This window comes from Curcuma longa, chromosome 14 (assembly GCF_044706935.1).
Source record: "Curcuma longa cultivar G26 ecotype Majalengka, Jawa Barat chromosome 14, ITB_CL_G26_1.1, whole genome shotgun sequence".
NCBI lineage: Eukaryota > Viridiplantae > Streptophyta > Magnoliopsida > Zingiberales > Zingiberaceae > Curcuma > Curcuma longa.
Genome location: NC_133874.1, coordinates 1,075,889 through 1,147,977, shown reverse-complemented (window position 1 = coordinate 1,147,977; position 72,089 = coordinate 1,075,889). Strand labels below are relative to the sequence as shown.

The 72,089-nt window shown below is 36.2% G+C and overlaps 4 protein-coding genes and 1 non-coding gene across 5 annotated transcripts; 1 reads left to right on the top strand and 4 right to left on the bottom strand.

The window, feature by feature from the left end:
- Nucleotides 1-3,983: 3,983 nt before the first annotated feature.
- Nucleotides 3,984-4,056, bottom strand: TRNAR-CCU (transfer RNA arginine (anticodon CCU)). Its single transcript has one exon. It is a non-coding gene; the product is annotated as a tRNA-Arg (tRNA).
- A 22,481-nt stretch (nt 4,057-26,537) lies between these two features.
- LOC141845368 (uncharacterized) lies at nt 26,538-42,632 on the top strand. The gene is made up of 14 exons (XM_074733433.1): nt 26,538-27,032; nt 27,600-27,992; nt 28,068-28,163; nt 28,319-28,398; nt 28,516-28,591; nt 28,657-28,821; nt 32,397-32,501; nt 32,601-32,696; nt 32,778-32,870; nt 40,041-40,082; nt 40,195-40,236; nt 41,408-41,538; nt 41,621-41,747; nt 42,474-42,632. Exons 1-14 carry the CDS (start codon nt 26,538-26,540, stop codon nt 42,618-42,620), a joined length of 2,088 nt encoding a protein of 695 aa, XP_074589534.1. The 3' UTR covers nt 42,621-42,632.
- A 1,251-nt stretch (nt 42,633-43,883) lies between these two features.
- Nucleotides 43,884-51,712, bottom strand: LOC141845241 (cytochrome b-c1 complex subunit 7-like). Its single transcript, XM_074733304.1, has 4 exons — nt 51,536-51,712; nt 51,273-51,430; nt 49,980-50,027; nt 43,884-44,198 (listed from the first exon to the last, which is right to left on the bottom strand). The coding sequence occupies exons 1-4, from the start codon at nt 51,630-51,632 to the stop codon at nt 44,130-44,132; spliced, it is 372 nt and encodes a 123-aa protein (XP_074589405.1). The 5' UTR covers nt 51,633-51,712; the 3' UTR covers nt 43,884-44,129.
- A 3,241-nt stretch (nt 51,713-54,953) lies between these two features.
- Nucleotides 54,954-56,130, bottom strand: LOC141844689 (uncharacterized). The gene is made up of 3 exons (XM_074732688.1): nt 55,969-56,130; nt 55,328-55,884; nt 54,954-55,264 (listed from the first exon to the last, which is right to left on the bottom strand). Exons 1-3 carry the CDS (start codon nt 56,034-56,036, stop codon nt 55,140-55,142), a joined length of 750 nt encoding a protein of 249 aa, XP_074588789.1. The 5' UTR covers nt 56,037-56,130; the 3' UTR covers nt 54,954-55,139.
- Nucleotides 56,131-60,122: 3,992 nt separating this feature from the next.
- On the bottom strand, nt 60,123-60,988 carry LOC141845667 (uncharacterized). Its single transcript, XM_074733719.1, has 2 exons — nt 60,831-60,988; nt 60,123-60,754 (listed from the first exon to the last, which is right to left on the bottom strand). Exons 1-2 carry the CDS (start codon nt 60,985-60,987, stop codon nt 60,123-60,125), a joined length of 789 nt encoding a protein of 262 aa, XP_074589820.1. The 5' UTR covers nt 60,988.
- Nucleotides 60,989-72,089: the final 11,101 nt, after the last annotated feature.

Below are 72,089 nucleotides of genomic sequence, written 5' to 3'. Positions count from 1 at the left end.
CTCAACGCATGACAGCTTCCTCCGCCCCGATTGAAAATGTTTCAATCAACTATGGGGAAAAGCTAGAGAAGTTCACTCGGTTGAACTTCAAGCGATGGCAGCAGAAGATGCTCTTCTACCTAACCACGCTAAATCTGGCTCAATTTTTGACCGAGGAACCTCCTAAGCCGATTGAGGATGTGGCTAATCTCAGACCATCAGTGCAATGAAGGCATGGACTCATTCTGAGTTCTTATACCGAAATTACATCCTCAATTGCCTTGTTGACTCGTTGTATGCTATGTATAGCATGATGAGAATGATTAAGGAGCTATGGGAGTCCTTAGATAAGTACATGACAGAGGATGCGGGGGCCAAGAAATTCATCGTCTACAGGTAAGCCTCATAGATTAAACGGACTACAGGTAGACTTAGGCTGTTTGTTTGTATGCTAATCTTGCAGTTGAATCAAGCTCAAAAGTCAACTCAGGTCAAATCTGGTTGACTGGTTCTGGGTGCCCCTATTGAATTCTACAGCTTGAAACAGTCTAGGCAGCCCAGTGAGGTCTACGCGCCTGGACTAGGACAGATGTAGGTGCTTGGATGGTCTAGTTGTGGAGTCCAAGACTATGGTTGCCTTATGGTGCCCGGATCTAGATAAGGTGTTGCAGAGTCAAAGTTGCTCCGACAACTTTCACGTCAGCATACAAGCACCCGGAAGGGATACAAGCGCCCGGAAGAGATACAAGCATCCAAAAGATGCCAAGTTAGCGTTAAAAATGGATTAATGGGATAACGTGGAGATGACCGGAAGGACTTCCAAGCGCCCGAATCAATCCATATAAGCAGTTGCGAGGGGAAACCCTAGTATCAATTCAAGAAGCCTCTATGACGACCTCCTACGCGCAAATCTTCAATCCGAAATGCCGTCGTCATGCCGAGGAATTACACTGACTACTTCAAACTCGTTACTACTCAGTCAGTAAATTACATTTCACTTTTGGTACTTGAAGGTTTTAGGACGGTATAAGTTTTACCGTTTCTAACTTATTTGTAAAAGCGACAAGTCCCCTCTCATAAGAAAGAAGTTATTTCAGTGAATTGCCCGTCGAAAATGATCACTGATCGTGGGCCTTGGAGTAGCAACCTGTGGCTGTGAATCAAGTAAAACCAACTGTGTTCATTCTTATTCTTTTCTATTGTACGTTCTGATATTACGTAAATTTTTCGTAAAAGGGTGAAAAAGAGAAACAACATTATTCACCCCCTCTAACACTCCTATTCAATCCTATAGATGACACGAGAAAGGAGCTGATAGGCTCAGTGTATTTGAGGGACAAGAAACTACGAAATAGCACTCCCACATCCGAGGCATGCAAATTCAAGAGGAAGAATGAATAGAAGGTTCAGACCAATGGATTGGTCTACCAAACCAAATCTGTAGATCGAACTAGATCGATCTATCACACGTCACCATGTCAGCAAATGGTTAGGCAAGGACCGTTAAATGGATGACATCATTAATCTGCCATGTCAGCAAATGATCATCGTCACATCAGCAAACAACCATTGCAATGGATAAAGCTTATCCACCACATCAACTACCATGTCACCCGGATTAGTAGACTGATCCGCTCGATCTGTCTATCAAACGTGCCACGTTGGCACTTCGAATAGCGGTTATAAAAGGAAATGAGGAGTTCAATTGAAAGACACACACTAAAACTACATTCTCTATTTTGTTCTTTTAACAATATTCATGTATGTAATTAGTGTAAAATGCTTCTCCGCCTCCAGAACATTTACGAAGAGGAGATTGTTAGTGCGCTTTTCATAGTCTTGGACTAGCAATCCATTTGTTGCAAACCAAGTAAGGCAACAAGACTCTTTTTGTTTATATTTATTTTATTCAATTAATGTACGTGTGTTCTTGCTTAGTTATTAGCATGAGAAATCAAAATTTTTACTTGCAAATTGCTATTCACCCCTCTCCTCTAGCGATATAAACTGCTTCCGCTACATCAACAATTTATATCAAAGTCAAACCGCTCAAAATGACTAACCACCAACTAAGCAACTAGATCGGGAGGAATGGTAGGTTCAAGCATCCATCCACCAAGGTTCGTGGGTGAATTCACCATGTGGAAGAAAAATATGGAGGTATTTTCAAAATAGATTTTGAAATAATGTTGTGTATAAAATACGATTTTAAAGTATCTAGGAATGAAGACGAAGATGAACTCGAAGAACACAGATGGACTAAGAAGCAACGAGACAAATTCATGGCCAATAGTAAGGCAACATTCCACCTACTAAGTGTGTTACCAGTGCAAGAACTTAATCGGATTGATACCTACAACTCAGCCAAAGGCCTCTAAGAAAAATTCCTACAGCTCCATGAAGGTACTTTGGAAGTAAAATTGGCTAGGCATGATCTCCTAATAAGTCAACTCAGTAACCTTTGATTAGAGAAAGATTGAAAAGCAACACAACTACATGCCAAGATAAAGGAGATCCTCATTGGCCTCAACAATCTTAGAGAGATAATTTCAAACCAAGACATCCTTAGATATGCTTTCAATGTTTTTCCCATGAATGCATGGATGAAATCAATAGTAGATTCCTATTACATTTCAAAAAATCTTGAGGTAAGTAGTTTAGAAGAATTTTTTTTCAACTATGGAATGACATGAATCTAGATGTGAAAGGTTGAAAGAAACATGGATATCGAACCACAATATCACTTTGCAAACAAAGAAGAGAGACTCAGACTCAGACACATCCCTGAAAGAAGATGAAGAAGAAGCTACAAAATTGCTAAGGAGAAAAGAAAGGTAAGATGCTTTGACTATGATAAGGAAAGTCACATAAGGGACAATTGCTCTAAGCTCAAGAAAAACAACAAAGACAAGGGCAAAGATAAAGGACCTACAAAATCCAAACATAAGAACCTAAAGGCAACATGGGAGCAACACATCCTCTTTAGAAGATTTAGAGATCGAGCATATAGCTAGTATTGCATTCATGGCGAACCATGAAGAAGAAGAGTATGCCTGATCAGACAAAAGCAATAGTGCAGGGGGAGCCTCAACCGACGAATCAGGAACAGTGAGGTATGTAATCTACCCTCAATCCAACTTTACAATGCAATAAAAATTTTCGCGTTCCTTATGTAAAGTTAGAAATAAATGCACCTAATTTGAATAAATTAATTAATAAATTTAAATTAAATAATAATTTAACTAATTCAAATTTAATAAATTCAATCATTAATAATGCATCAGAATTGGAGTGTCCGAAAAAATTTTGCACCTAGAACAATAAATATATATATATTTTTATTTTTTAGCTTACGGTTAAGCTATTTAAGATTTTCTCTTTAAGATTTAGGGATTGGGTTACAGTATTAAATATAAAAAAATTAAAATAAAAATTATTATTTATTTATTTTTTTGACTCACGATTAAGTCATTTAAGATTTTTCTTTAAAATTTAGGAGTTGAGTTATAGTATCAAACAAAAAAAAAAAATTAAAGTAAAAATAAAAAAAATATATTTACTGTTCCAAGCGCCTCAGATTTTTTTCGAGCACTTTGATTTTGATGTTGCATACAATCACATATTTTAAGATATATAGGATATCACTCCTCTCTCTCTCTATATATATATATAATAAAAAATACATCAGTGAGCTAGCTAGACTTATTAAGGTTCATGAATAAGTTTTATAAATAAATATATTTATTTAAATATCTAAAATCTAAGTAATTAATAAAATTTTACAATCTTGAATTATTTATTTTTATATAAATATTTTATTAAAGTTATAAGGACAATAATATTATTATTTGAGCTTTATAAACAATTCAAACTTTTTAATAATCAAGTTGGTTGATTTAGTGAAATAAATTTAAGTAAATCCAACCATTTGTTTGTTACTATATTAGTTTGATGTAAATAGTTAAAATATTTTTCTTTTGTTATAAAATAAGGGCAAAAATACACGCGCCAGGTAGGGGTCGAACCTACGACTTTCTGCTTAGGAAACAGACGCTCTATCCACTGAGCTACAGGCGCTAGTTGGATCAATTTGTTCCCATATAAAATAAATGAATAAATTAACCGTTGCTTTTCTTCTAAACATTCAAGTTAATATAAAAATATAAAATCTACAATAATTTTTTTTTCAGAAACAGTATGGCTTTTATCAGAATCATTTCAGAAACCTCAGTTTCTACTCGTTGACATATAAACTAGGCAGTGGAAGTCCTGATATGAAAGATTGGGCAAGGAAGTCTTGGTGAGTGAAGGTAGATAGGGAAAGTCTTAGTTATAGGCTAGGCAAAGGAAAGTCCTAGTTGTAGCCTAGGCAAAGACAAATCCTGATTTGGAGGATCAGGTAGAAGTCTTAGCAAGGTCAAGTGCACCAGGTACAAGTCCATGTAGTATCGGAGGACCGAGAAGCATGGCCAAAGTCTAAGCGAGTAGGCTCAGGATGATCGGAGGCTTGGTGGAAGTCTAGGCGGTCAGGAGGATCGAGAAGCATGGCCAAAGTGCAAGCGAGTAGGGTCAGGATGATCGGAGGCTTGGTGGAATTCTAGGTAGTTAGGAGGATCGAGGCCTAGTGATGGAACTCCACAAGTATACAAAATGTCGTCAAGTAATAAAAGATATCAAATCACAGGGACCGAGGAATCAATCACTAAACAGTCACAAGAAGAGTGGAGAGATCACTTGATTTGGTTGAGATTGGGGAAAGTGAGAGTGAAGTTGAGCACCTAAAACCTCAATCAAAGTAAATCAACTAGTGATAGGAATTGGAAAAATGATCCTAGGATTTCGGATTCCTCGAAATTATATTTGATTGACTATGGACTCCTTACCATCCCTCAATATTCATACATTTGCAGAGATTCTAACCAAAATATCCAATTAGACTTCGTCAAGTTTCCTCGGAATAAATCAATAATCCTCTAACGTTATGATTGTTAGTTTGAGATGACCCTAGACAGCCTGGTTATAGCTCTCCTGCTGTCATCGGGCACTCCAGCATATTACTAGGGCCCTACCCCCTGTCATCGGGTACCCAATTAAGGACCTCTCCTTAACAATTAATAACCATTAGCTATCTCTCATAAAAATTCATTGCAGTCTAAGAATTTCCTTGGAAAGTCCGGTTAAAGGTTCACCTTCTATCACAAGGCACCCCGGTCATACGATCCTAAGATTTTCTTAAACCACAATTTATCCTTATCCTCATAGATTTGCACCATTCACAATCATAGTCTAAGTGTATAAATAGGAATCTTGTATGATGATCAAAATATATAACAAGAAGTCAACATTCCTCTTCATAAATCTCTCTTTTGTTCTTTCTTCATTCTCTCTTACAAAGGCTCTTACATTCTTGTTTCCTCATCCAAGATCTATCAAATTCCAACAAATTTGGTATCAGAGTCATATACATCAATGGCTTCGACAGTTTCCCTCTAAGTGCCAAAGTTAACCAAAGACAACCATAGAATATGGAGTATACAAATGGAGGCTCTATTAGGATGCCTTGATATATGGGACCTTGTTGAGACTGACTATAATATAGTCGAAACAAGCGATGGGAATGAACAAGCTCTTAAGGCGATGAAGAAAAGAGAGAAGAAGACTTTATTCACTATCTATCAAGGAGTAAATGAAGCCGCTTTTGACTTGATTGCTTTAGCAACAACATCACAAGAGGTTTGGGAGATATTAAAGACCAGACCGTTGCAGTTACACGAGTCCATATATCTCCACATGGTGATTCGTAAGTATTTTAAAATTTTTATATTGTCAATTATAGTTTGATAATTATTTAACATTATTTATTTGATTCTGTATAATAGTTTTACTGATCCTATACGGATTGTTCACGATATTAATCAAATCGTGAATAATCATTGGCAAAGAGATTATATGAGTTTTAGAAGCACTCCTAATGCCACCAAGGAGTTGTGGTGGAGCGAATTTAAGGTAAACTATTCATTTAATTATATATATATATATGATATTATTGTTGTTAAAATTAGCCCTTAGTGTCAATTCGGATTGAGCTGGACTCGAGTTGGACTCAAGTCAGCCAGATTGTGTGATACTCGAGTTGGACTCAAGTCACACAAGCCAAATTCGAATTTGATTAAATGGTTATCATGCATGAGATGCATGATCATTAAAAGCTGCATGATCTTCCTTAAAAGAAGAGAAGATTAGCATGCATGAGATGCATGATCTTTATTAAAAGAGGAGAAAGATCTTTTGCATGAGATGCATTGGAATTAATAAAATATTAATTTCGGAATTAATATTATATTAATTTTCCCCTTCATCCATTATATCCCATGGTGGGATATAAAAGAGGGTGAGAGGCTCTTGATGAAGGGGTTGTTGGATGCTCTTGCTCTCCCTCTTCTTCTCTTCTTCTTCTCTTGGCCGAATCCCTCTTTGTGGCTAGCACCACAGTTGGGTTCTTCTCCATATCAGTGTTCGTGTGGATACCGTGGAGGCACGAACGCACTGATCGTGCTGAGATCCGTCGACCTTGAAGGCAAGTGTTGCTGTCGGGATTACGAAGGGCACGCATCGAAGGTAACCTCGATTCTAGTAGGTAGAATCGTCAAACGAGTATGTTTTTCGTATGGATCTTCTGGAGGGATCCTGTTTTCCGCTGCGTTATATGCGGTTTAATCGGTTTTTCGCGCATATAGATCCCTACAATTGTATAATAGTTAATAAATTCATTATTTTTACTTTCAGCGGGCGTTTACTTGGGATCCGACTGATGAAGTCGAGATTTGTCGCATTTTTAAAAAAAATATGGTGATCACATCCGACATACCCTAAATCATGCTAAAATAAGAAATAAAAAATCTGCTTGCATAACCGATGAAAATTGGGTTAAGATTTCTCAGGTTTGAAAAACAGAAGAAAGTAAAAAGATAAGTGACCAGAATAAGCTTAATCAAGCTTATAATATTGGTGCCTCATCTGCGACGTATGCGGGCGACTCAATTAATATTGATGAGCATGCGCGTAGATTGGTAATTCTTTCAACTATTCCTATTTAAATTTATTTCATATTAATGTTTATAATCTCCAACAATATTTTTTTAGGCTAAGGAATTGGGTCGAGATCCTATTTTTATCGATACCTTCACTCGCACGTTCCAAAAAAAAGACAAAAGTTGGAGCGGAGGTCGAGCAAAAGCTATGAAGTTTTAATATATATTCTTCTATATTTATGTGTTTAATTTCTCAAATATTATAACATATTAATATTTCTTTTGATAATACAGGATAAATATTGTGAGCTTGAGTTAGCACAGCGATCTTCAGCAGGTAGCTCTAAGGGATCTGAGCCCTCAGTTGACAATGAATTGAGTCTGTGGTTGGAGGCGAGTGGGGGATGCAAAGGTGGTAGAAGGATTTTGGGTATGGGTTCTTTGAGCAGAACCCATAGAATTGTTGGTAGCTCTTCTATCACCTCCCCTGCTGTCACATCACAGATACATAGTTTGACAGAGGAGGTAACCCACTTGAAAGGGTTATTAGAACAAAGAGATCAGGAAATGATACGAAGAGATAAGGAAATGAAACAAAGAGATAATGAAATTAAAAAATTACAAAGACAACAAACTCAGATCTTGCAACATTTTCAGTTGCAATCTCTTCTTGGTGACGACGACGACCACGATGACGACAGCGACGATGGTGGTGATCCTTCATGAGTTTTTTGTGTATAAATTTTTTATAAACATTATTTTAGTTATTTGGTATTTGATTAGAGCTGTAAGTTAATAATTTATATATTGTTAGTAATACTATTTATTTTTTTTTAAACAGGTAGTTTTTATAAACAAATCCAAAAAAAGGTAAGTATTTACATATTTAATTTATAGGTTTTAGTTTTAATTTTAAGAATGATGATACTTTCTCTTTTTTTTTATTTTTGTATGCAGGCGAAGACAAGATATTAACGAAGAATCAAGCAGAGTCTCTGGCGGACCACGATGATCTTTTCTATCTTTTCTTCATATATCCTCAGAATTGTTTGTATCAGTACTTTGTATGGATTTTTCATATTGTGATGCATGTAACGGTTGGTTGGTTGGTTGGATAGACTTATAGACATGTGTACATATCTATTGTAGATATTTGTTTGATTGTGATGTGACTGTTGGATGTTATGTAATTGTATATTATGCATGCTATGGATGTTATGGATATTTGAATGTTATGAATATCGATATTTGTATGTGATGGATATGTATATGATGGATATTTGAAATAAATGAATATATGTTTTTGATTCATTTGTATTGGTGTATGTGATTGTTTGATAATAGAGTATATGTATTTATGAATCGATCCGATTAGATCGATATTATTTGTATATACAAGAATATTCAAAAAATAAATTGTTGAGGGAATTTTTTTTTATTTTGCAATGAAATTGGCAATGAAAAATGATTTCGTCGCCAATTAGTGACGAATTTTGCGACGAAACAATGTTCGTCGCAATTATATCGTAACTTACTATTTATCAATTATTTACGACGAAATCAAAATTCATCGCAGAATTCGTCGCCAATTGGCGATGAATACAATTGTTCGTCGCCAATTGGCAACGAAATATGTTTTCGTCGCCAATTGGTGATGAACACAGATTTCGTGGTCAATTGGTGACGAACAATTGTATTCGTCGCCAAACGAACTCAAATTCGTCGCCAATTGGCGACGAAAAACTGTTCGTCGCCATATTTCGTCGCCAATTGGCGACGAATTTTTTGTTTCATCGCAAATATTTGTGACAAACAGAAATTTTTCATCACAAAAATTTGGCGATGATTATATAGCAACGAAAATGTTTCATCGCAAAATTCATTGGAAAACTTTTTGTGACGAATTTTTTTCGGAAATTCATCGCAGAATGCAGTTTTTTTGTAGTGCAATAAGTATCCACCTAATGGTCTATATCATCCTTACTGCCATGGCCATATTGATTTGTAAAAAATGGGATTTGCGAATGTGCATTCACAAACACTACACACTGCTTTTAGAATATCAATTTGACTGGACTAGTATATATCATTTTTATTGCCATAAAGGTTGTATGGATTTTAAAACATGGGTTTAGTTTCAACTTATAGGTCCTGATTTTTATTTGCTATGTTTTTTTCCACCTTTCTTTACTGGGTCAGTGATGTGGATCAAGTTGTAGAAGAAGAAGAATGTGGTCATTCCTACTTGCTCCAAGATGACTTAGTCTTATTTGTCATATTTATGGTGTAATACAGAAAAGCATAGATACTATATTTGATTACCAATGGACAAAGGTACTAACATGCAACTAAAACCTTTACAGTTATATCTTAGCTTAGTTCTTATCTACTCATCTTGTATAGGAATAGATAAAATTTTTATTTTTTGAAATGTTAGCTAAGATGTTAGATAATCATAAGTTGTTTTATTATATATATGAGCTTGCTTATTATCTTGGTGATGCACCTGTTGTTATTTAGCTTATTGTCTTTGTCAAATTTGTTAATTGAGTTTAATGTATTGATCATGCAGATAAATATAGAGAGAAATCGACCGTGGGGCTGTATTTTTTGGGACACGAAGGGTTTTTTTCTTTTGTAGACTTAACTTGGATGTAAAGTTTATGGATTATTGCTACAACTTGAATGTATACATGATACATTTCTGTTTTAATTGTAAGAATTGTTGTACTTTCTGTTTTAATTGTACTTTTATGGAAAATATAATAGATAATGGTTTTGTATATGAAAAATATAATGGTTTTTATTTATTGCTAAAAATATTTATTTCATTTCAAAAGACAATGCTTTTTAACTGTGAGATAAAAAAATAAGACAACGCTTTTAGACGTTACAAAATACAAGCAGTTTAGAACAAAATTACAACGCTTTTTATTCATTATAAAAGTGTTGTCAATGATTGGAACTTTGGTTGCTTCTTCATCTGACACAATTGCTTTAGGGGAATCAATATCTAATGAGAATATGATACAATCAATAATTTATGACGCGATAAATACAATTGATCATTCCAATTTAGATGAAATACCAACACCTGAAGTTCAACAAATTTATGACATGTTAAAGGCTAGTGAAAGAGAAGTGTGGGAAGGTATTCCATCTGATTATTCTCAACTATCAGCTACTATAAGGTTATTGAATATCAAGACAGATCATCATTTTTTAAAATGATGTTACGATGATATTTGTCAATTGATGTCAGAGTTACTCCCTGCTAATCACCTAATGAATGATAGTTTCTACATTCCAAAGAAATTAATGAGGGGTTTAGGTTTGCCCGTAGAGAAGATTGATTGTTGTATCAACAACTGCATGATATTTTAGAATAAAGATAGTGAACTAATTGAATGTAGAATCTGTACTCACCCTCATTATAACTATCATAGTTACATACTAAGGAAGAAAAAGAAAAATATTATATGGAAGGTTATGTATTACTTCCCGTTAATTGCTAGACTTCAACTCTTGTATGCATATGCCACGACAGCTTGCCACATGATGTGGCATCATGAGCAAGTGCACGAAGGAGGTATAATGTGTCATTCTGTGACTCTCCTGCATGAAAATATTTTGATACAATATTTTCCTCCTTTGCGATGGAACCATGTAATGTTAAACTGAGATTTTCTATAGATAAATTTCAATCATTTGGTCAATCTGGATAGCAATATTCATCTTGATCAGTTATATTAACACCATATAATTTACCGCTATGGATGTGCATGAAAGATGAATTCATGTTTATGACTGTGCTTATTCCAAATCCAACGAATCTAAAAGAGAAGATAAATATTTTCTTGCCAACATCTGATTATCGAGTTGAATGAATTATGAAATATAGGATCAGAGACTTATGATGTTGCAAGTAAAATCAATTTTACCTTGCATTCTGCCTTATTAGGGATAATTAGTGATTTTTCAACATACTCAATGTTGTCAGGATGGAGCACGGTTGGTAAGTTAATATGCCCACATTGCATGATAGAGTCTGATGTATTTTTATTACCTTGTAGTGAGAAGATATCTTGATTTGATAATCATCGTAAATTTTTACCAGTTGAACACTCTTTCAACAGAAATAAAAGAAATTTCCTAAAGAATGTTGTAGTTAAAAAAAATTCTGCCAACAATCAAGTTAGGTGCAAAAATTATTGATCAATAGATAGCTATGAATTTCTACTAGTATATGAGCCTAATTATGATGAGATAAATAAATACATTGTTAGGATATTCAAATATGGTTTGAAGAAAGAAGAATTTTCTGGGAGCTATCATATTAAAAGTATTTACTGATTCAACATAATTTAGATGTGATGTCGAGAAAATATTTTTTGATAAAATTATTAATATATACCATGATGATTAATGTTCTTAGAAGAACTAAAGAAATCTAAAATCATGTGAGGAATTAAAAGAATTGGTTAACAGACCTGAGATACATCAGAATGAAGCAACAAATCAATTTCAAAGGCTTGTTATACATTAAACAGAGAAGATAAGCAAGCTTTATGTAGTTAGTTGAAACAAATCAAATTCCCTGATGGGTATGCTGCATGCCAATATGGCCTGATGCATAGATATGAATAAGTTAATAATATTTAGAATGAAGAGTCATAACTGTCATGTGTTCATGCAAAGATTTATTTCAATAGCTTTCCATGACTTGCTATCTAATAATGTTTAGCAAACACTTACAAAATTAAGTCTATTTTTTAGAGATTTATCTGCTAGGTGTATTATGACAACTAATATACTTAGGTTAGAAATTGACATTCCTGTCATACTATGTAAGTTTAAGCACATATTCCCATCAAGTTTTTTTGATTCAATAGAACATCTACTCGTTCACCTATTTTATGATGCACAACTAGCTAGTCATGTGCAGTACAGATAGATATATCCATTTGAACAATTTTTGAGGAAATTAAAAAATAATGTTCATAACAAAGCAAGACTCGAGTGGTCAATATTAAATGCTTATTTGGTTGAAGAAACAACTTCTTTCTGCTCATATTATTTTGTTGATAATGTCAAAATCAAGCATCGCAAGTATCTTGCTTATTTGGTTGAAGAAATAACTTTCTGCTCATATTATTTTGTTGATAATGTCAAAATCAAGCATCGCAAGTATCTTAGAAATTCTAATGATACTCAACAGATTGACCCAATGATGTTTTCTATTTTTAAATTTCTTAGTAAGCTAATTGATGCATGCATCTATTTCAAGATGGTTAAAACACCTAGAATATCATATTGTAATAACATACATACTCCTGAATTGTGAGAAGATCAAACCCTACATAAGGGGAGTTGATTGATATAATCAAACACTAATCCCTTTTTATTTGTTTGGTATCCCAATATTGCGATCTAGGGTTTATTACTTAACTATGGCAATGAAGTTAGATTCGTCGCAAAATTGATGATGAAATTAGTTTTTGTCGCCAATTTAAATGCGATAAATTAATATTTTATCATGTATTCACGACGAATTATTCTTTCATCAGTGAATTTATGATGAATTAATTTTTCATCGTCAAATTTACGATGAATATTTTGTTCATCGTCAATTAGTGACGAAATATTAATTCGTCGCATATTTACGATGACTTTAGCATCAAAAATAATTTTCATGATGGATTTAGCGACAAATTTATTATGTTGCTAATTTTGTAACAAAAATATTTTCATCATAAATTTATCACAAATTTATGATGAAACAATATTTTGTCACAAAAGTTGTTACTAATTTGTGATGAATAATTTTCATCGCTAATATTCATTCCAAATTTATTAATTTTTTATAGTGAGCGGTCTCGTTAAGAAGGTTCTTATAAAGCATCTAAAAATTATTGAGGACAGTAGGAGTCCTATTATAGTTTACTATGATCAAGCTATCGTAGTTTTTTCTAAGGATCTCAAATATCACAGCAAAAGCAAACACATATCTATTAAGTATAATTTTGTGATATAGTTGATAAGAAAAATGTAGTTCTTGAATATATCCCTACACGTGTTATGCTTGATGACCCTTTTATTAAATCATTGACTAAAGAGTCATTTCAAGGATATATGAAGTCTTTAGGACTTCGTAGAATGTAATGTATTGTAAAGATAATTAAATATTATAAAATATTTGATTGAAGAATGCACTACTAGAAAAAAGCTAATACACAACGCTTTTTATGCATTGTCTATCTGGCAGAAAAAGCGTTGTTAAATCGTCTGTTGCTCTCAATGACAACGCTTAAAAAGTGTTGTCTTTGTTAACATCGACAATACTTTTTATAACCTTTAAAAAGCGTTGTCTATTATAATTAACAGTGTTGTCTATTATAATTAAAAGTGTTGTCTATTATATTTAACAGCGTTGTCTATTATATAAATATTATTATCAATAAATAAAAATTATTATATTTTCTATGTACAAAATCATTGTCTATTATATTTACCAAATGACTTTCATATACAAAATCATTGTCTATTACAAAAGCATTGTCTATTACAAAAACATTACATAGACTTAATTACATAATATATGCTTCTACAAACTTTGAAATATGTTTTTGAAGTGATATGACCTTGATCCAATGCCCCTCACATGCCCGGCTCAAGTGCTTTTGTAATCACATCCTCTTTTGTCCCTTCAATTTGAAATATGGAATATATAAGTAACATCTATATTTAAACCAATAAGAACTAAGCTAAGATATAACTGTAAAGGTTTTAGCTGCATGTTAGTACCTTTGTCCATTGGTAATCAAATATAGTATCTATGTTTTCTGTATTACTCCACAAATACAACAAACAAGACCAAAGTCATCATGGAGCAAGTAGGAATGACCACATTCTTCTTCTTCTACTACTTCTTCTTCTTGCACAACTTGATTGTCGGAAGCATCATCCTACAAAAAAAGGTTAACAAATAAATTATAAAAATAGAAATGTTAAACATGCTAATTATGCACACTGGTCAGTTTCATGCATACTGGCCAGTTTCATGCTAATTAAAAGCATGAATGATGAATGACTGAACTTGGATTAAGGATAAGGGGGATGGTCCATGGCCTGTAGCTATGAAATGTCATGTCATGCCATTGCATGAAATTTGAACCTTTGTTGTAAAATATCAGAACTTCTAGAGATTTATTTGTAAATATCCCTAATAGTAGGGGTTTATTAGTAAATAAACCTAATTTTGGGGTTAATTAAAATTAATGAAAGCCCAATTAGATTATCAAGAGATAATGGGTTAATGGATTATTAGAGGTTTATCTAGCTCTTGATTAAATTAACCTAGCTATTAGAGATTAAAGGAGTTAATGGGTTAGGAGGTTATTGGTCTAATGGATCTGCGGATCTGACCTCGTTAAGACATGATTAAAAACCCGTTAAGAACGCTACAGTGATGTCTACTCGCGACTTCTCCCTGTTCCGATCGCGCCTCTCTGCTTCTGCTTCTTCTTCGTCGATCGCGGAGGCAGCGGTGCTGGAGCCCGGGGATCGCCGGCGACAAGAGTTGGTGGTTGAGGTTGGATGCTCGCCGGCGAAGGCTCGGATCGGTTGTGGTAGCGGCATAAGGGGTAGATCTAGCAGCGGCAATCCGAAGAGGAAAATGGCCAATCGGTAAGAATCGGAGCTTAATCTCGATTTGCTTTTGGTTCCTAAATTTAGATCTAGGTTTTCTGGTATTTAGAGCTGGATCTAGATCTTGAATCGGAGCCATCTTTGGGGTTTGGCCGGTCGGTGGTGAAGATGAAGCCGAGAGTGTTGGCCGTAAGTGAAGAAGCCGAGCGGTGGGATTGCTTGGTTTCGGCTGTTGAAGAAGAGGGGTTGGCCGACGGATGCTCAGATCTGAGCTAGGGCAAAGATTCTGATCGGAATTGAGGTAAGGATTTTGATTGTGATCAGTTAATTGACTAGATCATGTGGATAGTTGAGTTTCTTATAGTTTTTAATTAATTGTTCATTTCCATAGCTGGTGTTAGTGATTTGATCAGAACAGAGATCAATTCTATTAGATCTGCAAGGAAAGAAGGGGAAGAATTTAAGTTGAATTAGGGCAAGGAGATTTAAGGCATTCAAATTGATCTGAGGTAAGCTTTATTATTTGCAAGGATTTAAATCTAGATTTCATTTAGCTATATTTGTTTTAGCTGAATGAAGGAAGTAATCTCAGATTTGTTAGTGGGATGATCAATGTTGGATTCTAAGTTTTGAACAGATTATGGCTACTGCTCTATTGGGTCTGTTGGTGGGCATACTGGTATTTTAGGTTTTCGTCCTGTTGGATCAATTGAGTAGGGGTTGTATTGTTGGAAATTAATTAAGATCCTTGAGTTGGATCTATTTTAGTGTTTTGGTTGATTTGTTGGGATAGGTTATCGGGTTTATTAGTGTTAATTGAATTGGATCGATTGGTTTCAATTGGAGTTAGATCTGATCCAAGTGGATTGGATCTGTTGATTAATTTTGTTGAACTCCAATTGATTATAGTTGGGCTAATCAATTAAGTTGTGTTGTGGATTTCGAGTTTGATCGGTTGTGGTCGGATTATTATTGGATCTGTCAATTTTAGCTTGATGGGGTTGAGCAAGCTTGATCAGACAATCAGATTCGGATTTGGTTTGTGTGACCCCTACCTAGAGTTTGAAACCAACTAATACCAATTGGAGCTAATCAGTTGATTTAGATTCGATTGAGTAATCAATTGAATTTAATTAACTGATTTAGATTCGATTGAAGAATGGTTGGGTAAATTTTAGATTTGGTTTAATAGGATTAACTTAATTCTGAATTAGGATTGTTGTTGATACATTTATGTATCTTGGTATTTAGTGTTGTATATGGTTGATTTGCAGGACCGTGATTATTGTGGGTTCGGCTATTTACGGAGATTTTATTTCGGGGATCTAGTACTTACGATCATCGTATCAGGTGGGTACCATGTACTTGGTCACTACAGGTTAAATCTTATAAGTGCATAGTCTATTGTTACTCTTGATATCCTATTGATACTTTCGATGCTTATGCATGTTATCCTGTGGATACTTATTGTTATTCGTTGCTTGATACTTGTTGTTGACCTTTGAATGATCTACCCTGATTCATATGGATATCATATTGATATTATCTATTCTGTTAATACCATGTTGATATTATCCATTCATGTTGATACCCATGTTGATCTGATACCTGTTGACACTCTAGCTTGATTCACATTGATACTCATGTTGATATTTATTGATAACACGTTGATACCTTGTCGATACCATGTTGATACCTTGTTGATACCATGTTGATACTTTGTTGATTCATGTTGATACCTCGTGTGATTACTATTAGTTGTTGATACATAGACTGAAAACTCGATTTGATATTTTTACCTTAGTTTTGTAGGATGCTTGACCTGATACCTTGACCCTAGTTTTGTAGGATGCTTGACCTGACACCTTGACCCTAGTTTTGTAGGATGCTTGACCTGACACCTTGCCCTAGTTTTGTAGGATGCTCGATACGTGATACTTGCCCTTGATACTTATAGTTGATACCGTAATCCTATGGTTGATCTATGATACCTGGTTGTGTATGTTGGGTTGCAAGGGTGCAAACATAGTCCCACATCCAAAACACATGCGAAAGATCATGGGTTTAAAAGGATGAAAAGTATCTCCATTGGTATGAGGCCTTTTGGGGAGAGCCCAAGAGCAAATCCATGAGGGCTTAGGCCCAAAGTGGACAATATCATGCCATTGTGGAGATGTGGACATCCTTTAGACCCTACAAGTGGTATTAGAGCGAGGTCGCTCTTCACCGGACTAACCGCCGGATGAGTCATGATCCAGATCTAACCATGTGGGGACCCTCGGGAAAAACAAAGGAAGTAGGGGAGGCTCGGACCATGAGGGACATGGCAGCCGGACCATGAGGACATGACAGCCGGACCATGAGAAATGGTAGGGGAGCTTCCAGTGGTCCTTTGTTTGAGGGGGGATTGTTGGGTTGCAAGGGTGCAAACATAGTCCCACATCCAAAACACATGCGAAAGATCATGGGTTTAAAAGGATGAAAAGTATCTCCATTGGTATGAGGCCTTTTGGGGAGAGCCCAAGAGCAAAGCCATGAGGGCTTAGGCCCAAAGTGGACAATATCATGCCTTGTTGTTGGCCTATATTGTTGATACATCCCTGTGATCAGTATATCACTTGTTGATCTATACCGTTGTATAATCTGTTGATATCTCGCGTGATTATCTATCATGCATGAGTAGTTGTAGATGCTTTGTTGGAGTTGAGCATCATAACATCATAGCATGTCAGCACTGCCTGTGTGGGTGCGACGCACTACCTGTGTGGGTGCGATTATTGTAGCACTGCCCGTATGAGTGCGATCATTTTAGCACTGTCTGTGTGGGTGCCATCATTATAGCACTGCCTGTGTGGGTGCTACGCACTGCCTATGAGGGTGCGATCATTATAGCACTGCCTGTGTTGGTGCGACCATGCATGTTGCTTGCGATGTGTGTTGCATATGTGCATGCATTTGTTGGGAGATTATTTTACTGCATTTGTCGTTACATCATCTGTGTGTGATTGTTGCACTTGATTGATATTTGACTGCTGCATTGTATGACATGATATGCATTCATATCATCATGACTTATATACCCGTCGCACAGTATTGATCTTAGAAACCCTTTTATCTTCTGATACCTTTGTATATACATGTTGTATCTGATTCTGTCATATGATTCCTATACCCTATTGATGGATAGATTCACTTCTATTATTGTTGATAGTATTCACCTTTCTTCATAGAGATTAGATACCTGTTGATATATTCACATGTTGTACACTGTTGGTATATGATTTCGATACCTGATTGGTACTTAGGTTCATACCTATTTCATGTTGTTAGTATTCCTTTCTCCTTATGTATCTTTCCTGTTGTATTACATGTTGATACTGTATACCTTTTGGTATTCCTTTCGTTTATATCATGTTTACCTTTTTATTATGCACTTCTTTCCTGTATCCACTGAGTATCTATTACTCACTACCCAGACCTTGGGGTTGATTTGATTTTTCCCCAGGTAACAGATAGGTGCTAGGAGCTTGGGAGATTCTGTCGGACTGCATCCATCTCACATCTGAAGTTGGTATTGTAGTTGTATTTCATTTTGATCCAGTGGTATCTATACGTTGATAATAATTGTGGATTGTGACTTATGGTTGTGTGATTTGTGGATTTTGGAGTTTACGTACTGTCGTACTTGTATTTCGTATTTTGATGTTTTCCGCTGCGATGTTTACATACATTAGTATGCATCTGTTATTGTGTGTGATGATGGCCGTGTTGGCCTTATTATTATTGTTGATGTGTTGTTGGGTCGTGTTGGCTCTTATATGTATGCATGTATATTGGGAAATTATCATAGTTACAAGGGAGATGTTGTCGAAATTTTTCGGATAGCTGTCTCTCGGGACGTGACATTTGTTTCCTCGAGTGCAATAAAAATTATAACTAGAACCAAGATAACACTAACTTATCAAGGAGAGTACTTAACCCAGAATAACTCATGCATCACAGAATAAGTTACTACTTGCAACTCCACAGGGAGTACTTAACTCAGTTAAGTTACTACATGCACAAGATAACGATTTATAACATTGTGATGCTACTGAAATGTTGAACCTAATGTTAACCCAGAGTATTTTCAACAAGATTTATAAGAATAACCAAATAAATAATCTGAATTTTGCCCTTGTCTAACTACTAAGTAATATATTGATTAAAACTACTTGGTTTAGTAGTTAATTTCATGCTAAATATAAAATAAAATAAAATAAACTTTCTTCATTTTTCTTAGACCTTTAAAGAAGAAAATGAAAGGTAACAAGGAAAGACCTTTAAAGTTATTGAGGAATCGCTTGAAACACAGTATTGCGGAGGAATTGTGGTGGAGTGGCGGTGGGCGGCGGTGATGTTGTCAATTTCAAACCTATTAAGAAACATACAACATGAATTTCATTCACACAACATACAACACTATATACACAACATACAATACAAAATATATTTGCAACAATTTATTCATAAACATGAATCAATTTTACAAAATCCATTTACATATGATCACAACACTACATATCATGTAACCGGCTACCATCATTTCCAAATAAATATACATGTTAAACATCAAAAGTTTATTTACATCATTTACAACTAAATGGTAAAATCCTTGACATTTAAAATCCTTTTTGTTAATTTGAGGGGTGTCCTAAGGCAATCGCCTTACGGCTATACTACTTATTGGATAAATAGTAATTCACTATTTGAGTGCACATTCTATATGTGTTTGATTGGATCTTAAACTCAAATACTGAATGTCTACAATATGATTCATAGCGTGAGAGAATTTGTGATTGGATCACAACTAGTGAGCATCTCTACACGTATAATTTCTTTTATATGAACATATTGGAATTATCCCTAGTCGAGGAATTGATGAGCACGGACATCATCGATTCTGTCGAGACTAGCACGTTTTAAACTCCTTGGTTAGTCAAGCAACTGATGGGTGAAGCGATCCTAGGAGTAATGGATGATTGTATTTGGATTTGATTAATCTACCGTTTTCTATGAAATACTGTGCATTGCTTTGTGGATTCGTGCTTGTACTTGATGATAAATGATGTTGTGTGAATCCATGAGGGTAGGGATTTACTATGAATTGGGAAATCATTAAGCCGTATACCGGGGCACTCTGTAAAAGGGGCAGACCTTGAACCGGACGAGATTCCGAGGAGTTTCCTAATACATAGTTGAATTCTTATGAGGAATAGTTAGCGGTCATTCGTTATTGGGGAGAGATCCGTAAAAGGGTATCCAGTGACAGGAGATAAGGTTCTTTTAGTATTTCCGGGGCGCCTGAGTGACACGGGCAGACCTTGAACCGGGCTTCTAGAACCGTTTCAAACTAATAACGAGTGACGTAAGAACACCAATGATTTAATTCGAGGATACCTGACGAGGTTGAATTGGATAATTTGGTTGACATTCCTACAATTGAACAGTTATTGAGGAAAGGTAGAGGATCCAAGTCGATTAATCCATTCTCTGAGGAGTCCGAAATCCTAGGATCGCTTCACCCATCAGTGTCACAGTCGATCCCTTTTTCTGACTTTTAGGATAAAGCACTTTAGAGCACTCCCATCTCCCCCACACAACTCATGATCTATATTCTCTCCACCTTTTTGTGCTAGATTTAGTAAGTAGTTCCACGGTCCCTGTGGATTCGATCTTTTTATTACTTGGCGACATTCCGTGCACTTGCGGAGTCCTATCACCAGTTCATTGGAGTGACCTGCCTTAAGACTTCATATGGTTCGATAAACATATGTCAATGAATAACTCAGTGTAGCTTAAGTGCGAGTTTCCTTTGACTTGCAGTATTCAAGTCACCTTAGTTATAAAGGTTTATACTTTAACATCTTAAGTAAGCATCTCCGAGGAGGTGTGGACTCAAGATGATTGGGTATAAGTCAAACTATCCGAAGTTGTTTGAATAGCTCATAGAGGATTCACCGCTCCTTGGAAAAGGAGACGTATACCTTGCGACCGCTTATCAGAATTGTTACTAAAAGTTTTTGGCCAAAGTATTACATGTCAAGAGTATGGTACTCTTAGATACGTGTACAAGTAACTTGAATCCATAGAACAAGAAAGCAACTTGGATTAGGTGTGACGTAGTCAGCCTAGTGGAGACCGACACATAAACCATATCCTGAACCAAGCGGATGTAAGACGGTGAAAGGAACGATGCATGATTTAGTGTAGCTGCTGAAAGGTTTAGAATTATTCTGAAATCAATCATTGATTTTTTGGTCAATTGAGGATTATGATATACTATTAGGTGTCACTCATGATCATTCCATAATTAATGGTTAATTACGGGTGGCCAACATAGCCGAGAACCTATTGGGTCACACGCACAACAAGTTCTCCGAAGGACTTAAAACGAGTTTGAGAATTGGATTCTCAGAATGAGAGAGATAAAATCTGGTTGGACTAGACAATGGATAAAATGATGAAACTCGTCTTGCGAAGACAAAACAAACAAAACTAATTTCGTTCAAATCAGAGATCGTTTGGTTAGTAAATCAAATGATTCAATTTTAAACCAACTTAGTTTGGTTCATGATGGAAGAGGTTTGGGTAGAACGGATGCAATGAAAAGCTTCGTCTTGTGAAGACGAAATGAACAAAACTAATTTGAGTCAAATCAGAGGTCGTTTGGTTATTGAACCACGCGAACCAAGTTTGAATCGAGTTTGCTACAGTAATGCTTTGGTTCACTACAATAAGCTAATTTAGGGTTTCAAACTGGTTCAGTGAATCCTTGATCGCCGCTCCGGTTCAACCAAATCAAATTGTAGCATTCTCTTTAAAAGCTTAAAAACCAGAGAATCGCTAAACAAGGTTTTGAAGATAGCCCTGTTCATCCTTAACACGAGAGGAGCGCATCCCTCTCCAAGCTGGAGGTAGGGGCGGCTCGAGCCTCCAAGAGATCTAGGCGAATTTTTTTAAAAATAATTGTTATTATTTTAAAAAAAATTCTCTCATCCTTTTTTATTCGGACTAATTGAGACCGATATTGGTGGGTTTAAAATTTTTTAAAATAAATTAAAATATTAATTTTAAAAATAAATTTTTTATATAATGATATTTCAAAGTTCGATAAATGAACTGTAAAATTTGAAACTAGAATTATTATATTGATGAAATTTCATCATAATTAAAATATGAGAGTAATTTAGTAAATAAATTAAGATGAAATATTCAGAATAAAAAAAATCTAAAATTTTGAGAATAAAGATGAAATATTCAGAATAAAGATGAAATATTAAGATAAATCATAAGTTTCTAATGTGAATTAACAAGATTATACGTTTACAATAAGAATTATTGATAAGAAAATAAGAAATTAACAGAAGCATAAAAAAAGATTTGACAAAGAAATGAGGAAGGCGATAATTTTCGATCTTAAGATCACCAAAAAATCTATAACAAAGACTTTTTATTCTGATCTTTCCTCTCCTTGCATCCCTTGTGATGATCTCGAAAATGTTTTGAGGAGAGAAAACAAGCTATCAAATAAGTAAAATATTTGAAGTTGAGCAAAATAGATTGTTAGGTTAATAAGGAAGGAAGGAGAGGAATATAAAGAAACTAGTAAATTAGAGTTTTGAAAATTAAATAATATTAAATATATTAGAATCATACCAAATCTCTACAAAATCCAATGATTATGCAAAATCTTTCTAAAATCCAATAAAGATATTTTAATAATTTTTTATTCTCTTAATATATATATATATATATATATATATAATAATTAATATATAAAAAAATAGACCCCTCTAAATTTGGGCCCCTAGGCATAAGTCTTAATGGCCTATGCCTAAAGCCGGCACTGGCTGGAGGTGAAGGCACCGGCAACGGCGGGGGAACCCTAGACGACAGCTTCGGCGGAGGAGAACCTTAGCGCCCCTATTTCGTGGCAGCTCCTCGCGACGCGCCGTAGTCTCTGCCGGCGTCTCTGATCATGCGGCCGCCAGAGGAAGAAGGTGTTGAAGCTCGATGGAACCCCGCAATTCCTTCTCCAAGCTGAGGTTGCGATTCCTTCTCTAAGAGTTGGTCGCATTTCTTCCTCCCCACCGATTGCGGTTCTTCTTCTTCGGAAAAAGGAAGCGACACCTGCCACTGCATCCCACGCGAGTGTCGCCGGTTGTGGGAAGAATGAAACCTGAGAGGCTGGTTCCAGTGAGGAGCAAACAGCGGGAAAAACCCTGGCTTTAGCCCTCTTCCTTGCTCCTTGCTGCTTCTCTGCTTGATCACGCCAAGACCAGTGGCTGGAGGAACCTTTGCTACCGGAGCTCATTGTTTGCCGGAGAAAGATGTTACCTGTGCCAATTTTGTTTAGGCGTGTGGGAGAAGAGGGAACTGTTGGCTCTATTTTGGCCACGTGGAAAAAGGGAGAACATATGGATTGTATTAGATTTAGACGTCGACTCTGTGTGATCGTTAGGAATTATTTTCAATAATTAGACGAGTTATTCAAACGCTATCAATTAATCCTGATCGATTGACGATCATCTATAATTCTCTCAGAAACTTGTAAAGTTTTCAGAGAATTGATCCTCGAAAAGAGTTTCCAATTGGTTGTCCGTTATCGGTTGTCAAAGATTGACTACCTTAAATCTCGGTGATAGTTAGAAAGCTCAGAATGATCCGCAAGGTACGCGTAGAATAATATTTTATTCTATAAATTTTATTTGTGCACGTAGAATAATTATTATTCAGAAAATTTTAATTTCTTGTCATGCCTTGTACATGTTATTACCTGCTATGCATGCGTGTATTGTGATAATAATTAGTTTTAATTATCTGTATATTTCTACTGTACATGTTTACGAAACGTATAGACACGCGCATTGCACCGGGAAGATCCCAACACTTTAAGGGCACACAAATTAGACAACAAGATTATAAAGAATAATATTTGTTAATCAGAAATGAATCAACATACAAGTGTCAATGATGAAGTCATCACATTCATATTACTAAACAGAAGCTCCTCTTAGATGCCTACTGTTTGTGTGAAGCATACAACACATCTAAGCATCATTTGAATGAGGTGATACTTAAAAGAGGAAGAATCAGAAAATAACTAAACTCTCATGTAGATGATGACTGTTCCAGGACAAGGCCAACTCCAGGTAGACTTCTCAATCAAGGTACGAAAATATTATGCAGATAAAATGAAAACTTACTTAAATAATCATATATAAATGGAGAGAACATATTAATGAAAATTGAAACTTGATCGAAGTCATTGTAATCCAAGGGTACAAGTGCTAGGAAACACCATAACATTTCCATGATTGCAAAGGTGAAATTGAGCCTGTTGGAAAGACAAATGCTAGGGCAAAGAAGAGTTGGATGGAATGGCCATTTCAGAATTAATAGAACTACAGGAAATGAAAGTTTATGCTTATAAAACTTAGAAGAGTAAAAAGGATGATTGAGACAGATTCTGGAAACACTGCTACTCTAATTATGTGAAATATTCATATCTCAAGTAAGACAATTAATCCTAGTAAAAAATCAAGCCGTCATAGATTACATTTGCTTTAGTTTAGCATTAGTTACCTAATTATAGGCTTCTGCTCCAAGTCATTCTCCGAACAGTGAAAGCTCCGGAAGAGCAATACAAGGCATTTTTGCACCATCATGAGTTACGATTGCATCCAATCCATATCTCGTATCTTTGTCAGATTTAATTACAGCCACATTTCTGTTTAAGAAGTTTCATTTTTGTTAGATCAACTTGGCTGAAATCCCTAAGACAAATTGAAGGCTCACAAAATCTTGAAAAATGTACATAGATCGTAATCAAATAAGCTTGCTCTGTGTCTGGCAAACACGAAAAAAAGTAATAAAAACAATTTTGAAACACAATATGGCATCTTTATTACAGACAAGCCTGGTAAATCTAATTTACGGTTCGAAGAGAGTGATGGGGAGAATTTGACCTTCCAATATTCTTCTCGGCTAAAACTCGACGGATAAGAGCGGTGGTCTTCTCGACGAACATTGGGTCTGTGATCACATGAATCTCACCAAAAGCAATGCGCATCTGCGTAGGCGAATCCACGTCGACGATGGGAACTTTACAGTGACGCCTGAAGGAGAAGATGGACAAGGAAGAGAAGGCGGGGAAAATGAAAATAGTGGCTTTCTTCTAGGGCTTGGATTAATCGCGCACGGGTGATTCATGCTTGCATCGGAGATCTAAAAAGAGGTGGACTCTGGCGCGAAGAGGGGCAGATGGTGATCGGAGATCTCGTTTGTGGTGCGGATTTCAGAGAGGGTAGCGGTGCCGAAGCAGAACTCCATCTCCGGCATCGCGGCAAGAGAGGAAGGTGAGGGAGGCAGCGGGATTCGCTAGGGTTCAAACTTCGGAGAGCGAGGTGGAGGGAAGTGAGCGGGCATGACCTCGATATAAGATATCCTCAACCACAATACTTTTTAAAAAACCGTTGTCTTTGATCCAAAAAAAGTGCTAATAGACAATACTTTTTGAAAAACATTATCTTTGACAAAAAAAAGCACTAATAGACAACGCTCTCTGAAAAAATATTATCTTTGATTTTTAAAAAATAACGTTTTTGACTAAAAACGTTGTTGAATAAAAAAAGATAACACTTTTGACAAAAAAACATTGTCTTTCAAGTGTTGTGTATTAGCTTTTTTCTAGTAGTGATGTCATCATATATTCATTGTATATGTCATTGTTAAATTTGGATAAAATCTCGTTAAGCATATTGGTGGCTTGAGATTGATCCTCTCATATAGATAATCATCTCTATTTGTTAGTGTAAATAGATGTAAGACCATTGCATATGGGACAACTAATGAAGCTAGGAATGGAGACATACTTATAAATTAGGGTTGCCTTGACAATAGTATCAAGATGAAATCATTTGTAAATTGATAATGATCGGAGTAACTGTACCTACTATTTAATAAACCTGCTGGAAGTTATATTACAATTCATGAGTTGAATTAAGATTAGACATTGGGTATGTCTAGATCAAAATCTGTATGATATTAAATTTATAAAAAAAATATGCATTCTTTATTAGTAAAGAAAATAACTTAGTAGCGAGTAATTCATACCACATGTGTTATAATGACAATAAAGGTATAGTAGGAGAATAGATTTCTTCTTCTCTATCATGTGAAACTCTTGAGATTATAAGATAATCTTGATTTTACCCTCAGTGACTTTTAAATTGGCTACTTGAAGTTTTAATTAATGTATACTACTTTAGCATGTATGCTAATGACTATGGATGACTTGGTTTATGAAGCATGATTTTAAAAATGACTGATTAAAATTAATAGATTCTAGCTAAAAAGAAGATTAAAATTGATTTGCATCCTTTATATTTATTTATTGGTCAACCAATTATATTTTATTTAGTACTAAAAATATGATTGTCAATAATTATAATAATTGGAGATATTAAACATACTCATGATATAATAGTTATTACGAGGGATTAGATATGTTCATATTGATGTAAATAATTTAATCTAAAATAAATGTATGATACAGATGTCTCCAATTTATCTTGAAGAGCGGTTATGTTAAATGTAATAACTTTCTTAGCATTAATCATTCAGTATGCTTGTTGTTGCATGAACTATTTTTTTTAAGTATAGATTGAATATTCGTATTTGATCTTTGTAGCTTAACTGGGCGTTTGGTATGTCCGTTTTCCATTTTCATTTTCTGTTTTTCAGAAAATGAAAATGGAAAACCTGTTTGTTTAGCATTTTCATTTTCTATTTCTGGAAAATGAAAAGGAAAACACAGGGAAAATAGAAAACGATAAAATGTCGTTTTCCAAATCTGTAGCGCAAGATGGAAAACGGGAAAACGCGGCGCGTTTTCACGCTTTCCCCTTCTCCTCGTCTTTTTCGTCCGAAAACACGGAAACCGCGCTTCTTCACCGAGCTCGCCGACCTCCCGACCTCGCCGCCGAAGGATGGAATTCGCTCACGCGGCTGGAGGAAGAAAGAGGTGGCGCTGTGGATCTCTACTCACGGTTAGGGGACGGCGGGCGACGGCGGCAGCGACTCGGGCAGAGAGCTCCGGCGTTCCTTTTCCTCATACGGCGGCAGAACTTCGGCGGAGTAGGGGAGGAGAGGAGGCGGCGGCGGCGGCGACGGATTTGTGGCAGAAGGGCGATAGCGGCCGGCTTGAGGAGGGGGTCGTGGTCGGTGTCGTTCGGCGTCTTCTCCACGATAGGATGCAGCAGGCGGCGGCGGTCGGCTGGTGAGGATGAAGAGGAGCAGCGGCGAAGGCACAGCAGCGGGCGGCTTCAGCTGGTGAGGCGCGGCGGCGAGCGAAGAAGTGGAAGAGGGGAGGAGGATCGGGCAAAACAAGGATCGCGCGATTCCTTAAACAGTAACGTTTGGATTTAATCCCAAATCGGTTTACTAGGCTAAATACCCAACGCCTGACGATTTAATCAATTAATTAATTTGAAGGAGATAATAAAAGGAATTAATTAATTCTAGTAGAAATAGGTATTTAATATTAGTCATCATTTTCTGATTTATTCGAGTGTAAATAAATTGTAATTTGATTTTTATATTTTTATTTGTGTCAATAGGGTAATTAATTCCTAGTTTGGGATAGGCTTTATTTTTAATTAAAAAATAAAAAAATATAATTAATAAAATCAGTTAATTCTAATTTATCGAACCAAACGCATTTTCTAATTTTCTTTTCTAGAAAATAGAAAACAGTATATCATACCAAACGCATTTTCTGTTTTCTGAAAACTAGATCAGAAAATGGAAAACTGGAAATAGAAAATGGAAAACAGAAAATAGAAAACATTTTCCAAACCAAACGCCCCCTAAGTTAATTTAGCTATACTACAATTTAAGATTCCGGAAGATTATTTGTCTAGGCTTCTAGGTGAAGACAACAATACTGATATGGGAATAATTGGTGACCCAAGCAATCAGTATGAAAGGCTAGGCATCGATTCGTATGACTCAGCTACAACTCCTAGAACTAACAGAAATGCTTCATCATCAAAAGATCCAAAGGACATAAACATTCGAATAACTCCTTTTGGACAAAGGATTAACAAATTTACTTCACAGTTTCTTTTCAATTATCAGAACACAGATAACAGCTTGACTAGTCAAGAGCTTGAAAACCTGGAAGATGATGTGATTAGAAGAGTTCAACCAGCTGAGAGATGCAACTTACAGGTTCATCACTTGCAGCCAGAATCTGGCTGCAGGTTCATGTATGACAGGACAGAAGATCAGGTAATCATTATAATTAGCATGAAATTTCATGTTAGCCTTATTTCTATTGCTTGACGTATTGTCCTATTGCCTTAGTTTAATTATCTAGCCAAGCGGATTATGAAGCATTCACATGCTTTTACTACTTCTGGTCTTTATGGAGAACCCACTGATGCTACTTTTGCATCCCAGGTATTTTCTTGATCTATAGCAATGGACCTTTCTTTAATTAGGATTTTCTGTTGAATTCACTTGGATTTGAAGACTTCTATTCCTTATGAGAATATCAACTATATTTCTTTCTGGTTATGCATTGATAGTCTTATGAAAGTTTTGTTGCCTACAAGAAAAACATATTGGCAGTTGGGATGGTTTGTTGTGATGGAGAAGGCCACATAAATGAGAAATCTATTCTGTTGCAAGGAAGGTAGAAGAGTTAGTTTCACTAAATAACCTTCCATAAATTTTCATTCTTGGTACAATTAATAGTTTCTTTTGAATGTGACAGATATCATCAAGTAATACCTTTCTGTGTATTTTGCAGTATCGAACACTCTAGGGGCCAGTGTGTGCGTCTTGACCTCCAAAAGTTACCCTACTTTTCCTTTTTTCCTGGTCAGGTAAATTTCAGACAGACAAAGGTTATGTCTATGGATGAACTTTCAACTTACATATATAGAATCAGGTGATTGGGGTTGATGGACACAATCCAAGTGGACATTGTTTGATTGCCTCAAAAGTGTTTGACTTTGTGCCCAATCCCCCTGATGTTGATTGCCCTCCTGCTAAGAAGCTAGCAACTGACTTGGATCACCAGACTAGTTCAAGTGAATCACGAGTGCTATCACTGGTGTGTATGCATTGCTTTGGAAATGATCAAAATAATATTTATACTGTTGTATATTATTTATGTTGGATTGTAGGTGGCTTACTTCCTATTTTAATTATCCTAATTTGATAAATATTTTTTTTTAATTTTCCTCTAAAATTGATGATAGGGCATCCCACAAAATAAGCAACATGTGTGATATATACAACCATTTTATTACAAGACTTATGGTTGACATTTAGCTTTATCAAGGATAGTTGATGTGCTTTGACTTGCAAATGAAAAATTCTTTTCCTCTTATGTATATTTATGCAAGGCCAAATAACATAATAGGCTTCCCTGTTGTGCTTGTTATTTGTTCAAGTTAGAGTGAACACTGAAATAATAATAAAACAAATATAAGAAAGATAATTGCTAACACAATTATGTGGTTTGGGTTCTAGATCTTACTCTACAACCTAATGATTTGTTCGGTGGATCAAATTTGGAATTGATACTAGAGAAACAACTTCTTTATCAAAGGTGGAGATATCTTCTTTACAGAATATGAAAATCAAAGTCATATTAGCAGAGAAGTGTCAAAAGCCTTAGAATGAGTGGTTAAGACCTGATCGAATACTAGTTGTGCATTTGAGATCCCTTGCTCCATCCATAGTAGTAAGGAATTATTTAAATAGAGGATAAGATTACTCATTCTGATAGCTTCTAGCCGAGTTCAGTCGACTCAACTAGATAAAAACATAAGCTTAGCTTATTTGCCAACTGTTGTCACATTCTGTCAACTCAACAAGATTTTAGTTAACTTAAATCTTGTTCAATCGACTGAACTTATTCAGTCAATTCAATTATCTGCTTCAATCTATCCATCTAATTGTATTTTTGTCAACTCAATTCAAATGGAGGGCAAGACGTATCTTTGAGGATAGGATTTTAGTCGACTCAATAATTGAATAAGCATTCTAGTCAAACCTTAGTTTACTCAATCTCCATTTTTGCTCAACTTACACCTTGTAAGCCCTCATAAAGCTCCAAGATCAAGCTCAACCGTAGACTACGACTAAGAAACCATGTTCCTCAGTCGAAGACTCTTAATTATGCCTAAGTAACTCAAAAGCGTGAATCAAAATATTATAACTTACACAATCTCACTCATCTCATTGTCTTTAGGTCGTCATAGCTTTACATTGCCTAAGAGTTCACCTCTCATCAAAATCCTCAGTCCCTTAAAAACATCAAGCTTTTGGCTCATTCCACATACCATCCTTCGCTACATTACTCGTGTAGTTCACCTCTTACAACTGTCATCAAAGTTGTTGAATCAACACTCTAAGCTCCTCGTGGTCAAGCTCCTCGTGGTCTTTTGGATGTCTCATACCATTCTTCATTGATCTCCAACATCTTTGTGCCATTGCATCAAACCAACTTTATTGTGTTAGTTAACAATCATAATTTAACCTCGTTGAGTCACAAATTTCACGAGTTTCATGTACACCCTAACAAGTCCCTACAAATTTTATGCACACGTTAACAATTAAAAAAAATCTAACTTAAACCTTTTGCTGTACACATTAAAATGTCCTGGATGAACACAATTACTAAAGTTTTGTTGTGGCGGGCCAAAATAAAGTAGTACTAGTGTTGTGACAGAGTCCTCACACATGATGGTAGCGGTATGGATGATGTGGAGGGGAAGGAGGAGGGTGGAACTTAGATGAAGGAGAAAAAGTGGAAGGATTACATGTTCCAAATTGAAGTAGAAGACTGCTAGAACCAAGAGGAGAAGGCTTATGTCTTCAAATTGAAGTAGAAGATTCACGTTGGTAGAACAAGGAGTCTTACCTTGTTGAATGAAAGACTTGCCTAATTCCCAAATGAAGAGTAGAAGACTTGCCTTGTCAAATCTAAAAAGAAGACATGCGGGCCCCAAAACAAGGAAATTAGGTCTAAGTTTAATGAGTTCATAGGTCCATGGGTTACAAAAATGGGTTCACAGTTTTATTGTTTTATGTAAAGTGAACTTTGTCCTGTGACTTCCATCTCTCATATACTACAGTGCATGAAAGGTGATAGGTGGCAGTGAGCTCGGTGAGTGATGGTATGGTTGATGCGCTGAACAGTTTTCCTCAAGTGGAACAATATGTTGCGTGTGCAGATCAAAACAGAATAATGTTTCAATACATGATCAAGGAATTGTTTACTATTTCTTTTAAATGTTTATTTTGTAATTCTCTTACAGTATTTGTCCAAGCTTCATGTAGTTAATTTATATTCACTAGCACATTAATTGCCTCATGCCAATGCTTTATCTCAGGGTAAATACAAATATTTTCACTACACGTTTACCCATATGGGAAGCATGAACTCACAATCTTGACCAAGAAAAAGCAGCAAATTGCAATGCTGATATTTTTTGCTAGCAAAAATCAGAGCCTCTGAACTGATTCTATGTTTTCAGAGACATGGTTTAAGTTAGATGTTGGACTGGTTCATATCTACTATTTGCCAGTCCAAGTACCGATATCAGAATGTATAACTCAGTACATGACTCAATTTATTTGGCATTTGTATCTAAATCAATGTTATGGAACTATAGGTTATTATACTGCAAGGTATACTACATAGAGGAACATTCAACAACTGAGTAAAGCCTTGTTTATAAGGATTACTATGGGCTTCCTATTTTATTAAGTAAATTAGGAGATATGTGATTTGTTCAGGAACATTATGTGTGAAACACATGTATATATATATTTTTATAGATCAGGAACAGTTTCTTCCCTCTAATACTCCAATGACTATCATGATTCTGAAACGTTTCAATAGTCTGTTGAGTGGCTGCATCCAAGTAACACTTATAGTAGATGAAGCAGTTATGACATTATTTTTATTTCAAGAACATTATACTGCATTCATTTGATGCTTTTAATAATACTTGCTAGCCTCGTTTGCTAAATCTTGTATGTTTCATGAGGTATAATAGAGACTATGCTCCTTGGGAAAGTGCTCGATAACTTAGTGAAACAATTAGTAAATGCAATTGTAGTAAATTGCAGTCTACATTATTGGAATAATTGGAAATGATAAAAAAATACTAATATTAGAGAGCAATTATGTGAAGCTGCAATATATGAAAAAAAAAGAAGAGAAAAATAGGTTGATAAGATATGAACATATTCAAACCCAATAGATTGTATAGCTAGAAGAGTTAAACCTATTAGGTGGAAGTTGTCAAGGATAGAGGGAGGCCAAAGAAACATTGATCAATATGATATAAAATAAAAAATAATTTAAAATTATTATTAATATAGCTTTTCATATGATAGAATTAATAGAGGGATAAGCAAGGACAAAGACAACTTGTTGACAATGATGATGACAGTCTACACTATTTTATGGCTTCCTGCTCATGGATACTTTTAGCAAATATCCTGCAGACCATGAGCATTAGTTAAACTTTGACATTGTGGGTGATGCAATTTGGTGTAACAATTAAATAAAACAAAAATAATTATCTAAGGTTCTTTGTTTCAGATAATTATTTATGTCATTCATATCAAGCTACCTTTGCTAATTGATAGTTTTGAAATCTTTTGTAGCTTATTGCTGCAGGTCCATTTACTACGACTGACAATCTCTTATTTGAGCCTTTGACAGAGCTGCTTGCATATGCAAGTAGGAGACAGCCACAGCTAGTTATCCTGGTGAGATTAAATGATCGACTAAGACTTTCAACCTTTTGTTGTTATCCTAATATGTTCTTGCTAAAACTATAAGAAGTTATATTTCCATTACTTTGGCAGATGGGTCCTTTTATTGATTCTGATCATCCAGAGATCAAGAAGGGAACCATTGATAGAGAGTTTGATGAGATTTTTCGTGTTGAAATTATTCAAAAGGTCTGTAGCTCTATAATGTAGTTACACAGTGTTGATTATCAATTATGGTTATTGTGTCTTTCTTGACATATTTTGATGCAGTTGGAGGACTATGCCAAGTATATGGGTTCAGCTGCACATGTGGTACTACTTCCATCAATACGTGATGCTCACCATGACTTTGTCTTTCCACAGGTTCCTCTTGCCACCCTTAGCTTTAACTTGCTTAATGTGTTTTATAATATTAACATGCTACAAATCTCATCTTAAGGGGGTCCAAGGCGATTAACTAGGAAACATTAGCTTCCCACCTGCAACTAGGGATAGGTGCATATTAGTTTATTAGAGAATTTTCAAATCTAACTTAGTAGTTGAATATTTTTTATATCGAAGTAAAACCAAAATTGATAAGATTCCAAACTGGCAACCAATTGGTTTTGTTTGATTTTCTTTTGTTTATATATAGATAGATACTAAGTCTTATTATCCTTGCAAATATATGTATATATATTATACATGAATATTAGAGTGCGCATATACTAGGATGAATAAGATAAGAAATGAGAATATTAAAAAGAAAATTAGAATTGCACCTATTGAGGAAAAACTCTGAGAGATGTGTTTAAAATGGTATGGACATGTACATAAGTGACCAATAAATATCCTATTTAGGCGATATGAGATCATGACAAATATGTACATTAATCGAAGAAAAGAAAGACCAAAAAAGACTTGATTAGCAAAGATAAAACAGGATAAAATTCATTTAAATATAGATGAAGATATAGTAGGGGATTAAGTTCAATAGCATAAGAGGATCCATATAGCTGATCTCATTTAGCTATAGATAAAGATTGATTGTTATTGTTATATATCATGAAGGTGCCTGGAATTCTGTTTCGTTCAATTCTTGCTAGACAAAAATTTTCAGGAACAGAACCTTCGAAGCAACCTACGTCTTCGATCAAACATGTGCTTGATTGATCAAGTACGTTCTTGACCAATCAAAGCACACCTTGATTGAAGCATAGGATCGATGGAACTCTTGTGTTGGTATTCAGGATCCATACAAAGGAAAATAAACCATGCAGCGAAATTAATAAACAAGGCATACCTTTCTTTTGTAGATTGTGTAGAAGATGTTCGTTACCCAAAGATCTCTTGATCTTCTGCTGTATTCCTCTCCTCTTCTTGGACGTCGTGTGGGCGACGATCTACTAAGATGAACTCCACCCAATTCTTTCTTTTCCTCTCTTCCAATCCGATGGCAACAACTCAAGGAAGAAGCTCTCTCCTTCTTCCTCTTCCTCTCCTTTCTCTTCTTCTTCTTCCTTTCTTGGCCGCCGGCCCTAGCAAGGAAGGAACCCTTGTGTGCCGGCCCTAGCAAAGGAAAAGAGTTGTTATAACAAAATTTAATAAAATTTTGTTAGATAACAAAATAAATCAGAAAATCTTATTCATTAAGAGATACAAGCTCCTCTTTATATAGGAGGTTTATGGACCAAATCTAGGAGAATTATTCTAATAAATATAACCAACTTCTAATAAATATAACCAACACTCCCCCTCAAGTTGGAGCATAGATATTAATCATGCCCAACTTGTTACAAAGATAATCAACTCGGATCCCGTTCAAAGCTTTTGTGAAGATGTCCCCCAATTGTTCTCCAGTTTTTACATATCCTGTAGTAATCAAGCCTTGTTGAATTTTCTCACGAACAAAATGACAATCAATTTCAATGTGCTTAGTTCGCTCATGGAACACGGGATTCGATGCAATGTGAATAGCAGCTTGATTATCACACCATAGTTTTGCTGGTATTGAAATTTTGAGTCCTACTTCAGTTAACAATTGATATATCCACATTATTTCACACACAGACTGTGCCATAGCCCTGTATTCTGATTCTGCACTGGATCGTGACACAACCTTTTGCTTTTTACTCTTCCATGATACTAAATTTCCTCCAACAAAGATACAATAACCTGAGGTAGACCTTCTATCCATTTTGGAACCTGCCCAATCTGCATCTGAAAAACATTCAATACGAGTGTGCCCATGATTTTTATATACAATACCTCGTCCGGGTGCACCCTTCAAATAACACAAAATTTGTTCTAATGCTGCCCAATGATGAACCGTTGGAGATGACATATACTGACTAACAACACTAACCGAATATGCAATATCTGGACGAGTCAAGGTAAGATAATTCAACTTTCCAACCAACCTTCGATATCTCTCTGGATATTCAAATAATTCTCCATCTGCTGTAAGATCCACGTTCTGAGTCATTGGAGTACTACAAGGTTTTGCCCCTAACTTTCCCGTCTCAGTTAATAAGTCAAGAACATATTTCCTCTGAGATAGAAATATACCATTTTTACTCCTCATTACTTCAACACCTAAGAAATACTTTAGTACCCCTAAATCTTTTGTATGAAATTGAGTGAGAATGAAAGATTTGAGAGATGAAATTCCCATAGTATCGCTACCAGTAATCACAATATCATCCACATACACAACTAATAGAATAATACCAGCTCCTGATTGCTTGTAGAACACAGAATGATCAGACTTGCTTTTCTTCATACCAAACTTTTCAATAACCTGACTAAATTTTCCAAACCAAGCACGTGGACTTTGTTTCAAACCATACAAAGTCTTTCTAAGACGACAAACTCGCTCCATCTCCCCCTGAGCAACGAAACCAGGAGGTTGCTCCATATACACCTCCTCTTGAAGATTACCATGAAGAAAAGCATTCTTGATATCAAGTTGATGTAAAGGCCAATGATGAGTAGCAGCAAGAGAAATAAATAACCGAACAGATGTCAACTTTGCAACCGGAGAAAAAGTATCAGAATAATCCACACCATATGTTTGAGCATAACCCTTAGCAACAAGACGAGCTTTTAGTCTGGCAACTGATCCATCTGGATTGACTTTAACATTAAATATCCATTTGCATCCAATAGCTTGTTTTCCTGGAGGTAAATCAACCAAGTCCCATGTATCATTCTCATCCAAGGCTTTCATTTCCTCTATCATTGCATCTCTCCAACCATCATGAGATAAGGCCTCACGGACAGTTTTAGGAATAGAAATAGAGTCAAGTGAAGCAATAAAAGAACAGGAGGAGGATGACAAGCCATTATTAGACACAAACGAAGAGATAGGATAAGTACACTGACGTTTACCTTTTCGTAATGCAATAGGAAGATCATCATTCGAAATTGGATCTGATGATGAAGTAGTTGGTGCAGGACATGAATCAGGAGGTCGACGCCTGGAGTATATTTCAATAATAGGAGGCTTGACAAAAGTCGGTTCTGAGACAGGTGTAGAGGATGTAACCGAATATACCAATAAATCATCATCTTCCTTTTGAGAAGTCGGGATATGTGAGGATGAGAAATAAGGTGTATCTTCCATAAAAGTAACATCGATTGAAACAAGATATTTATTAATACTAGGACAATAACACCTATAACCCTTTTGAAGACGAGGATAACCAAGGAAAATACATTTCAAAGATTTGGGATCTAATTTAGTGACTTGTGGACGGACATCCCGAACAAAACAAGTGCTACCAAATATCCTAGGATTAACAGGAAATAATGACTTGTTAGGAAATAAAATTTTATAAGGAATCTCACCATGAAGAACAGAGGATGGCATACGGTTAATGAGAAAACATGCAGTAGAAACCGCGTCTGCCCAAAAAGACTTGGGAACATTCATTTGAAATAAAAGAGCTCGTGCTGTTTCAAGAAGATGTCTATTCTTACGTTCAGCCACACCATTCTGGGATGGAGTATCAACACAAGAGGTTTCATGAAGTATACCATTCTGACTCATATAAGATTGAAATAGATTGGACGTATATTCTTTGGCATTGTCACTTCGTAAAGTACGGATGGACATATTGAACTGAGTTTTGATTTCCGCACAAAAAGCACAAAATAGAGAAAATAACTCAGAACGATTTTTCATCAAGTATAACCAAGTTACACGAGAATAATCATCCACAAAAGTGACAAAATACCTAAAACCAGGTTTAGACAGAATAGGACAAGGACCCCAAATATCAGAATGAACTAACTCAAAAGGACTACTAGCACGTTTATTTATTCTTGGACTTGAACTAAGACGATGATGCTTTGCAAACTGACATGACTCACAATTTAATGAAGATATGCTACTATATTGTGGACAGAGTTTCTTGAGCAATGGAAGAGATGGATGTCCTAACCTACAATGAGCCTCAAAAGGAGAATTTTCACCTGAACAAACGAGAGATCTTGGGATAGATGAATCAAGAATGTAGAGACCTCCATTTTCATGTCCTTTACCAATAGTCTTCTTCGTCAAAAGATCCTGAACTAAACAATGATCGGGAAAAAATGAGATGCAACAGTTAAGATTGCGAGTTAATTGACTAACAGAGAGTAAATTAAAGGATAAATTAGGTAAATGTAAGACAGAGGATAAGGAAAGCGAAGGAGTGGGATTGACAGTGCCAGATCCACGAACGCAAGATGAAGATCCATCAGCTAAGGTAACAATAGGAGTGTTGGATTTATGCGTGAAAGTAGAAAAGAGACTAGAATTACCTGTCATATGATCCGTGGCACCAGAATCAATGACCCACTTAGAGGATGAGGAAACAAGGCATGTATTGTGGTTACCTGAATCAGCAATAGCAGTGATAGAGGAAGATGAAAACTTAAGTGAATCCTGATATTGAGAGAACTTGGCAAATTCTTCTGCAGAGACAAGCACCGATTTATCAGAGGTATCATTAGTGGATGTAATATGAGCCCGATGTTTTTGTTGATTTTTGTACTGAAGCTTTCTGCACTTAAATTTTGTATGACCCGGCTTGCGACAATAGCTACATATAATACCATTAGAATTTGATGTCCGAGAAGCTTGCGAGTTTCCTCCTTTGTTTTGTTGGAACGGCGACAAGCCATAGATCACTGCCTTCATCCGCACCGGTGTCTTCCCCATCGTTCCTTTCTGCGATCAGAATCCCTTGATGCGCAGCCAAATGATCACAGCCGACGCCCTCTATTTCTGCCCTCAATTTTGAAGAAGAATTCCGGTACGAAGAGGGTGGGCCGAAGCAGAAACTTGAACGAGCAGACGAAGCAGAGTAGAAACAGAAACTTGAACGAGCAGATAATGCAGAGTATTGAGACCTCTGACCTGGATTCCCGGTTCCAGAAATCGGGAGAAGCTGCGAGGAGGCGACGCGATGCTCGTGCAAAGAGCAGGGGACGGCCTTTTTCACTCGGGAGGAGCAGGGGACGGCGTCGCTAGGGTTTCTCTTCCTTTCTGAAGATCGATGCTCCTTGTTCTCGCGAAGACGACGACAAGTTTGGTTCGCCTCCGCGAACCTAAAGGCGACGAGCAAGAGCGGCGAAGAGGTCTGCAGTCGTGACCTGGACGAACGGCAACTCCGCGTGGTTGGAAGAGGAACTGATGGGAGCGGCAAAGGGCGCGAGCGGCAAGCGGCAGAATCGCGATCGGCAGAATCGCGATCGCGAGGGATCGCGAGAAGAAAAAGAAAAATAAACGGCGCCGACGCTTAACCCTAATTAACCGGGCTCTGATACCATGTTATTCAAACAAATCAGAAAATCTTATTTCATTAAGAGATACAAGCTCCTCTTTATATAGGAGGTTTATGGACCAAATCTAGGAGAATTATTCTAATAAATATAACCAACTTCTAATAAATATAACCAACAAGAATTAACCGAATTCTGTTAACTGAATTCTTAATAGAATTCTAAACAGAATTCTAACCGAATTCTAACAGAATTCTTAATAGAATTCTAACAGAATTTCATTGGATGGATACGAGGCTTTATCCAGAGGCTACAACAGGGACCTAGAAGAGGAATTTTGTTTAGGCCTCCTGATGGACTTGGGCTTCCTGTGTTCTCCCTGAACACCAAATTCAAGTCCATCAATAATAATCCATATCACTAAAGGGTTATTATTGAACTACCGCACCAATCTCATATTACAATATGAGCTCCTTATTATTAGTGCATCAATCTTCCTGTGTTTAAGATATCGTATGTCCGTTAATTAATTAAATTACTGACAACTTAATTAATTAACTTCTGAATCCAAGAGTAGTACTACTCAACTTTATTATCATGCGGATTAAGTCCACCTGCAGGGTTTACATGATAATCCTTATGAGCTCCTCAAGGGGATATCATCAACCTAAATAATTAGGACACAGATTCCTTCTATAATCAACAACACACCATATACATAGCATTATCTCCCAACTCATCGGGCTTCTTGATTTAACGAATAAATCTCATCCTTTGATGAATTAAAGAAATAAATACTAAGTATATGTGCTTGTTATTATATAGAGATTAAGAGCATGCACATCCATAATAACAGAGGTCTAGTTCGATTATATAGTCAGTATAAATCGAACAACATCAAACGGTCCTGCTCAATACACACAAAGTGTACTAGTGTAATTTTATAGTCAAGATAAATTAAAATCAATTACACTACAACCATTCCAATGGTTTGTCCCAATCTATCTTGGTTGTGAGCAACTATTTATAATTTATAAGGAACTGATAACATGATCTTCTGTGTGGCACCACACACCATGCTTTCTACAATATAAATTAAGTGGACATCTGCATTAACATATATAAAAATATAAAATGCAAACATTTATCCAAAGTGATTCTCATTTCAAATTATTTCAAAATAGATGTTCATACAAAAAGCTAGGCTTATAGTATACATCCCAACATATCATACATGAACGCATACAAACAATATTACCTATACAATTCGGTATGTCAGTTGATTTTGTTTAATTTTAAATTGGGACAAGCAAATAAACCAATAGATCGAACATTGTTTTGTTTTTCTTTGGTTCAGTTTAGTTTAATTATTCAGATTTTGGTTTTGGATGGAAGTCATGGAACCCCTATTTGCAGCCTAGCCAAGTTAGCCCTTGCATGAGGTGCGGTTGCATCTTGCATGTTGGTCTAGTGATAGTATATAATATTATTAATTTTTTGATTCTTCATTCCTTTTTCTTCAATTGATAGTGGAAGAGTATTACACATTAAAGATGGGATCGATGAATCTCTTTCCAATTGATGAATCATAATTCTAGTGATGATGATGTTAACATCCATTCGTATTAAATAGCCTTTTGAGCAACCCTTCACAGTAAAGCTATCATTTATTTCCATACAGGACATGCACTTTGGCCACACTGAGAAATTTTCCATTGTTTTGACTGATTATTTTCAACCTAATGATTTGGATGGGTTTGTAACTTGAGTTTATGGTGCCTGCAGCCTGCTTTTGATATTCATCTTACAGATGATATCAAACCTCAGGTACTTTTCTCTGAGATCTAGGTGATTTATTCTCTATTAATTAAATCTAATTCTCTTATTTTGTATTCATTACATTCTTGCTCCGGACTAAAGTTGTAGCTATGTCTTGCAGATAACTTGTCTTCCAAATCCTGGTTTCTTTAGTGCAAATGAGGTACTAAAGCTGCCATTAGATATTGCTTACTGCCTGAGTAAAATGGATTTTCCTTGCATCTGAAAGTACACAGTTCCTCTTTTTTATGATCTTTTCTTACAAGCAAGCTGTTTCAAATTTTCATTTTGGAGATGGTAGTTATCATTTGATAACTCTTTTTTCTTACATTTCTGTGAATGGATTATATTCAAGGTTCCTCTGGAATATTTGTGTAGTTTCCTATGAACGAGGGCAAGTGTAAATGGTTTATGAACCACTTTTTGTATTTAAGACATTTTTCTTCTGAAATGTTTGCTCTTGATTGTTGTTTGTTGTATGAACTTCCTAACATACCATTTTTTTTAGAAAAAAATAGATTCACTTCTAAACATCAGATCTTGGTTTGTGCATTTATTTAGTTAGCCCATAATTTCCAAGTGTTGTGCTTATACTTCAGTTTACCTTTCTTCTTCATCCTCCATTTTGTATTTATGCGCTGTTAAATTTTGCTAGTCACCATTATCCTGTGCATCCCTGCATGCTATGAAAGTTTGGTTCTTTGAAATCGTCACTGAATGATGTTGCGAAAAACTATATTAGCTGGCTCTGACTCATCAGGTGTACTTGATTGATATGATACCCTAAGTGCAATCGATCAAATTGATCCAAAATTCCTTTAGTTTCCAAACACAATAATTGTTTGGAAAGCTCTGTATTTATGCATGATTGAGATATCTTTTTCTTGTTATGCATTTTCAAATCATATAATCCAGGATTTGTACTATGATATTCTTTCAATACTCATATATCCACCTATCCACCCTTGCAGTCTTAGTCTTAGCCTCATTAGCCAACTTCTGTTTGTGTAGTTTCATTGATAGTGTACAGTTCTGATTTAGTTTTGCATGTGATGCACCAATGTTCTTTACCTTATCATGTCTCTATGAGTTTTAACAACTCCTGACTTCTAAGAGTCAGTGGTAAATTGTTAGCCTGATGTGTCCCTGGTTTAACATGTTTATCCTGTGAGCGACCTCTCTTTTAAGGAGTGATCTTAGACCTACGTCATGTCAAAATCTTCTCGTTCCTTTTCCTCTTTCTATTTTAGTACTTTGTCATTTAGTCTCGGTGTTCAGCATTTATTTGTACAAAACATTTAGATCTAGTTCCTTTTTCAACTTTTTTTGTTCAGATTACCATTGGCTGTTGCACAGTTGATATCTTGAAACAACTCAGTGGTGAGGAAATTTCACGGACTCCCACTGACACAGTGTCAGGAGACCGTATGGCGCGTCTTGCAACTCATATATTACGTCAACAGAGGTAATTGAAATGCCAATTTTTTGAATTTTACCAAAACCATGTTCTTGTTACAGTGGATTCTAAAATTGATATGTGGTTGCAGTTTTTATCCACTACATCCACCCGCTCTGGGTGTTCCTGTGGACTATTCACTTGCACTTGAGGCTTTGGAGATTCCTCATACTCCACATGTCCTAATCCTTCCCTCAGATCTTGCGCCATTTGTGAAGGTGATCTCAATACTTGCAACTTCATCACATGCATTTGATGCTTTTGAGTTTATGCGATGAGTAGTTCAGTGTGGCATGGTCATATGCTGAATAAACAAAGAATAGAGTGAAAAAAATAGTAATTCTGGATAGGATTACTCATTTTCATGACTAACTGAAATCTGAATAGAACCTGTATAGTAATCAGATTTGTAGTCAATTGTAAGTAAATTTGTAATTAGTTCTGGAGAATAAAATACGTCGTCGTAAAACATAACTGCCTCCTGAAAGAAAAAAACTACAAGCATTTACTATATCAGGAAACCAAAATAAGAACAAATATTGCATCTAAAATCTATGAAACAAACTGATATTAGCTGTGGACTATGTACTAAAAAAGCAACAAGTTTAATGTTTTAAGTATATTGCTACTGCAACATCTATGGTATAAAGTATTTTTACTAAGACTGACTAGTCTATGAAAAATCTAAACTTAAATTGACTTAGAATTTGATAAACTTGACATCTAAAAACATTTTATTCCATCAATGAATTAAATGGTATCAGTATATGAACTAAATGTTGGAATTGAAATTCTGAAATAAGCTTCATTTTTAAAATGCTATCAAAGTGCTACATCTCCTTGTGCATTCATACAGGAAAATAATCTCTCTAATATTTGTAATTATTTGTGATGTTAATTCCTTAACTTAATAATATAAAGGATTCATGTTATTTGATGTGCAGTTGTCGCATAAGAGAAGCGATGGAGAAGTGGAATGCTTGTGCGTAAACCCTGGAAGATTAGCCAAAGGTATTGGAGGTGGTACTTTTGTGGAGCTTCACTACAACCGTGAGTCTGATGGGGCCAATGCATCAATTATTCGCATCTAGTAGCTCTACAAAAGCGAGTCACTAGAAAGATTCTTGTTTAGTTTGTTAAAGTTTTAAGTATGGTTTGTTAATGTTCAAGCCGCGCATCTAAATATTTAATCCAATCCATTCTAGTTGCTTTTCGTCGTCAAATTTTCTAGAATTCACTTTTAACATTCCCTTCACACCAAAAATTGCTACCTGAAAAAAATACTCAATTTTTAAATTTACCCTATGATCGCTATTATTGAAACACTAAGTGAAAATTTTACACTTGCCAGAAAATTCTTACCTAGGTACAGAAACATTCAAAATCTATATAAAATAAAATAAAATCTACAATTAAAGAAGCTATAGCTATGAAAGGACCTGTGCATTTCACGGATGCTGCAAAGACCGGCAGACTCTATATCGGAGGTGAATTACTAGAAAAATTCTGGTTAAAAATGTCAGGAGACCTGGGTAGAAAAATTAAAGAGGCATTTGAGCAGAAATACTCTGGAGCAGTCATTGGGGCACTGCCAAGGATCCTATTTGCCTACAAGTATCTAGAAAATGAATACAAGGATGTCGCATTTAAAAGAGCTCTGAAGAATTTATCTTACTGTAGTAAAATCCTAATCCCTGGTTACTATAAAAGTCAAGAAAAGAGATATCAATATGGTTGAGCATGGACGCATAACAACAAGATCCAGCGCTGCCTGGAAACGAGGACTTGACATCGGAGCAGGCGTCATAGATATGGATTACCGGGGAGAGATAATGATTCTCCTCTTCAATCACTCAGATAATGAGGTATGCATCAAAAGGGGAGAATGCGTAGCACAATTAATTATTGAGCAATTATGATGTTACTGAATTATCTAGTACATCCCGTGGCACTAAGGGATTCGGTTCTACTAATGAAACATCCTTTTATTTCCATGAAAATGAGCTTGTGCCAAATGAAGAATCTCTCACTAATCATAGTCAGCTTGTTACTAACCTCTCTGCACAAGACTGCCAATTCAGTTGGAATTGAGACATGATATACAATCAATGCAATGCAATTAAAACATCAATAGCACATTTTAATCTAACAATTTTAATTCTCGCATACAATCATCTAATCAACTTGAGTCAATTTTAATTCTCGTATATATATATATATATATATATATATATGAACATTTTCCTCTTTCCTACTTATCATTTAATCACCTGCAAGCTTTGAATGGATGGTTAATCAAAACCAATAAATTTTTTATAAAGGATGTGTGAGATCTTCAAGATAAAATCTACAGGTTAAAGAAAGAAAGAAATATTTCTTTGGCACACTAATAACTAAAGAGTCTTTGACTTGACATTCATATCATCAGTCGGGTAGAACATTTCAAGGGTTCAGTTATGACCGTTGATTCATAGCATGATTTAAAAATGGGCGAAAAGTAAAAATAATCAAGTAGCAAACTTGATAGAAAAAGAGTCCATGCAATTTTATTTCATTGCAGTTGAGTGCGCAGTAGCTGCGGAAAGAGAAGGGTGCTTGCTTCATGTAATTGTGCGCTGATAGAGGGGAAGCGCTCCCAGCGCCTCGCGCTCTGCACTCTCCTTTTTAACCTGCCAAAAATTAGCGCCATGATTCAGATTAGCATCGCATCGCCGCATAACATCGCCAAACCCAACGATGCAGAACGATAATAAATAAGGAAAAGGGGCAGAAAATAACTACCATTACCGCAAAACAGTTCACTAAAATCTTGGAGAATTTTGTAAATTCTCTTGTGAGATCAGGATACATATTTTACAATATATATAATTAGTGATACCGCTCATTCTTATGAATCTGCCTAATCCAACAGGAAAATTTAACCACAAATATTGAAGCAGAAAAAAAAATACATGAGTTTTTTTCCAAGTCTAGAGACAAAAAAGGGATAAAAAATTTCTTCTCTAAATATTTGTTGATGAAATTCTTCTGTCCAAAGATAAGGGGGAAAACGAACTTGTAGTATAAACTAACAGCTTTATGGCTACAAGAATTAAGTGATACATAGGTTTTTATAGAAATTGTAAGCAGAAAATGCATTTTACCTTTTCAACTAAATTAGTTGAGTATTTTTTATATATATCTAAGTTAATCTGACACTCTAAGAATTAAATGAAAAGAAAAATGTGAGTAATATAGCTTTAAATTGTTTAGATTTGAATTTTATATCAAAATACTAGGATCTGAAACGCTGGGATCACTCATTGCCTAATGATATGAGTGTTGGATTGTTAAAAATAGCATCTGCAAAAGTACTAGAAAAATATATAAAAAAATTTCACTACTATTTTTTGCAATTAGGCATTAGTATCAATATAACAAACATTTTTAACAGTTCTGATTATAACAGTTTTTTGCTCTTAGAAATAACATGATTGCAAGTACTTTTCCAGGGAGAAATAAAAAGATCCAAACGAAGAACTAGGAGTGCTACTTGGTAAGCAACAGCATCCTATGATTGTCTACTACAAATCATGAATGGTGTAGGATTTAGTGCTAGACTCCTACAAAAATCAATGGAATAGATAAAGCTGTAGGACTAGAAGTACCTCGGCCATAGAAGTAATAAGTAGATAAGGAGTCTAACACATGAAAGTGGACCCAGAGAAGACATTTACAAAGATAAATGTATTTCCTCTCTTTTCAATAGACATAAGAGAGGAAACCACTCTAGTTTATTATCTCAAACTATTAGGCAACCAAATGATACCCCTGATGTTGGGGAATCAATCCTCTAATAACCCAAAGAAAACCACTCTCCTCTCTTTTCTTTCCCCCTCTTTCCCCCCTTGAGTGTGTGTGATCCTTGCCTTCCTCTATCTTCTTCTCAGCACCGCAGAGTGGGTATTGTTTCTAAAGGGTTTAAGGCAGATAGCAGTGTCACAGCAGAAATTCTCAGACGCCAAGTTGATTTTCTAATTGCAAGCTTCGTTTGAGGTAGGAAGCTTATCTCTATTGTGGTTTTTTCTTATTAAGTTAAAGGTTCGGCTGAGGTGTCTTGGAGAGTGAATTGCTTTAAGCTTTGCTAAATTGCTAAACAACTAAATTGATTAGAGATTATTATCGTTTCAAACTTTTAAAGGGAATTAAAGAAGAGACTTCGTTGCTATATGATTGTGTAATGGTGTGTAGTTAAAACAAATTATTTTAGGGGTTAAATAAAGACTTTTACACACTTCCTAAATATGACAACAGTGTCTTGGGACTATTTCCCTTGATCTCAGGCATCCAAAAAGGTCTTCATATGCTTTAAAACAAATCAATGTAAAGGCTCCCTTTCAATCAATAGGGTTCATGATTTATGGTAATTGGCTAAGAAACGCATATGGCTAAATTATTCAAATGTAAAAGTGAAGTTTCAAGGTATTTACCCCAAATAGCTAGTATCTAAAAATGGGCAATAGAATATAAGGTTTGGTTCCTTGATATTTATAGCTATTTAATGTCTATTAAGACATTTTGGTCTCTTATAACCAATCAACATCAACTTCCTAAATTATTGAAGTTGACCCTTAAATGGTGATCTAAAGCATATATCACCCTATTAACATAGAATATGTTAGGGGAGCTTGAGTTTTGAGGATTATAATATTCTAGTTGACCTCGACTGAGAACCCTACGTAGTGGAGGAAGAACCTTTATCCTTAAATACTCTTACCTGCTTGTGTAATTTTTATAATTTTTTATTCTTATGTATATACTTTGTTCATATGCATATTGCTTGTTTGAGTTACATTAACACATGCTTAGATTTTTAAAATCAACATTATGTTCATGTTACAGTGTTTAGTACTAGTTCATATGTTCATATGCATATTGCTTGTTTGAGTTGCACTAACACATGCTTAACTTTTTAAAATCAACATTATGCTCATGCTCATGTTACAACTTTTCCAACTACTATCGTTATTACATATATACACCTCTCATGCTAACCAGAATTAAAAATCATGAAATGCTAATTGGAATATCAACTTCTCACCATTATCACTATACATGTACTCACATACTATATTTTACACTTGGTCTGGCATCGATGCTTGGAATATCAACTTCTCACCATTATCACTATACATATACTCACATACTATATTTTACACTTGGTCTGACATCGATGCTAGTGCAAGCTTAATGTTGATTGGCATACCCATGGTGAACATATATAGAGCACCTCTTTTTTTTTTGGAGAAGAGAAAACCTAAAGGTCTAACTCTCAACTTCTATAAAAAACATACAGATCACTCAACCCCTTACAAATCCATATCTCAAATGCTTAATTTGTTAGTTATACTAAAAATATCACATGTGTTGCCATTGTTTAAATTTTAGTTATTATACATGACTGTTTGATGCATCCCTATAGACTATTTCCTTGAGTAACACTTATTGTCTTGACAATAGGTATGTTTCTATTTCTCCCTACTATTCTTCTATTTCCTCTTCCCCTCTTCTTATACCTCTTCTACATGTTCATTGGTTTCAATTCAACACAGTTAGTTAACACGGTTAAATTGTGCCAACCTGTACCATGTGTAGAAACAAGTTAGTGCTGGAACCATTCCAATGAGGAACTAAAAATCAGATCTAGTGTCGATATTTTAAACCAAGATTGAAGTCCTATATTGCTATCCCCATTAGTGATTTTCGCTCAAATAAAGATACTTTTGACATACACTTTTATACCTAAAACTTTGGTGGCTTATTGATGTTATGATACAATTGACAGCAAGAAAAGAGTTTCCTACATAGTGTAAATGACTACAAATATATAAAGGAAAATAAGTTATTTACATAATTCCCCAGGGTAAAAAAAATCAGGCATACATATCCAAGCCAAATTGAATAAAATTATGTTGATCAGATGGGTCTAACAATTAAGATTGATCTGAACTGAAGTTGAAGATGACCTAATTTTCAAAAAAAGAAAATGATAATTCCATCTAAGAGTATGAAACCAATTTCAACATTTAACTTTCCTTGTTTATTGCATAATATAACAACCAATTCTTTATCTTACTAAGTGGGGTTGACTATATAAATCCTCATAAGTCATTGGGCTTGATCTCCTACTATATCCTCATTTATATTTAAATAAATTTTATTCTATTTTATTGTTTCTTACCAAGTCTTTTTTAGTTTCCTCTTTCCCGATTAATATGTGTATTTGTTATGGTCCTAACTAGAATATTTATTGATTGCCTAAGTATATTCATACTATCTTTAAACACATCTATTGGAAATTTTCCTCAATAATGTGTAATCCAATTTTTCTCTAATGTTCTCATTTCTTATCTGTCTACCCTTGTATATCCACACATCCACTTTAATATTCTCATCTCTACGACTCTCATCTTTTGCTCGTGTGATTGCTTCATAGTCCAACATTCAACTTCATATAACATAGCGAGTTGAACCACTATTTTCTAAACATTCCTTTAAGCTTTAAAGGTACCTTACGATCACAAAAAACTCCTGATGCCCTCCTCCATTTCAACCATTCTGCTTATATCCTATATAAAATATCTCTATCAATCCCTCCAATCTTTTACAAAAAGATCCTAAATACTTAAAACTTTTAATGATAAATAATTCATCATCTCCTATCTTAACAATTGTCTTACTACATCTACTATTACTATAATATCAACAACCAAATCTCATCCCACAAAGTGGGGTCAATTATATGGATCTTCCTACACCATTGAATTATATCATCTACTAAATTATCATCAATATTTAATAAATTTTATGATATTTTATCGTTGATAACCAAGTCTTCTTTGGTCTTTCTCTTCCTCATTTAATGTGTATATTTATTATAATTTCACATTACCTACTGAAGCATTTTTTGATTATCTAAGTACATATTAGTACTATCTTAAACATGTCTTTCGAAGTTTTCGCTCAATATGCGCAACTCTGACTTTCTTATATTTTCATTTCTTATTTTGGTCATCCTCGTATGTCAGCATATTCACCTTAATATCCACATCTCTGCGACTCTCATTTTCTACTCATGTGCTTGAATCATAACCCAACATTTAGATACACAAATGGTTAAACAATTAGCCTGATTTCAAGTAGCCCCCAAATGCTATTTCTATTTTTGGCTTACAATCAAAACACTAAATTCAAACTCATTTCAATCGAAATATTCCATTAAATTAAATTCATAATGTCACTATGAAATAGAGTCAAGTATTGAGTAATATAATAGATAAAAAATCAGTTCAGCATCATCCATGTGATAATGGATGAAGTAAAATAGGAGTTTTTTTCTAGGTAATGGAATACACATCCATCTAATAGATAAGCATTATACCAACACCCCTAGCATATAATGAAAAATCAATATCCCTCCAAATAGTAATAGTACATAAGTCATGTAATAAAATAAAATTACTTCAGTATAAAATGCAAAATCAAGATTGGGTTGTGTAACCATAGACATCGCCAAATAAACTATAGTTGACATTTGATTCTATGGAGGAATATGAGGGTACAAGAGGCCTTAAAATCTATGTTCATAGTCTGCGAGGTGAATATAACAATGCAAGGAATAAATGTTCAATGTCATCACCTAAAGATGAAGCATCGGGAATCCAATTAAAAGATGAGCTAAATATATCTAATTTTTAAAATTCATATAGAAATTCAAACTAAAGTAGTCTGATATATGCATAGCATCAACAAGAAGGAGCAAGGCTCCTTTAACATTGAATTATTCTGATGAACCACTATGTTACTTCAGGTATGAAAATCAAACATAGGTGTGGAACCATGTTGTCCAACATGGTTGTTTCAAAAAATTTCAAGGGATCAATAGGAGTATTAAGTGTCCATTTGGGTGTTGATCATGTTGTCCAACATGGCTTTTTCCAAAAATATCAACTTGTGATCACTAGGAATATTTGGGTGTCCACTCGGAATGTCAGCTGACATGAGTAGAGGGGGAGGGGAATATAAAGAGTCAAGTATAGGAGATCAGCCTTAAAGATGTAGCAATAAAAGCTACATTTTTACAAGACTTATCACAGAATGTTACAATCAACATTAATGAATTTATCTTCACAATGTCTGCAGAAGTATGGATTGTTACTATTAAATTGAGACAAAGCATTTAAAACAATGTGTAACTGAATGAATAGACAAAATATATTAACTTTAGAAAAAAGATAAAATTTCCCAGATTATTTTACCAAAGATGATATTGATTATTCAGGTTTCCCAATCAATTTAGAGAAGATCATAATACAGTAATGGAATTCTCTCATGATTGACAGAGATACAAAACTATTATTTACAGAATTTAGAACAAAGTGCATCCAATGTATGTTAAAAGAAATACTTACAAGAGCAAGCATATCTCTGAGATAGCTTCTAAACGGTGTCTGCAATGCCTGTAAGGTGAAAATGTTAAAGTTGTGTTAAACTATAGGGGGAAAGATACATGACTCCATGACAAAGGACATTTACCACTTCTATAGGATATGGGTGAAAGTGCACATTTCAGTTAGTTTATAGCCAGGAGGAAAGTTAAATAAATAAAAACTTCACTTACTCAAAGCAATTACTGCAAAAATAAAATTATGGTGATAAATATTATACTGTATAAGCATACCAGAACAAAAGAATATCCGCTCACATGACATGAGAATACAAACATCTATCCAAAATATCTTAGAATCATTCATATTAAGTCATAACTGATAATTATTACATTGAGCTTCTGCTACTGCTATTACAAAAGATTGTTAATCCTGTGTACAACTCCACAAACTAGTAAGGAGAGTTGAAACATCGAAGTGCTATAGACTGTGATGGATTGAAAATGGAAACAAATAAAATGTTTTGTTAGCACACAAAAATAATAACAATAGTAAAATCACATATTTGCAAGAAACTCTAAAGAAAGTAAGAGGATGGCCTTTCATGGTAAATGTGGATGACCAAGACAAGAAATCAGCCAAATGATTGCAAAACAAGGGTTCGTTATGAACAACATCATATAACTTCAACATTTTAACAAATTTACCCACCTTTTACAATTAGATCTTATACTGTTGGACATCATTATTGATTCTCTATTACAATTTTTTCTTTGTTAACTTTTCATCCATAGTTAAATAGGGAATGGCATCCCAAATAATACAAATAAAACACAAATCTATTCCATGCAAAAGCAACATAGAGAAAAACATGCAAGATTTATGGGTTAATTATTATAATTTTAGGATATAATTTATTCTTTAGATTATGATGATATGATAAATGATTTAGATTTAGTTTATGATATTTAGATGCTAAATCATCCTATTAGGTAGCGGAAAGGCCAGGCTAGATATGTCAAAACCTGAGAACTAGATAACATTTTTAGTAACCAACCAAAATTGTGATTCTACTAAGCGAAGCAACACAAGCATGTACAGTTTGCTAGAGATTAATCTGTTGGGCATTTAACTAAACCAAATATCAAATTGCAGCAAAGTAAAAAGAAAAAAAGAAAGAAAAAGAATCGTCTATTGCCAGACTCCGCCCTCCAAAATAGAGAGGTCTTCCAACCAATCAGTGAGGCAATAATTCCTTAAACTCAAGAATCATTTCCGAACCACAAAAACAAAACAAGAGAGAAAGCAAGCCAAAACCTGTAAATCCTCGGGAAGGTACTCGTGTTTCATGGACAGATCCAAGGCGCGCTTAAGGCGTTGGTTTCTGGCGTCCACCACTTCGCGCGGCAGCCTGTTGAGAGCCTCCTTAATGTCCAGATCGTACAGGGGATCATACAGATCCTCATATCTCAGCCCTAAAACAGAAGGTTTTTTTTTTGTTGTTTTCAGAATAGATTATAAGAAAAATCGAGTAATCCAAGAGCAGGAGCCGCATGGGGAGGATGGAATGACAAGATCACCATATCTCTTGAGGCGTTTGGAGAGGGCTTTGTAGTGCTGGGCCGCGAACCAGTTACGGCGGGGGTCAGTAAGCCACTTCACAAACGCAGACGCCATCCTCGAATCGGCCGGCGACGGAGCAATCAAACAATCAATCACCTGGATCGATCGCCGCCTCACGCCTACAAGCTTCCACCCACGCCTCTAGACATGATCAGCTACGGCGGAACCCAACATAAAAAGTCAGGAACGCGAATTGGGCCGCCCTCCAAGAGTTGGGCCGGCCTGACCCTAACCAATTCATTTATTGGATTTGAAGGATAATTAGTTTTGTTTTATGTTTAGTTAATATTAATCCTCCACTACATTTTAAAAGTCTAAATATATCCCTCAATATTTAATCACTGTTATCTTAATCATGGTTACCCATTAAATGTTTAAAAAAACACTTATTTTAAGAATATCTCCTATTTCGATCAATAAATCATAGATGATCAAACCATCGATTTACAAACTATTTATTATATTTGAGAGGTATCCTAAGATAATCGTCTTATAGTTGTACTATTTACTAGATAAATAAAAATTCACTGTTTGAGTGCACATTATCTATGTGTTTGATTGGATGTTAAACTTATTTACTAAATGCCCACAATATGATTCATAACATGAGAAAATTTATAATTAGATCACAATTAGTGAGCATCTCTACAAGTGCAATTATGAATGTATTGAATTATCCTTAGTTGAGAAATTGATAAGCATGAACATCATCGATTCTGTTGAGACTAACATGTTTTAAACTTCTTGGTTTGTCAAACAGTTGATCTCAATAGCTGGATGTAAGGAATCCTATACGACAAATAACAAAATTCGCAACGAAAATAGGATCCCAACGAGCGATCCATGTGAAAGAAAACTCGTACGAAGTTTAGTTTATCTATCTAATAGATCTATACCTTTGAAGTGTGCCCTTCGCTTATCCCGCTCGTCCTCGATTCGTCAGATTTCTTACACGTTCAAGCGTCTGTGCCTCTATGCGTATCTACACAAACACGATCTCAAGTTTCGAAGGAGAATCGCCTTTGTGGTGTTAGTTACACAAGGAGATTCAACCAAAATAAGGAAAAGGAAGAAAAGGGGTGTTCTTACAAGAGGGAGAAGAGAGCTCAAAATGCTTGTTCACATTTGAAAAATGCAAGAAAAATATTTTATATTCATCTCATGAATATGAAGGTTTTTGTCTCTTTAACTTTCCCACATTAAAGTCAATTAAAACTCAAATAGAGCACATGTTTTTCATGTTGGCTCTTCATTTTCTCTTCATCCAATGAAAAGAAAAATCCTTGGTGTTCCTCTATTATTAATTCATTAAACATTTTAATGAATCAATATCTCATTCAAATTTGGTTGAGTATAATCTAAATGAGTCTAACTCAAATTAGATGCAATCTCATAATCTAATTGGATTCACTTGAGTTTAACTCAATTAATCCAATTCAGATCATATTTTAGTCAAATTAAAATCAATCAATCTTCGAAGCATCATGTCCTTTGTGTGTGACCCAATAGGTTCTCTTAACGTTGGTAATATGTTTAAACCGCTTTAGACATATAAGCAATGAGCGACATCTAGCAATGCATCATTGCTACCCCAAGTGATGAAAAAGTTGAGATCCTACCTAACTTTTTCGTGACTATTAGAATGTATGATGATGTTCTTTTATCCTTGATATCTATTGATCAATGAGGCATAGATCGTATCATTCTCAATATCAATCTTTGTGTTTCTTGATTTTTGAGTAGACTCAGTCAACCAAGTGAGTTCAATATCTCATATTGATTTGAGTATAACCATGCATTTAGTAGTCCTACTTGATCAAGAGGCCCACATATATTACTCTCGTCATATGGGAGAGATAAATCCCATTTATATCACTCACATCCCTCCGCATAATTCATTGCATACCCAGTGATCGCCTTTATAGTCTACCCTATTACGAGTGACGTTTGACAATACCAAAGTACACAACTCCTTAAGTAGGGAACCATAGTGACTTCAGGTCTAAGGACTATTCATATCTCGTGTTGCTTCCATCTTTAGATCGCAATTATCCCAAGCACCGACCATCCTTCTCCAGATCGGTTGCTTCCCTATTGGCGTTGCCTTTTGGGTTTTTCTGACCATGTGAAGGAGAAATGGGAAATCGTCGCCTTTGTTCTTCTCCTCGCTGCATTTGTCATCGTCGACGGTCAGAGGAGAGGAATCGCACGCCGCTCCTTTCTGTTCTCCTTCCCAATCAGCTTCTCCAAAGGTCCAACTGACGTTGGATGTTGACAACCTATCTTTCCTTGTGGATAGCAACTGAAGGAGAAGAAAACCCTGATCAAAGCTCTTGTGAAGAGCCATCCTGCTGCCAAAGATGCTGCCGGAGCGCTGATGAGGGTGTGTTTTGTTGTTAAATTATTTATTTTCTTTCTTTATTTCTTTGTCACTCACACCTTTCAAAGTTAAAATTTATAATTAATCAACCCCCTAATTATCGCTCAAGTAACATAGTAGAGGTCCGGGTCGTCTCTCATGGAATCAATCATAGAAAGTTATCGTAGATACATGGTGTGAGATTTTTATTTGTTGATTGTATTCACTCCTAAGTATCCACAAAAATTTATTTATTAATAATTAAATCCTATAATTAACAAATAAATAGTAATTATATATAATTTACAAATGACAACTTATTATACATCCTAATAACAAATTGATTCAAACAACACATTTACAATATCAACCCTAATTCATATAATTACATTAAAGTACACTAACTTTTATAAATTGCAATTTAACTAATCATTTACAGCTAAATCTAAATTAACCAAACATCTAATTCTCTTAATTCAAATCCACACTAGATTGATATAATTCCATTTTATTACTGTTAATTCCAAAATAAAAACACAAATATGTCTTATTATCAAACAACTCAAATATGTCTTATTATTAAACAACTGTATAAACACAACATCATATGACTTCCAAATCATTAATACGAACCGGTTCAGAAATCACCAACATTTAAACAAGAACATCATTAACTCACATTGTTCAATTACAAACACGCTAAACGACCAAACATGCTTGGTTACATTCAAATTCAACCCAATGGCATCTTTAACATGTTCATACAACTATCAATTCCAAACATCACTATAAGTTCAACATCACACTATGTTTCATTACACTCATTGCAACCATATAACCTAAATACCTTAATCCAATTCTAAGCCTATACATTCATCAAAAATATGGCATTTCCAAAAGCTCAACAAACAACATGGAATTACAAATAAGAACAAGTTATAATTCAATCAACACAGCTGAACAGGCTAAAATGGCCAATTAAACCATTCATATGATCCAAATTCTATCATTCAACACATTCAAGTATCAATTCAAGTTCCAAATCACAATCCTTCAACAAAATATGAATCACACAATAGGAACAAAACAATCAACAAATGGGGGTTTTTTGATGCTGTAATCGGAACAGAATAGAGCAAGAACAAAGAAAGAACAGAGCTAAGAATTAGGATTTAAAGAAGAAGGGTTTTTTCCTTCCCCAATTAGCACAGAACGAAGCCAAACTGGCTCATGGTTGATTCACACTGATTGGAAGCGGTAGACCTCACCGGAGCTGGACTAATCCGGCGAGGATTGATCGGAGAGCTAACATTTGGAGCTCCACCTCCTGCCTTAATTCCTACCATTCATGAATAGAAGATCAGAACAAGAAAAAAAATGGAATCCTTACCTTGCTTTTGTGGTGGAAGAGGGATGATCGGTGTTTCGAACAAAACCTTCCCCGCATTCGAAACCACATAAGCGAGTTCGATTGCTGCTCGGAGCTCCAGTGGATGCGAAATGATAGAGAGCTCGTCGGAGAACCACTCACGGCTGGCGTCTCTGTGTAGAAGGGTCATCGTGCACCAGTCGGTGGGGAACCACTCACAGCCACCATCCCGTGATCGACGGGGATAAAGAAACCCTCGCCTTTGGACCACGTCAGCGAGAGCTCCTATGGTTGCATCGGCGCTCGTCAACCTGGGATCTAGCTGCCGCTGCTCAGTACCGATCCGGAAGAAGAGTGGAGGAGGCGGTGCACGACGGAGCTCGACGAAGAAGAAGAACAAAGCATAAGAATTAGGTTTTAGAGAAGTAGGGTTTTTCCTTCCCCAATGGGCACAGAATGAAGCCAAGCTTGCTCGTGGTTGATTCACGCTGATTGGGAGAGACCTCGCTGGAGATGGCCAATTGCCAGAGAGATCAGATCGGGGAAAACACGGGTTCAGCTGCTGCTCAACCCTCCCCCTGCTACCAACCACAGACAGAGTTAGGAAACCAAACAAAGCTTTACCTCTTGTTCTCAGTAGAGGATTACGGTCAGAACTCAACCCGACGTCCCGTGCTGAACTCCGGTGGGTGCGGATGGACAGAGAGCTCCGCCAAAACAAACCACTCATGACAGCGCGTCCCTATTGTGCAGAAGCCATCGACCGCCAATCGCTGGAGCTGAACCACTTTCACAGTGATAGATCCGCGATTGACGAGGGTGAACCACCTTTTTCTCTTTCGATTTCTTTATGCCATGCTTCTTCCGCAATATCTTTCAGACTAAGTTCACCAGTTCTATTGTAACCTCATCGTTGCTCTTGAAATCTAATGATGCATCGGATTCTTCTTCTGTCGTCTTTTTTATCCTTCTTTCTTTGGATGGTTCTGCGATAAGAGCTATACCTTTCTCTTCCATTTCAACATTAGTTTGTTCGTGTAATTCAAATTCTGAAAATAGCTCATCTAATTTTATTTTGGAAAGATCCCTAGAGACCTTGTAAGCATCCACCATAGATGCCCCACAAAGTGTTTCTTGGGAACACTTTCAATGCGTACCTTATGACATCTCGATTCTCAACGGGTTGTCTGATCGCGTGCAGTCCATTCAGTATGTTTTGGATCCTCGTGTGTAGTCCACTTGTTGATTCTCCTTCCATCATTTTGATGTTGTATAATTTATTCATGAGGAGATCTCTCTTGCTGACCTTTGTATTAAAGGTGCCCTCGTGTAGCTCGATGAGTTTGTCCCAAAGGTCCTTTGCAATGATGAAGGGTCCAACTCAGTTTAGTTCTTCCTTGGTCAATCCACATTGCAACGTCTGGGTTGCCTTCGCATCTGCTTTAATTTTTTTCCTTGTGGTCGTATTCCATTTATCGTAGGTTTGTGGTAGACTGTCATTATCGGTCAGGATTGTGAATCCCGTCTGTATGACTATCTACATTTTTTACTTATGTCTTTAGATGGTACTCCATTCTACCTTTCTAGTAGATCAAGTCCTCCCTGAAGAATAGACGTGGCTTTGCGGTGCTGAATCCTTCCTGATGGGCCATTTATTTCTAGCACACAATATAAACAACAAAACTATTCTAAGACTTGATCTTGGATTAGCAGTATGGGAGAAAAATAAAATAACATGATAAAAATTTAAAAAATCCAGAAAACATGCTTGACTAGTGGTTGCACTGTGTTCGAGCACCCCTCACTCTGATACCAATTATAAGATCGTTGAGAGCACTAGAGAGGGGATGAATAGCGCTATCAGTAGTATTTTTGTTTTTTGTAAAATTGTTAGTAAGTTTGTTCAGAGTAAAATAAGTTAAATCGCAGCGGAAATTATCAAACACAAAAATACAAGAATATTTTTTACTTAGTTCACAACCACAGACTGTTACTTCAAAGTCCACGATCGTTTAATCGTTTACATTGGACAATTCACTAAGAAACTCCCCTCTTACGAAAAAGAGTTTTATCGATTACAAAAATAGAAAAATATTAGTGTCCTTTGAAATAAGTATAAAATTGAAAAGATTATCAAAGTAGAAGAATCGTAGACTTTCTCGTGTAGCACTTCGGTGTTACAACGATGTTTCTGGGTGTTCCTTCGCGTGCAGACAATCGTCGATTGTCTTTGAGTTGTTGTACTGAGGGGTTTCCTTCGAAGCTCTTTTAAAGGGTTTTCTGGGCGCCTGGAACCCTTTCCAGGCGCCTCTACATTGTATGCCGATTCACCATCGGCGCTACTGACTCGGCATTTTTAAGCATCTGTATCCCTTTCTGGACACCTGTATACTGACGTGGAGGTTCTGGATGAACTTTAACTACCGCAATGCTTATCCGTATCCGGGCGCCTAGAAGCTGATGTGTCCTAACCATTGGGACTCTGCCACCTCACTACTTCGCTGGTTTGGTTCCACTGACATCCGATCGCCTGGACCAAATCCGGGCGCCTAGACTCCGATCACCTGGATTCCAGATAAGGGCGCTCGGAATCAAAGTTCCCGCCCCTCCTTTCCTGCATTACAAGTTAGTATAAAATAAAAAATAACAAGAAGGAGTAAACAGTTTTATAACTGTTTATGGTCTTAACTTCGGATTTCTAGTGAAATCCTGAGTTAGATCGATGCCTACTATTTCTACACTGGGAACGCACGCTTACTCACTCCACTCAGAAGAATTTACCTATTTGCCAACAAGTCCTCCAAACTTGTTAGACTTTCTGCTTAGCCTCGATCCTCGGCCCTCAGGATTTGCTGCTAGACATCTGGTCCACCTGACCTGTTTAAATTTTCCTCCAAATATCTGGTTCACCTGATCTTTCTAGATTTCCGCCATGCATTTGGTCCACCTGACCTGTTTGGATTTTCACCTGGTGCACTTGATCCGCTAAGACTTCTGTCTAGTTCTCCAAATCAGGACTTCAACTGCCTAGCCTCCAAGCAGGACTTTCCATTGCCTAGTTTCCACTATGACTTCCATTGCCTAGTTTCCACTAGGACTTGTCTATGCCTAGCCTCAACTAGGACTTTCCTATACTCCCTGCACACTTAAATCAACACATTAGAACACACCACATACTTAATATGAATCTCTTGTCATCATCAAAACTAAGGTTCGATCATCTGGTGCTTCCTGCACCAACAAAGACTCTGTGCTTTACACCATCTAAATATTGATGTAAAAGAGAAACATTTTCAAATCGCCCTAAATGTTCTTCTAGTTATGTTGTTCCCGCATATTCTTCTATTTTAAGCGATCAAAATCTACTTGGCTTCATCTAAAATAGGTTGAGAAAAAGTAGTAATTTGTGGAATTGTTCTTCTCATAATATATCTTTGATTTCTTAGAGCTTGAGGATGTGGTATAGTAGACTCTTGAGACTATTCCACTCTAGGTGATAATATTCCTAGCATTCCAACAGGAGGTGAGATGGGAACTTATTGTTATTGTAATATCTCATGAATAAGTTCCACTATCATTTGTTCTATGTTTTCTGATATGCTTGTAGGTATTGTTGTCTACTGCCAATGGAAGTAGTTCTTCTGTCACTTATGTGGATATCACCCATCTTTATGTTTTAGCTCGATTTCTCACGGACGACCCTAAAATATTCCGGTTTGAGTATGAAGGTGAGTCAAATCCCTTACAAATCATGAATGATTGACTTTTAAGGATGGCATAGTAATAACTTATGAAATAAGGAGTCGGTTGAAGAAATCAGTTGAAGGAGTTAGCTATGGAATCACTAGCCATAGAGTAGTTGATTACGCCGGAGAAGACTTAGTAATAGGTTAGAAGGGGGTCAAGGCGTATGCGTTGCCCCTCCGATATTCAAGTTAGAGTTGTATTCAAGGAGTTGATTTATCTATTGATTCAGTATGGACTTTGTCATGCTTCAATAAGTAATATCTTGATTTCAATGAGTGAACTTTTAGGAATGCTAGTATTTGTAAACTGAATACTTTTAGATCTAGGGTAATATCTTGAGTTCCTTCTATAATTGATATGAATAAATAGGAAGCAATCCGACTTCTTTCTTCAATGGATCTAAATCAATGGGAGATGATTCAACTTTTTTTCTACAACGAGTCCAAATAAATTAATGAGAGACGATTTGATTTTTTTCTATAACATATCCAAATAAATGGGAGATAATCCAACTTCTTTTTACAACGGATCCAAATAAATAGAAGACAATCTGATTTTTTTCTCTAACAAATCTGAATATATGAGAGACGATCCAACTTCTACTTTAACTAAGCCAAAGATTATTTTACATGGTAGAAATATTGACATAATTAATATATCTAATCTTCGGATCACTCATCTTCCGATCTTCTTCGGAGAAAGAAGAATCATTCTTCAAGCCCGGGCGTAGCCCCAGAGTCACCTCCCTAAACGTCCTGCCTTCCCACGTTAGAGTGCCCTCTAGCGGCTCCATCAAAAGTCACCTTCGGGCTTTTTATCGTTTGGCCTTGTTCCTCAGTCGGCACCTCCTCCAGATTCCCAATAAATCTTTTGATTAGTTATGATTAATAGAATTGGCCATTAGTCTGCTGTCACTTTGGCAGCCGACGCATTAAAAAGAAAGGGCACAAGATTAAGGCTGAGAATTATACTCTAATTAAAACATTATCATAATCTCAATTTAGAACATGCACAATCGATCTCAATCTTCCATTCAACGAGCTGCTAGTGTGCAAAATTTGTCTCCAAATTAAGGTTCTGAAAACAGGGCAGGGGGTGGATTTGGCGCCGGAAAAGGGAAAGGGAAAAACGGCGGCTTTAGAAACGGTAGAAGCCACGATGGGATGGTAAACGGAAGCGACGCAGGGTCCGGCCACTGAAAGTGAGGAAAGGGGAAAGGAAGAGACGGCGGAAGCAAAAATGGCAACGGCGGGAACGGGAACGGCAAGCTGATCGGCCACGGAATCCCCAACGGCGGGAAAATGGGCCAAAATATGAACGACAAGGAGGAGCCTAGACTCGGTCCACTTCCCTCCGCCGGCGCTCTCCTCCCCTGGCTGCACTTGGACCTCACCGGCTTGTAGCTGAGCGCGTTGAGGTTGTAGTAGCAGGCGCCGGTCTCGCGGTCCTTGAAGGCTACGTGTGCGGTGGAGCTCCGGACGAGGCCGGTGGCGTTGCAGCGCGCGGAGGAGCTCCTGACGAGGATGGCTCGGCACATGGACTTCACCTCTCGGCCTTCGCGACACTCAAGACCGTCCACCGGCGGGATGTCGAGCTTGTAGACGCCGAATCGGTCGGTGGTCCGGTAAGCCGTGATCGACATTTCTTCTTGGGAGGTGGAGTTGACGACGGCGAACTTGCATTGCACCACCACTTGTGCTCCTGAATGGAAATAACGGAAAGAATTTATTCTGTTAAAACATCACTCCATCAATTGGAACAATTCATTGATTATTACCTCGCAAGAAGTAGCTGTTCTTGGAGAAGCTGTTGTCGGAGCAGGCATCGCAGTAAACTGAACCGAGCACGGTGATGTTGGAGACGCGATGGGGTTGTGGACGAGCGACAGCTGAGATGGAGAAGAGGAAGAAAACCAGCGAGATTGCTGGATTCATGGCGACGATGTATGGCGTGTGCTCTGATCTGATGCTTTGCTACTGCGACTCGTGACTATAGGGACAAAGTGAAGGGGAGAAGGACAAGGACATGTGAACGATGAGTGAGCGCTTCACGGGAATGACCCTTTCCGTAAATGGACTGCTGAAGGGGCCATCACACCGTCCAATTGGACGCGATTCAGCCTCAGCGCCCAAGCAAAAACGGTTACGATTAACCTTTGTGTAATTGGACGGTGTTGTGTAATCGCTCCCTTACACGGCGTATTTGAATGATGCGAGCTGTATTTATTTATATATTTATTTGTTATTTATGTTTCGTGGGCTTGAACGAAGATTTGGAGGTTTCCTAACGTGTCAGATCAGATGGCGGCAATGGATTCGAAATGTTGTTTGCCAATCCAAGGCATGGACCATCTTCGAGTTGATCCATGGGTCTTTCTACTGTGCTAAGTTGACGAGGGCTCCAAAACGGACTGTGCCAACCACGATCTGAAATACCCTTAATTATTTTTTAAGAACTTATAAATTATAAAATAAAATATAAAAAACTAAAGACTTATTAATTAAAAATGTTAATATATACTACTTCTTAACTTTAATACAATATAAATAATTTAATATAATATGAGCATAATAGTACGTGAATATTATATCTCAATTTTATAAAATAATTAAAATATTTATATTTATTATTTGGAATATAGCTTTTTGGTTTTCTACTTGGTTTGTCTAAATAATTTTCTTCAAATGGATTCGGATTAGCACAGTGTTACTTGTCTTTGAATTACCATATATAAAGCGGAGGTAGATTAGATCGTGTCATGTTTAGATGGGTTCTTCTGTATCACTTCGACCAAACCTTTGTTATTTGAGTTTGATCGTAAAATCCCCCCTTTATATTGTAAGTGTTTTTCTTCCATCTTTAAGTAGAAAAAGTAGAATCTGTCATCCTAGCGGCTCCACACAATTGGTCCCATGACTATCTATAAGAAGGTAAATCGAGAAGCTATAGTTGGTCATGACGGGAGAAAGCATTGACTCGATTTCGTTGAAATTCGACTCTTGTCCACTTCAACAGGTCTGCCTCGTCGTAACCAAACTCAATTATGCTCCGGGAGCTATTTTTCTACATCCTAATATCCCTTGAGGTGATCCAACTCAAGATCAATAATGTATGCTCACATGGCTCTTAGTTCAAGAGTCGATCTCCTTAACTAGGTCGGCATGTCAACGTTTCCTAAATCTAAGTTGATAGCAACTGCTGAGCTCCTCAAGCTCTTCCCTTTGAATGTGTAAGGCTCCGTAGGCTCTACAACTTTCCGAACTCTATGTAGGATCGTTGAGAGCGCTAAAGGGGGTGAATAACACTATCAGTAGCGTTTATGATTTTCGTAAAGTTCGTTCGTATTCGTTCGTAAATTCGATCAATCAGAGTAAAGTAGAAGAAAATATTACAGCGGAAATTATAAAACACAAACACACAAAGACACGAATGTTTTTTACTTGGTTCACAGTCACAGGCTGCTACTCCAATGCTCACGATCGTTTGATCATTTACGTTGGATAATCCACTAAGAAACTCATCTTCTTACAAAAAGGAGTTTTATCGATTACAAAAATAGAAATGGTAAAAATATTACCATCCTTTGAAATAAGTACAGAACCAAAAATGTATTACCGAAGTAGAAGAATCGTAGGCTTTCTCATGCAGCACTTCGACATTACGACGACGCTCTTGGATGTTTCTTCGTGAGCAGACAGTCGTCGGTTGGCTTTGAGTTGTTGTTCTGAGGGGTCTCCCTCGAAGCTCTTATAAAGGGCTTTCCGGGCGCCTGGAACCATTTCCCGACGCCTCCATGCTGTCCGCCGATCCACCATCGGCGCTGCTGGCTTAGCACTTCCAAGCGCCTATATCCCTTTCCAGGTGCTTATATGCTAACGTGGAGGTTCCGGATAAATTTTGACCACTATAATATTTATCCGAATCCGAGCGCCTGGAACCAATCCGGGCGTTTAGAAGCTAAGGTGTCCCGACCACTGGGACTTTGCCACCTCACTGCTCCGTTGGCCTAGTTTCGCTGACGTCCGATCGCTTGGACCAAATCCAGGCGCCTGGACTCCGATCACCCAAATTCCAGATAAGGGCGCCCAAAATCAAAATTCCGTCCCTCCTTTCCTGCATTGCAAGTTAGCATAGAACAAAAGATAACAAGAAAGAGTAAACAGTTTTGCAACTATTTATGATCTTAACTTCGGATTTTTAGTGAAATCTTAGGTTAAATCGACGCCTACTGTTCCTACACTGGGAACGCACCCTTGCCCACTTCACTCGGGAGAATTTACCTATTTGCCAATGAGATCTATGACTTGTTGGACTTTCTGCTTAGCCTCGATCCTCGACCCCCAATATTTGCTGCTAGACAACTGGTCCACCTGACCTACTTAGACTTTCCGCCAAACAACTGGTCCACCTGACCTGTCTGGACTTTTGCTATGCATGTGGTCCACCTAACCTGCCTGGACTTTCACCTGGTGCATTTAATCCGCCAAGACTTCTGCCTAGTCCTCCAGACCAAGACTTCTGCTGTCTAGCCTCCAACTAGGACTTTTCATTGTCTAGTTTTTACTAAGACTTTCATTGCTTAGTTTCCACTAGGACTTGTCTGTGCCTAACCTTAACTAAGACTTTCTTGTGCTCCCTGCACACTTAGATCAATATATTAGTACACACCACACACTTAACTTGAACCTTGTGCCATCATCAAAACCCAATTTGATCATTTGGTGCTCCCTGCACTAATAATCTTTCTCTTTTTTTATTATGACAACTTGAGTTTCAAGTTAAGAAAAACATTTCTGAAAAAATAAAGTCTTTTAATTCTAGCTTAAGAAAATACTTATGCAATTCATTCATGCATGTGATAATAGTTATGTGATATGTAGTAGCATGATCTATCTCTCCCTGCTTTCAGGACTCCTCCTAAATTTATATTTAGAAAAACAAACAAATTTTTTTAAAAAAATTGTACTTTTATACTCGCGCCTAAACTTGACATGGTTTAGTTTTGATCAGTTTAATACAAAACCATTCAAGTCCCTTAAAAGTATTTTTGAAAATATTTTAGATTGAAAAATATTTGAATTTGATAAACTTTAAAATCATAAGTCATTGAAATAATAAGTTATTCATTGATAATTTTAAACTTTTTCAACAATTTTTTTTGAAATTATAAATCACTTGAAAACTTTATATCTCTCCTTCTTTGACATAATCAAAATATAAATAAGTCTATAGGTTTGAGTCTAAGTTTGTATCTATAAAGAAAATATTTAGACAAAAAAAAATTATCTGTTGGGCGAATGTCCAACTTAAGTTTCAGCTAACTACCAAGAAATAACTACCAAGAAAGTAAAGTTTAAGTGTATCATTTAGTTAGTTTACGATGTATCATTCCATTTAGCCTAAGTCCCAGATTCATCATCTGTGTTTATAGCCCAAGTTTTGGTTCGATGTACAAATATAAGAATCTGGGACTTAGGCTAGAATCCTATGCATCTTACACCGTTGTAAGTTTCACAATACATAATCAAGTTAGTTAGTGTGCTTTGTGAGGGGCGAAGTCCTAAAAACTCTCTAATGACAGTGGATGAAATGGTAATATCCCTCCATCTAACTCAGGTGGTATAGGTCAGGTCATCGACTTGAACTAGATTATTGTACAGCTCAGTACACAAGCTCGTGTTAACTGAGCTGGTACAATAAACTAGTCGTTGAAGGTCATAATAATCTATGACCTCTATCGAAGGTATGCATGAACATGCAAAGAAGGTCACATATGTATCTAGAATGCAATGGTATAAATGATAATGATATGAATTTAATCCTATGTTCCTCAGTAGAGAACCTGAGGTCAATGCTAGGTGTCCTAGAGGGGCCAGCCTCATTAGCCCTTTTCTTAATCCTATTGCATAAAAATAAAAGAATTTACTATCAAAAATTAAACTAATTAATTTTAAGATGATTTTGGAGACTTACCTAGGCATTTTTGTAGAATAATACTAGAATTGATGACCTACAGTGTTGCTGGCACCGCAGGTAGGGGGATTTTGGGGATAGGAGAGGCTTACCTAGGCATTTTCAGGCGCCTGGAAGCGGAATCGGGGCGCTCAGATCGTATGCGGTGGGGGGCGCCTGGATTTTCGTTCCAGGCGCCGGGATTCAGAAAATCGGGGGTATTTGGGAAATCCGTGGGTCAATTTTTGGTATTCCATTCGAGGCGTTGGATTTTAATTTTTAGGCGCCTAGAAGAGGTTAGGTCGGGCTTTTCGAGTTTGATTCGAATTTTTAGGTTGGGTTTTGGGTTTGTTTTAAATGGTTAATTGAGAATTTGATTTGGTAAATTTTAATTAAATTATAGATTTGGTAAAATTTATTTAGATTAGGTAAAATTTATTAAGTTATAGATTTGGTAAAATTTATTAAGTTATTTTATTAGATTTGGTAAAATTTTATTAATTTATAGTTTATTAGATTTAGTAAAATTAATTAAGGTAAAATTTATTAAAAGTTTAGAAAAATTAATTAATTTCATTAAAATTAAGAAAGGTTAATTAATTTAACATTTCCGTTTAATTAACTTTTAATTAATTTATATTTAAATTACATTTTAATAATTAATTAATTTTAATTAAATTAATTTTAATTAAACTATGTTTTAATTGATTAATTTATATTCACTTAATTAATTAACTTAGTTTTAATTGACTTAATTTAAATTTTATATTAACCAGATCAATTAAATTAATTTACTTACCTTAATTCATTCACCATCTAGATGATCACACAATTAATCTTATATGTTGTGTGAGATGATTTCCAATTTTATCTTTGATTAAGTTTAATTTATTGTTATCTATTATTTGATTAACCTTGGGTTATATTCAAGTTTAACAGTTCGATTCACTAAACATACATTTCAAGAGTCAGGTTCTAGGCAGTGGCAAAGCATAGGGGCATTCTTGGTTATCAGAACAATTCTGAGACAAAGTTGATTCAGAAAATCATATATTTAGCTAATTTAGGGAAAAACTTTGGTCTAACTAGTCTAAGATGTGGCGAGGTAGCTTCAGCTAGTTCAACTTAGCTAAGCATACCAAGTAAGGTACTCCTTACCCCACTTGACTACTTAAATTAGATTTTCCTAACGTACTATCATCTCGTCCCACCCTGGTACTATGTTGGGCAAGTGTTAACCAAATATTTAGTCCTTATCTAGCTTAGGTTGTTCTAAAAGTAGGAATTAAAATTAAAAAATAAGAAAAAGTTACAAACAATTATTTATGCAAGGTTTTAGGTCCCCCTGGATCACGACCTCTATTGGGTCTGATCAAATAATGTATTTGATCCTTGGGGACCTAGAATTGATTCGATCCAACTGGATTAGTCAATTTAGATTTGGAAATCATGTTTGGACTCTTGGTTTCTTGGGTCTATGCAACAATGTCATGTATGCTCTATTTTTAGCTTTATATCTAATCCCAGATCGATTGTATCCAGCCCTTTGGTTTCCAAGAATCATATCAAGGTACTTGAAACCTGAGGTGAATTTTTCAAGTGATCTTTTCAAATCGTCAACTTGAAATTTCAATTGGGAGTTCTCCTCCTCAAGCTTAACTTGAGTTGAATCCCCAACTTGAGCGACTTCAATTGGCGGTCTGGAGTTGACTTTCTCCTTGAGGAGTGCTACCTCCTCTTGGAGCGATTCAACTTGGGCATTGGATTTGGCAAGCTTTTTGCTAAACTGAAAATGATGGAATATAACTTCTCAGTACTTACAGCGGTATTGGAATCTTTGGAAATGGATGTGGATCCGTGGCTTGAACTTGAGTCGGTATCTGACTCGTTGTCGGTCTTTGTTGGTTCATCCCGTGCTAGAAGTACAAGAAAGCTCATTGTCGGTTCTTCCTTTAACTGTTCTGATGAGGATTCATCCCATGTTGCTTTTAGCGCTTTCTTTCTTGATTTTCGCTCCTTCTTTTGATTCAGACACTCTGCTCTGAAGTACCCTTTCTCCTTGCACCCATAGCACGTGAGCTCCATTTGCTGGTAGAAGGTTTATTAGAATTCGACTTCTGAACCACCTTCTTCACTTCTGATTCTTTATGTCACGTTTCTTCTGCAACATCTTTCGGACCAAGTTCACCAATTTTGTTGTAACCTCATCGTTGCTCTCGGAATCTGATGATGCATCATATTCTTCTTCTGTTGTCCTTTTGGACCTTCTTTCTTTGGATGGTCCTGCAATAAGAACTATACCCTTCTCTTCCGTTTCGGCATTAGTTTGTTCTGTTGTCCTTTTGGACCTTCTTTCTTTGGATGAAGTTATAAGAAGGATGTCGACGACACATGACGATCCAAGGAAGCACTTGGAGAAGATAATATTCCTAGGTTGACCATTCAATCTTCTCATTGGCTTTAGAGGATCGTAGTATACGGGCTATAACCATGTCACGTTTATGTTTATATGTTGATATATGTCATGTGTATATGTGATGCATGTTTAGATAATAATTTTATCTTAATTAAGTCAATTTGATATGCCTACTAAAGTTTGGTACTCACTACTACCTCAATCATTTGTATTGGGTTTGCCAAAGTAAAGTGACACATTTTATCTTGGTAGAGTGCAAGTGGACAATAGTGATGTCCCACTATCGAACTTTGGGTTAGACTTAACTAAATTACCTCAATTGGATTGAGAACTTAGAGGCATATCCCAAAAGTTGAGTTAAAGAATAATTATACTAAGTCTTGGATGATCAGCTAAAGCTAACTCAAGATGATGTATAATGTGGATTTTGACCCTTTGTTCACAAGAGTTATATGAGATGTAATTGGCATGTTGCTTACCTAATTATACTAAGTCTTGCGCGATTAGCCAAAGCTAAATCAAGATGAAGTATAATGAGGATCTTGTCCCACATGAATCTTGGCGCTATTGATTTTGGAGCTAGTAGTGTGGGTAAACTGTGGTTATCTACATCCATGACTAGTCTCTACCAAAGTTCTATAATTCAGTGGAAACATCATTTAATTAAAGGCTCAATTAAATGATTTAGATATGATACTCATTTATTCATTTTAATATTGTAGATCACCATGTCGTCAAATACATCGAATACTTTCTCTCTGCGATTTATCCTTGAGAAGGACAAGCTCAACGGAGTAAATTTTTTGGACTGGTACAGAAACTTGAGGATCGTCCGCAAGCAAGAACGCAAATTGTACATCCTAGAGCAACCCCTTCCTGAAGCACCGCTATTCGTGCAGAAAAAGATACTTACAAGAAGCATTAAGATGATGCACTTGATGTATCATGCCTTATGCTTGCTACCATAGACTTTGAACTTCAAAAGCAACATGAGAACATGGATGCTCATGATATGGTTGAGCACCTGAAGCAACTGTATCAAGGGCAAGTTAGGCACAAGCGGTTTGAGGTGTCTAAGGCCCTATTTGCATGCAAGATGCAAGATGCAAGATGCAAGAGAGAACTCCTGTAGGAACTCACGTACTCAAAATGATTGGGTATGTGGAGAACCTTAAAAGACTAGGATTTCTACTGTGCCAAGAATTGACCACTGACCTTATCTTGCAATCGTTGCTGAAAGGGTATAGTCAATTTGCCATGAACTATAACATGAACAAAATTGACAAGCCATTGCCTAAGATGCTTAGCATGTTAAGAACTACTGAGCCCAATCTCAAAAAGACTAAGCCTGGTACCATGCTAATGGTACAGAAAGACAAAGACAAATGGAAGCCCAAAGGTAAAGGTAAGACCCAAGCCAAGGGCAAGGCCAACTCTTCTACACTGAAACCCAAAGACAGGGTGGCTAAGGAAGGAACTTACTTCCATTGTGGTGAGATCGGACATCGGAAGAGGAATTGCAAGCTTTACCTGAAGGAAGTTAAGAAGAAAAAAAGTGAGACTTCTGGCTTAGGTATATATGTTATAGAAGTCAATCTATATATTTATTCATCATGGGTATTAGATACCTATTATGCATTTCACATTTATACAATGTGCAGGGCGTACGTAGAACTAGAGCATTGACAAAGGGCGGAGTGGATCTACGAGTAGGCAATGGCGAAGAGTTGCTGCTATAGCAGTAGAAACATATTCTTTAGCGATCTATGATACTGTAGGGAATCCTATGCGATAAACAACAAATTACAACGGAAAAAGAACCCTTTAGCGATCCATGTGAAAGCAAACTCATATAAGTTAGATCTACAAAATCCTATCTAATAGGGTATACCTTTGGAGTGTGCCTTTCGCTTATCCCGCTCGTCTAAAGTTTGTCAGATCTCATGCACGTTTAAGTGTTCGTGCCTCTATGCGTATCCACACAACCACTCACTTTTGAAGAAAGTTTTGGTTGTGCTAGCAACCCTTGGTGTAAGTCTCGGCTAAGAAGAAGAGAGGGCAAGAAGATGAGCATCCTCTTCAATTTTTGGAAGAAAAACTTGTTTATACTCAAGCCATGAATACCAAAAGTTTTTAGGCTTTTGGTATTCCCTCATCAATGCATAATTAATCCTTATTAATCATGCATGATGAATTTAAGTTCATCTTCTTCAATGCATGATTAATCCACATTAATCATGTATGATGAATCAAATTTCATTCATCAACTTGGTTTAATTTGAGTCTAACTCAAATTCAACCAACTTGAGTCTAACTCAAGTCTTGGCCATCCAATGAACTTAATTGTTCTTTTAGTCAAACTAAAATAAACTCATCTCTAAAATAAAATGTTATTTGTGTGTGACCTAATAGGTTCTCGTAATGTTGGCAATGTCTCTAAAACTTATTTTAGAAACATAAGTAATGAGTAGTATTTAGCAATGCATTTTTAATACCCAAGTGACAAGAATATTGAAATCCGACATAACCTTCGTGACTACGATAATATATGATCATGTTCTTCTATCCTCGATATCTAGATTGATTAATGATACATAGGTTATGTCATCCTCTTATCAATCTTCGTGTTTCTTGATCCTCAAGTAGAATCACTCAAGCAAATGAGCTCAATATCTCATATTAATCATTTGAGCATAAATATGCATTTGTGGTCCTAGTATATTAAGAGACCTCAAGATATTACTCCCGTCATATTAGAGGGATAGATCCCATTTACATCATTCACATCCCTCTACATAATTTATTACATACCTAATGATCATCTTTATAGTCCATCCTATTACGGGCGTTTGACGATACTAAAGTACATAACTCCTTATGTAGGGAATCATAGTGACTTTAGGTCTAAGAACTATTCATACCAATAGTCACATGAGAAAGTTTATGACACTCATATAACGATCCATAAAACTTTCTCATGGCGGGTTAATTCAGTATATATTCTCTAATGTATACATATATGTCAACTCGATATTCCATATCCATGACTTGTGAGATTAAGTCATCTAGTTGATCTGCATGCTAGTCTCAACGAATTAATATTGTCCCTGAATATTAATGCTTGACTAGGAATGATTAAGAGTAATGTTATCTACATCATCTCACTATCGACTCAAACAATCAATATGATGTAGATTAGAACTAGCTACCCAAGGACATTATTATACTTAATTATTTGGTACAAACATAAAATAAGTATAATAACTAAAACACTTTATCTTTATTAATAATAGAATATGATATAAAAGACTCTGATCAATCATCACATAATTAGCTCTAGGGCTACTACTAACACCAACCCAATTGTGCTCTTCCTTAGTTAAGCCGCATTGGAGCGTCTGGGTTGCCTTGGTGTCAACCTCTATCTTTCGCTTCGTGGTTGCATCCCATTTGTCACATGGCTGCCGAATGCCATCGTTGTTAGTGGAAATTGTGAATCCCGTCTGGATTACAATCTATATTTTCACTTGTGTTTTGAGATGATATTTCATTCTACCTTTCTAGTAGATAAAGCCCTCCCCAGAGAAAAGTAGTGGTCTAGCGGTGCTATAGTCTTGTTGATGTGTCATTTATCTTGTACACACAATAAAAATAAAAGATTGTACCCAGACTTGGTCTTGGATTAGTAGTGTGGGAAAAATAATAAACCAAAAAATTAGAGAAAAAAATAATAAAATTGAAAAATGCTCAATCAGTGGTTGCACTAAGATCGAACATCCCTCGCTCTAATATCAATTGTAGGATCGAATAGGAGCACTAGAGGAGGTGAATAACACTGTTTCACATTTTCACTCTTTTACTAAAACTTGCATAAAACCCGACTAAGTGTTATCAGAAAATGTAGAGGAAAAGAATAAAAGTGAACATGTTTTTTTACTTGGTTTACAGCCATAAGCTGCTACTCTAAGATCCACGATCAGTGATCATTTTTGACGGACAATTCACTATAATAACTCCCCTCTTACAAGAAGTTTATCACTTTTACAAATGAGTTAGGATCGGTAAACGTATATCGTCATAACAATTTTAAGTACAAAAATGATATATAATTTACCGAATGAGTAGTAATGAATGTGTAGTAGTCAGTGCAACTCCTTGATGTGACGACGACGTTCTAGATCGAAGATTTGTATGTAGGAGGTCATTGTAGAGGCTTCTTGAATTCATAGTAGGGTTCCCTCTTGCAGGTGCTTATCAGGTCTGATCCGGGCACCTGGAAGTCCTTTCGAGCGCTTCTATGTCGTCCTGTCGATCGACTTTTGATGCTGACATGACATCTTCTAGGTGACTGTATCCCTTCCAGGCGCCTATATGCTGACTTGAAGGTTGCTGAATCAATTTTGACTCCACAACACCTTTTTCAGATCCGGGCACCTAGAACCTCTCCGGGCGCTTGGAGGCTGAGGTGTCCAGACCACTGAGACTCTGCGACCTCATTTGCCTCGTTGTCCCGTTCGACTGACGTCCGGTTGCTTGGATGCAATCCGAGCGCCTAAAACGTTTGATCGCATGGATCCAAATAAGGCATTCGAAATACAAAGTTCTAGCGCCTCTTTTCTTGCATAACAAATTCGTCCAAAAGCCAAAATATAATAGTAAACTATTTAG

Excerpts from the sequence above, each read along its gene's own strand:
- LOC141845241 (XM_074733304.1), bottom strand. The coding sequence starts at position 51,632 with ATGGCGTCTGCGTTTGTGAAGTGGCTTACTGACCCCCGCCGTAACTGG. Across the intron at positions 51,431-51,535 it reads CAAACGCCTCAAGAGATATG|GGCTGAGATATGAGGATCTG; the intron begins GTGATCTTGTCA and ends CTTCTGTTTTAG. Across the intron at positions 50,028-51,272 it reads ACCTTCCCGAGGATTTACAG|GCATTGCAGACACCGTTTAG; the intron begins GTTTTGGCTTGC and ends TTCACCTTACAG.
- LOC141845368 (XM_074733433.1), top strand. The coding sequence starts at position 26,538 with ATGTCGTTTTCCAAATCTGTAGCGCAAGATGGAAAACGGGAAAACGCG. Across the intron at positions 27,033-27,599 it reads GCAGCGGGCGGCTTCAGCTG|ATTCCGGAAGATTATTTGTC; the intron begins GTGAGGCGCGGC and ends CTACAATTTAAG. Across the intron at positions 28,399-28,515 it reads TCTATTCTGTTGCAAGGAAG|TATCGAACACTCTAGGGGCC; the intron begins GTAGAAGAGTTA and ends TGTATTTTGCAG.
- LOC141844689 (XM_074732688.1), bottom strand. The coding sequence starts at position 56,036 with ATGAGTGGTTTGTTTTGGCGGAGCTCTCTGTCCATCCGCACCCACCGG. Across the intron at positions 55,885-55,968 it reads AGTTCAGCACGGGACGTCGG|GGGGAGGGTTGAGCAGCAGC; the intron begins GTTGAGTTCTGA and ends GGTTGGTAGCAG. Across the intron at positions 55,265-55,327 it reads TCTTCCACCACAAAAGCAAG|GAGGTGGAGCTCCAAATGTT; the intron begins GTAAGGATTCCA and ends GAATTAAGGCAG.
- LOC141845667 (XM_074733719.1), bottom strand. The coding sequence starts at position 60,987 with ATGAATCCAGCAATCTCGCTGGTTTTCTTCCTCTTCTCCATCTCAGCT. Across the intron at positions 60,755-60,830 it reads GAACAGCTACTTCTTGCGAG|GAGCACAAGTGGTGGTGCAA; the intron begins GTAATAATCAAT and ends ATTTCCATTCAG.